Source organism: Emys orbicularis, chromosome 3 (assembly GCF_028017835.1).
Source record: "Emys orbicularis isolate rEmyOrb1 chromosome 3, rEmyOrb1.hap1, whole genome shotgun sequence".
NCBI lineage: Eukaryota > Metazoa > Chordata > Testudines > Emydidae > Emys > Emys orbicularis.
This window is the reverse complement of record NC_088685.1, coordinates 136981866-137053472: the sequence shown is the minus strand read 5'-3', so window position 1 is coordinate 137053472 and position 71607 is coordinate 136981866. Positions and strand designations below refer to the sequence as shown.

The 71607-nt window shown below is 43.6% G+C and overlaps 2 protein-coding genes and 1 non-coding gene across 3 annotated transcripts in view; all 3 read left to right on the top strand.

The window, feature by feature from the left end:
* RBM34 (RNA binding motif protein 34) overlaps nt 1-21469 on the top strand; it is a 21787-nt gene extending 318 nt beyond the window's left edge. Inside the window, exons 2-11 of the mRNA XM_065401019.1 lie at nt 4442-4613; nt 7318-7457; nt 8621-8852; nt 11177-11236; nt 11846-11889; nt 12867-12950; nt 13216-13279; nt 13367-13409; nt 20394-20512; nt 21126-21469. Of these exons, the coding sequence (XP_065257091.1) occupies nt 4442-4613; nt 7318-7457; nt 8621-8852; nt 11177-11236; nt 11846-11889; nt 12867-12950; nt 13216-13279; nt 13367-13409; nt 20394-20512; nt 21126-21398 (1231 nt within the window). The 3' untranslated portion in view covers nt 21399-21469. The remainder of the gene's footprint in view (nt 1-4441; nt 4614-7317; nt 7458-8620; nt 8853-11176; nt 11237-11845; nt 11890-12866; nt 12951-13215; nt 13280-13366; nt 13410-20393; nt 20513-21125) is intronic.
* A 7984-nt stretch (nt 21470-29453) lies between these two features.
* Nucleotides 29454-43644, top strand: TOMM20 (translocase of outer mitochondrial membrane 20). The gene is made up of 5 exons (XM_065400712.1): nt 29454-29723; nt 38887-38933; nt 39757-39838; nt 40873-41015; nt 43235-43644. The coding sequence occupies exons 1-5, from the start codon at nt 29600-29602 to the stop codon at nt 43277-43279; spliced, it is 441 nt and encodes a 146-aa protein (XP_065256784.1). The 5' UTR covers nt 29454-29599; the 3' UTR covers nt 43280-43644.
* On the top strand, nt 30800-30937 carry LOC135876932 (small nucleolar RNA SNORA14). The gene has a single exon (XR_010561342.1). It is a non-coding gene; the product is annotated as a small nucleolar RNA SNORA14 (small nucleolar RNA).
* Nucleotides 43645-71607: the final 27963 nt, after the last annotated feature.

The window sequence follows — 71607 nt, the reverse complement described above, 5'->3', positions numbered from 1 at the left end:
GCCTGAGGGTGCTGGATGAAGGGGCCCGGCCTTTGTCTGCTGCCTCCTGCCCAGTAGCGGGGGTGAGGGGAGGTCACCGCTCCCAGGCCTGGGGAGGAGAAGTCCAAGGACCCGCGCGCTGCTCATACCCGGGGGGGATCCCGCCTGCAGGGGGCGTCCCGCGTTGGCACGAGGAGCGGGCACTGCGCCGCAGCGTGCCCGGAGTGACACGCCTTCGTCCTGCGTTTGTCATACAGGTCTTGGTCACGTCAAAAGCACACAGATGGTCCCTGCAGAGCTCCGGACTCCCTTTCATGCCCCCCCCCGTATTGTGCAGGGTGCTGTCACTCAATAAGTCTCAAAGCCCCATTGTAATTTTGCACAACTGAAAATTTAAATTGATCTGAAAAAAAAAACAACAACAACCACCTGACAGTAAACATGTCAAATTATTAGGGTGACTAGACAGCAAGTGTGAAAAATCAGGATGGGAGTGGGGGGTAATAGGAGCCTATATAAGAAAAAAGACCCAAAAATCGGGACATCTGGTCACCCTACAAATTATGTATAAGAAAAAAATCAAATTTTGCTAAGTTTAACTATAGTATATGACTTGAACTGTCATCTAAAGATATAAAAATATAATCTGCCAGCTGTGTATAGAGAGAGAGCAAGCACAAAGAAAAGATGAGCCTTGGAAAATTATACAATATAGCCTACATAAGCTATAAGAATGCAGAGTTGACTTTAAAGTGCTTTTACAGTCCCCTGATTGTGGGGCTACCCAGGTGTCAGTCTTGTTTCATGCCCTTGCTGCAAGTTAGAACAGATTTTAGATTGCTCTCTTGTGGCAGTTGCCTATGGGACATTGCTGCTATAGAACAGGGCTATCGTTGAGTGATCCATCTACTGTTGTTCAGTTGACCTTCTGGCAGTCAGAGGTTTAGGGGATTGTATCCCTGACCATCTTGGCTAATAGGTTCATCAATGGCTATCTGCCATGAATTTTTCTAATTCTTTTTTTAAATGCAGTTATACTTTTGGCCTTGGCAACATCCCCTAGCAACCAGTTCCACAGATTGTCTATGCATTGTGTGAAGAAGTACTTCCTTATGTTTGTTTTAAATCTGTTATTTTCATTAGATGACTTCTGGTTTTTGTATTATGTGAAGAGAGGTAAATAACACTATGGCTTTCTGTACACCATTCATGATTTTATAGACCTCTGTCATATCCCCCCTTAGTCATCTCATTTCTAAGATAAACAGTCTGAGTCATTTTAGTCTCTCCTCATATGGAAGTTGTTCCATACCCCTAATCATTTTTGTTGACCTCTGTACTTTTTCCAGTTCTTTTTATCTATTTTGAGATAGAGTAATCTGAACTACAAATAGTATTCAAGATTTGGGATTTATACAGTGGCATTATGATATTTTCTGTTTTATTATCTATCCCTTTTCTAATGGTTCTGAATTCTGTTAGTTTTTTTGGCTGCCACCGCACATTGTCTGAAACCATCTGCTCAATTATCCACCTTAACTCTAGGATCTCTGTGTTAAGTGGTAACAGCTAATTTAGACTCCATCATTTTGTATGTATAGTTGGGATTATGTTTTCCAATGAGCATTACTTTGCATTTATCAGCGTTGAATTTCATCTGCCATTTTGTTGCCCAGTCACCCAGTTTAGTGAGATCCCCTTGTAATTCTTTGCAGTCAGCTTTGGACTTGACTACTTGGAGTAATTTTGTATTGTCTGCAAACTTTGCCACCTCACTGTTCACCCTCTTTTCCAGATCATTTATGAATGTGTTGAACAGCACGGGGGACCCCACTATTTACCTCCCTTCACTGAAAACTGACCACTTATTTCTATCCTTTGTTTCCTGTTTTTTTAACCAGTTACTGATCCATGAAAGGACCTTCTCTCTTATCCCATGGCTGCTTGCTTTGCTTAACAGGCTTTGGTGAGGGACCTAGTCAAAGCTTTCTGAAAGTAAACTATATCCATTGGATCACCCTTGTCCACATGTTTGTTGACTCCCTCAAAGAATTCTAATAGATTGGTGAGGCATAATTTCCCTTTACAAAAGCTGTGTTGACTTTTCCCCAACATATTGTGTTTATCTATGTGTGTGATAATTCTGTTCTTTACTATCCAGTAGTTTCAGACAAATTGCCTGGTACTGAAGTTAGGCTTACCAGCCTGTAATTGCCAGGATTACCTTAGGAGGTTTTTTTGAAAATTGGTGTTACATTAGCTATCCTCCAGTCATCTGGTACAGAGGCTGATTTAAGCGATAGGTTGCATATCACAGATAGTAGTTATGCAGTGTCATATTTGAGTTCCTTCAGAATTCTTGGGTGAATACTGTCTGGTCCTGGTGACTTATTACTGAGTAATTTATGAATTTGTTTCAAAACCTCCTCTACTGACACATCAATCTGGGACAGTGTGAAGGGTTGGATCACAGAAACCCACTTGGGGCTGTCAGCTGATGTGCCAAGGCTACTTCTGCCACTGCTTTCCCTGTCAGCTTGGGACTCCAGAGCCCTGCCTGGATGTGTCAGACATGCTTGTTGGCCCCAAACACAGACCCAGGTCTGAACCACATCCCACAAACTGCAAGCTTAACTGAAAGCAGCTTAAGAAGTGTTCCTGTCTTTAACACTCAGATGCGCAACTCCAAATGGGGTCCAAACCCGAAATAAATCCGTTTTACCCTGTATAAAGCGTATACAGGGTAAACTCATAAATTGTTCACCCTCTCTATAACACTGATAGATATGCACAGGTGTTTGCCCTTCCCCCCACCCCGGTATCAATGCATACTCTGGGTTAAATAATAAGTAAACCGTGATTTTATTAAATACAGAAAGTAGGATTTAAGTGGTTCCAAGTAGTAACAGATAGAACAAAGTGAATTACCAAGTAAAATAAAATAAAACACGCAAGTCTATGCCTAATACAGTAAGAAACTGAATACAGATAAAACCTCACCTTCAGAGGTGTAGACTCCTCTCCTTCTAGTCTGGGTCCAGCAATCACTCATACCCCCGGTGGTTACTGTCCTTTGTTCCAGTTTCTTTCAGGTATCCTTTGGGATGGAGCTGCTATCTCTTGAGCCAGCTGAAGACAAAATGGAGGGGTCTCCCAGGGGTTTAAATAGACTTTCTCTTGTGGGTGGATATCCCTCCTTTCCCCTGTGTAGAATTCCAGCTACAAGATGAAGTTTTAGAGTCACATGGGCAAGTCACATGTCCATGCATGACTCAGAACTTACAGGTAGCCCCCATGTTTCACATGCTACCTTGAACGTCCTCATGTAGACTTCTTATGTGGATTGGAGCTTTCCAAGATCCATTGTCCGTTAGGTGCTTCTTGATTGGGCACTTAACTTTGCAAATTCCTTTCTAAAGAAGCTGACCAAATGCCTTACTAAGGCTATTTAAAATCAAACAAGTATACAGCCAATATTCATAACTTTGAATACGCTAATGACACATGCATACAAATAGGATGAATATATTCAGTAGATCATAACCTTTACATAGATTTGTTACATGGCATATGTAGCATAAAACATATTCCAGTTATGTCATATATACATTCATAAGCATATTGCCATAAAGCATTATGGGTGCAACGTCATAGATAGTTCCTCAGATTTGTCTTCTAAAAAAGAATGGCTTAGGTATGGGAATCTCCCTCAGATCCTCTACATTGAACACCAGTGCAAATAATTCATTTAGCTTCTCCGCAATGGCGTTATCGTCTTTGAGTGCTCCTGTAGTGCCTTTATCCTTGATGGCCCCTCCGATTGTTTGGCAGGCTTCTTGTTTCTGATGTTATTTGCAAATAACTTTTAACTGGAAGGTTTATAGAAAAGTGAAGTATTGCTAATGCTTCCACTTCCTGTATTATTGATACATCCACGTATTTATGAACAGTTATGCCCATTCTGCTCCCCTGTCATAATGTCATTCAAGATATAGTTGCTTAGCTCTTAATTTTTTTCTTCAATTAATTTCCTCATCTACAAGATTGTTATTTGTCTTAAGAAATTCAGCACTAAGTTTAATTTCTTTTACTTTTTTGCAGCTTTTAACACACGGTCCAGTGTGTTTGAGATAACTGATGCTTTAATTTACAAAATAGTTTCCCTTAAACTTTTGAACAGTTGGAAAGTGTTTTAGCCACATGACTCCACTTAAAGTTATTGGCTATGGTGGTTATTTCCTCATGCAACATTTTGAAAATTTTTGTCTTTACCTGTATTGTTTTAGGAAATGGTTAGAATTATAAGTGTGCAAGTGATTTATTTTCCTGAAAATATTGGAGTTGGTTCTCTAAATCTGTTGCACTTCCTAAAACCTAAAGTTAGACTAGTATTGGCGACACTGAGACCTTTAGCAGTATTGAACGACAGCAGATGAACAATTTCTTCTCCTTTTTTTAATAGCAAGGAATGTGAGAGAAATGAAGCAGGTGCATCATCTGAAGACTATGTCATTGGACAAGTGGTCAACAGTTTGTTTCAAAATAAGTCCACAACATGCAGACCACACCCCCTGGCACATCTTTTTAATGCTTCTGAGTCTGAAATACAGCCAGTGTTTGTTGCTGTGCCAAGAGTAAGTAACTTTTTTATATATATATATTGTTACTTCATTGTAAATGAATGACCCTTCTCATAAGAAATGGTTTTGGTTTTGCCTTTAGACCAAGCAGATTCTATTGAAAACTTCTTGGAACGCTGGGATCTAACTCCCAGTTTTCAAGTGTCTGACTAGTGCTCCTCGTCTGATGAGGACTGTGAATATAAATAAAATCCATATATCAGAAAACTAACTTGTCTGACAGTTGAAGGAGGTAGTGGCAGCTTTCCATATATATCTTCTGTTCCCACAGGGGAAGCAAGATGACTAATAATGTCTTATTCATCTTGAGTCCCAAAATAAAAACAAACAAAACAGTACACGTAAATGGGGAGAGGGAACAAATATTTTAAACATATAGATATAATAGTGATGAAGCACTCCTTACAGGTCCTTTGTCAGTTCATTAAAGACCAGCAAGTGCCCTTAGCTTCACGGAGTTAACCATATCTGATTATTAGATTAATAAAAGACAATATGTTGGGCTTTTGTATTTAAAACTAGCTAAGGGCCTGGCATATGATAGAGTGTAACTAATACACTGTTGTGGTTATTCTGCATGCCATCATATTTCCTCATTTCATCGTCCCGAATGTTAGTATGTTTGGCCGGTGCAGGGGTAGTTGTGGTATCTTACCATTTCCTCAGTAATTATGTACAAGCTGTTATAGAACTTGTATAGAAGATCAAATTTTATTTTATTTCCACAAGAAGAAGAAAATGGAATGAAAGAATTACAGAAAACTTTACTTGCTAAACAGCAGTTTCTGCCCTTAATAGCATTGTAAGACAACTCGCATTCAGATGACTTGTACAAAGTAAGCAAACTGGCTTCTGGTTTGTTGTCAGATGATCATCAGTTGAGTGATTTGAAAAACCTTTGACTCTTTTTTGATATCTATGCATTATGAGCTTTTGATTGGTGTATGATACATCCAGATTGTTGTCCATTGAAAAACTTTCCCTATTGAATCAAATCATTAAGGTTTAGAAGTTATATTAGACATACTGTCAATGCACAATATGATCAGTTTTGCTTGTTTTCAGGTCCTTTCTTAATTTAACATTTGCTACCTATCTTCAGTTTCAGTTGAATTTGAAAATGGTTATGCAATAAATAGAAGTTAAGTAATTTTTAAATGTTTTAGTTTATTTTTAAAACAAAAAATGGGAGCTGACAAATTCATAGGAAAAACTTTTGTCAATTTTTTAAAAGGAAAATGAACATAAAATATAAAAATTAAAATAGTTGGCAGCATTTAATTAATCAGAGGAGGTAAGAATCCTGCTTACATATACAGTGCAAGAAATTATAATAGCTATGTTAATTTCTTCCAGTGACTTTACCCCAAAACCAAGATGAATTATAAACTTTATGGGTTCTCCAATCCAATTGTAAGCTAATGTATAATCTAACCTTTGCAGTAATATTGGCACTATTACTACATCTAGATTGAATTGTCACAGAAACAACAATACTTTATCAGCATGACAAGCTGTAGAAGTGATGCCATTTTTACTTTTGTCTGCTCATGCATGTATTACAGAGACTGAGCGATGACAGTTTAATGACTTTGCTTTATCTTAAGATGGGAGTAATGTCTTTATTTCTGACATGGACTTTTTTTCTTTAAAACAATCATTCAGGGAATAATATGTGGATGCACAGCACATTAACATTCTTCCATGTTTGCCAGTATTGTTTTTATTTATGATCCTATGCAAATTGAGGAAAATCAGTTAACATTAAAAAAGACATTTTAGTAAACAGCAGCTGTACAATAATAAACCTTAAGTGTCATGTAATACATTAGCGATTGTTGTTTCATTGCAGACTTGCTGAACAAAAAGGCTTTTTAAAATACCTACGTCAGCTTCATCAGAACTGTTTAAGCGGTATTGTGAAAGACTTGGGCCAGCATAGCACTTTTCTTCTCTTGTCTCCAAGGCGCATGAGATACAGTTTCTCAGTGATCTCTTATCCATGAATCTCCCCTGATTTATACTTTACAGTATGTAGAGGAAGGATTTGGCCCCAAGAAAAGTAGGGTCATATCATACTCTTATAAACTGAGCCTGACCCTTCATGAAATCACTGTCTCCAGTGGTCTGGGGTGTGGGAGTTTGAGAGATCACTTTCAAACCTCATCTTGAGTATCTGTCAGAACTATCTATGTCTGTGCCACCGAAATGGCCAACTTAGAAATGACCTACCAGAAGTTCATGAAAACTTTTAAAAGTTTACTTAAATTTTATCTTGATTGAATAGTTTTGATCTTCACCTTTTTCTTGCTGGTAGAAACAGTTGTACTAAAGAGACCTTTGTACTCTAGAGGGTATTCTTGTTCTGAATTCATCTCTGTGCTGCAAGACTGCAGGCATTTTCATTTAAATTTAAGAACCCTTGATTACATCAACATTTTGGATGTCCTCCAAGACTTCAGTTAAATAAAATAAAATAAAAATGAAGATTCTTCTGTGTACTTAAGTATTTCGTCATTGAATGTACTTGGATGTCATATAAAATATTCTGTAGGTGTTGATCACATGGTAGAAAACATTGAAATGGCTTTTCAGTGTGTCATATAAAATGAGGAGGTTATGTAATAGCTTTTCTGTTTTGTAACAGGTCATATATTAAAGAAATAAACTTTTATACACCATACAATTTTTTTTTAAGGAGAATAAGAAACGAAAGCATACAGAAGTGGAAAGGGCAACAGAAGATCAGAGCTCAAATACTAAACGAGAACCTCCTATAAAACTGAAGAAAGACAAAAAGAACAAATTGTCTATAGCAGAGAAAAGGTTGGCAAACAGGTACGTAAACACATTTTTTAAATACGATGCAGCTTAGCCTCACGTAGATAGGTCAAAATCTTGCTGATATAGTTACGTCAGAGAATAAAAGTCTTATTTGTTCTGTTTTACTATTTCTAATCTTGTCTTTAAAGGGACTATGGATAATTTCATACAGTCCCAATAGAGAATAAAATCCCTCACCCTTTGGGAGTTAAGGACAGAGACTGTCTGGAACATTAATCCCCTACCCTGAGAGGCATGGACTAAGGTATCCTCTTGCAGGAGGTGTGCTCCCTAAGGTTACAGTCTGCTTTATACAAGAAAGAAACCTAAATCCCAAAGAGGAGATGTGCTGGTAGATGAGTAGGCTGTCCGTGACTTTCTTCTCTTAGCAATCCCATTACCCAAGAGGCAGGTTTGCTGTTAGAGCAACCCTCTGTTATGTTGTCTATTCCTTTAGAAATGTATGTGTGAGCGAGGTACTACCATTCCAGTGATGAAAAAGTTATTCTTTGTATTAGCCTGTTGACAATGAAATTCGCTCAGTTCCAGCATTTGGAAATAAGGTTACCACTGTGTATGCTCTCTGACACATCTGTTGCATCTTTAACTGACAGCCTCCGTATCCAAATCTGCAGTCTTACATTTGCTGTTTCTGCTTACGTCATCCATAACATTTGAGAGGCTGCTTTTAAAACTGAATAGATGTCAGTTATTGTTCACATAACTTTTTTGGCATATGTCTTGGATAGACCGAGATCTAGTAGCATGTAGACAGAGAACTTCCCCAACAGATTGTGTGAGCCTTGAATGTTAGAAAGACAACAACTCACTTTTCGTCTTAATTTAGGTAAAATAATTGAATTTCTTTTAAAATTTTAATCTGCATCAAATTGATTTACTTTTGCTATCTACTCAGTCACACCTATCAAATGGCAATAATGACCACTCAATACACCGGTAAATAATTCCTTTCAGTGTTATGGTCAGGTTTTTTGCTTAATGTATATAACATTTCAATCCTTCCATTAAAAATGGAAATTGTCTTGTTATTGCACCTGTACAATTTAATTTATAAATACAATTTAAGAACAATTACAATGAAGAACTTCCCTTTTGTGACTGAAAAAAATTAAAGCTTTTCATAACAATCTGGTTGTGTTTTTCACTTTGTGCCAAAGAGAGTGTGCATTGGAACAGGCAGATGAAAAAGAGGAAGAAAAAGGGATCAAGGTCAAACAGAAACTAAAAAATAGAACATCTCAAGCTGTCACCAAAAGCCTTGCTAGTTCAGCTAATGAAATTGATGTAAAACAGTGCAAGAATAAAAGTCAAATTAACGAAGCTGAGGAGATGCTAAAGAATCAGAGAACTGTGTTTGTTGGGAATTTACCTATCAGCTGTACTGTACAGGTAAGTGAATAGTTTTCTGTGGGCTAAAGGGAGCCACAGCAGGTCTTGGTTTAAAGGTACTCTCTCAACTTGAAAAGGACAGTTGTCTGAAAACTGACACTTATGACTGAGAGATGCTAGAGAGAAAATATCTTCATGTATTTTGTGCATTTGGCACCACTTTGTATATAATTACCCTGCTTCCCTGTATAGTTAATGAATTTCTCCCTTGCTGAAAAAATCTTTATAAATGTTAATGAGGATCAGAAAGACCTACAGTTTTTGTAAGGAAATGTTAAAATCAGAGCATATTATTTACAGGATGCTTTTATCAGAAACTAGACATTTAAAACAATTAGTCATTTTCAGAAAAACTTCAAATTGACGGTGTCTTTTTAATAAATGAAAGGTCTTGGTGATACTTTTACACTAGTTACTAAGGGGCAAATTCTGGCCTTAGGTGCATACAAATGGCTTCCTTTGAAGACTTTGTGATTGGTGAGCCTGCATCTAAGGGTAACATTTGATCCTTAATTGTTCAAGTCTAATAAGGGAATAGTCCCAAAATAACTCTGGCAAGATAGAAAATTTAAACTTTACTCTTCATATTCAATCTAGAAAGTAGAGTCTAAGCCAATTCCAGAGATAAGTGGGTTATATTAAAAACTACAGCTACTAGTTAGATATGAGTTTTGGCTTGCCCATGATTGTACAAGTGCCCCTCAATTAACCAAATGGTCATTTTCTGGACCATAGATACTTCTCTTACGGAAAAGACTTAGAAGAAGAATATATATCTGCATTTTCCTATATATAGTTATATTGTATACTCACTGGTTGTCTAATTTTTTCCTAAATATACAATCTTCCACTATTACTTCTAACAAATTGTGGATATTTTAAATTGATACATGTTTTGCTTCTTTACTACCAGTACCAGAGAAATAGGGGAAATTAGGATTAAATAGGTTGCTCTATTACAGGGGTCGGCAACCTTTCAGAAGTGGTGCGCCGAGTCTTCATTTATTCACTCTAATTTAAGGTTTTGCGAGCCAGTAATACATTTTAATGTTTTTAGAAGGTCTCTTTCTATAAGTCTATAATATATAACTAAACTATTGTTGTATGTAAAGTAAATAAGGTTTTTAAAATGTTTAAGAAGCTTCATTTAAAATTAAATTAAAATGCAGAGCCCCCCGGACCGGTGGTCAGGACCTAGGCAGTGGAATGCCACTGAAAATCAGCTCACGTGCCACCTTCGGCACATGTGCCATAGGTTTCCTACCCCTGCACTATTTTGTATTTATTTTTATATATATATATTGCATTTGAGTCTAGAAATTCCTGTTATATGATATGAAATGTGCAAATTTCAAATAAATACCAGGAGCATGGGGGAAGGCGGGTGAGAGCAGGGCCGGCTTTAGCAAGTGCGGGGTCCGATTCCTGGGGCTTGTACTCCCTGGGCGGCACTTCAGCTTGGCGGCCGGGGGAGGGGAGCCGCGGGGCTTGCTGCGCTGCGGCCGGGATCGCGGGGCTGCTGCGCTCCGGCCAGGGTCGCGGGGCCACCGCGCTCCAGCTGGAAGACCGGGGTCGCAGGGCTTGCAGCGCACTGGCCGGGGTCACAGGGCAGCGGCGCTCTGGCCGGGGTTGCGGGGCTGTCGCGCTCCAGCCAGAGCTCCATCCGGGAGAGTGGGGCCGCAGGGCTTGCCGCGCTCCAGCCAGGATCGCGGGGCCGTGGGGCAGCCGTGCTCCGGCCGGGGCCGTGGGGCAGCCATGCTCCGGCCGGCGCTCTGGCCAAGGGGAGCGGGGCCGCCGAAGACCCCGGAGCGGACCGCTGCCAGGGTGAGTAAAAAAAATTAAAAAGGCGCCTAAGGCGCAGGGCCCGATTCCAGGGAATTGGGTGAATCGGCCTAAAGCTGGCCCTGGCCGAGAGAAGCTAAATTCAGACCAGCTTCTTTTTCTTTCATCAGCTGGAGTCTGCAGAGAATTTGGAACCCAAGGAATAATTTTGATGGTTAAAGAAAATAAATAAGGATCATACTCTTACAATCTTATAGATGTTTCTTGTATTTAAACATCCAGAGTGCTGAATTCAGTTTTTGCACTCGGTATTTTTCTTGCTTTTGATAGAGCAAAAGCACTACAAGATATTTTGACCTTTTTCCTTATCTATCTTATAGTAGTAATTCATAGAAATTATAGGGTTGGAAGGGATGTTGTAATGGTCACCTAATTCCTCCTACCTTATATGAGTGAAATAAAAATGCTTTCTTATTCAGCAATAATAATTCATGTTACTGGGTTGAAAAACTGAACTGAAAATACATGCAATTTCTGTTTAGATGCTGAAGTCATTTTTTAAAGAATATGGACAGATAGAATCAATTCGATTCCGTTCTTTGGTATGTTCTTTCCTCTTACATTATATGATAAAAGTAGTTGTGTAATCTTAAAGGATAGCATTCATAAATCTTATATCTTTATTAGTTCACTAGCCATATTTCTTGACTTAGAAATACTTAACTTGAGCCTTTTGAGAGCAGCGACTGGCTTCTGCGGTAGACCTTGCTGTCAACACAAATTGTTCTTCCGATAATAACACTTGATTACATTGTAACCACATTCTCTTTGGGAGAAAAATGTCTGAAATATTGTTGCTTGTTTTGCTAAAGATAATCTTTGATTGAAGTACCATAACACAGATTTAGAGGCCATTTTACAGAGCTAGCGATTTCATTGTAAATCAATGCTGTGTATAAATTAAAATCACCATGCTAGAATGCAAAAAACATAAACTAACCCAACTGATTTTCATTCTTTATCATTTTAATATCTTCCTTGGAATTTCTCCTAATTGCTGTTTGAATAATTTTACCTGATAGAGCAGCTATATTATTTTGGGTGGAAATACCTGTTGAACTTTCCTCCACCTTAGTTTTCAAGCACAAATATTTGAAATATATTCATAAGCACAGTCAGGCATTTCAGCTAATGCTTTTTTTGTTTTGAAGGTTCCAGCAGAGGATACTTTATCCAAAAAGTTAGCAGCCATAAAGTAGGTTTTCCTTTGAGTTTCAGATTTTATTGCTAAAGGGGAAACAAAATTTTTTTAACCTTTTTTTATGTTATATGTACACACACACACACACACACTTACACTTGGTCATGATTGTTTCCTTCCTATCTTTTATTTTGTGTGGTTTTATCTTTAAAAATAATTATAATCAACTCTGTGTGTATATAAAATAGACAAAGTGGGTGAGGTAGTATCTTTTATTGAAACAACTTCTGAGGGTGTGAAAGACAAACTTTCAAGCCACACAGAGCTCTTCTTCAGGTCTGGGAAAGGAACTCCCAGTGTCACAGCAAAATGCAAGGTGGAACAGATTGTTGAAGAAGTGAGGTTCTTACCCACGAAAGCTTATGCTCCCAATACTTCTGTTAGTCTTAAAGGTGCCACAGGACCCTCTGTTGCTTGTTTAGTATAAGTCGTTAGCACATATTGTAAGGGACCATTCACATTCAAGGTAGAGTGACCTGTTAATAACTCTGCAGTCATAGGACAAAAAGGAGGGCTATTGGGTTACAGATTGTTGTAATAAACCACAAACTCAGTATAAAATAGGCATTCCATGATTTCTGTGATTAAAAACTTCTTAAATTCCTACAAGTAGTTTTACTGCTGTAGATAATCACTTGCCACTACACAAGTTTTTCTCTTTACTAAAGACCAGATCCTGCGAGGTACTAAGAATTTCCAACTCTTGGGGATTTCATTAGGGGTTGAGGATGCCCAGCAAGTTGCAGAAACTGGCTCTGAAAAAGATGACTGTTAAGGGGGGGGGGGGGTTTAAAGGTCCTTTGGCTACTGTGGTAGATATTGCTAATTGTATATCTGAGAGAACTGAAGTCATTACCTTAAATTACATCAAGGCTTGCATGATATGTGCACAGGACCATGGAGTGGGAGGGTGCAGGGGGAGAACCATAAGAATTGCTTAAGTAGGATAAACTTTCTGTCTTTCTCTTCAGGCATAAGATCCATCCTAATATGAAATATATTAATGCTTATGTGGTTTTTAAGGAAGAAGGTGCTGCCACTAAAGCTCTTAAAAGGTATGTTTCATTTTTGTTCCTCGTTAATGGCATTATATTTTGTGAGAATGGATTTACAGGATGTCAGATTACAAGTATGAATTGTTTAGTTTATTGTGTTTGACTCAAAATAAAAGCACTTTTGTCTAACTTTTTTTTAAACTGCCTTTGTTAAGAATGTTATATTTGAAACCAGTAATAGGTTGTAAACCAAACATTTTAGTCATTCATTGGCCGTTTCTGTTTGCGTACTAAGAGCTTTCCTTTTTCTCTTGTGCTACAATAGAAATGGAACTCAAATTGCCAATGGATTTCACATCAGAGTTGACCTTGCTTCAAAAGCCACTTCTGTAAGTAATATACATGATTTCAGAAGAACTTTTCTGTATTTGCCTATAACCTAGTAGCTTATTGTTGTTTTTGTTGTTGTTTTTTAGCATGACAATAAGAGGTCTATATTTGTGGGAAATCTCTCATATGGTAAGTTTAAATGGATGTTCACATTCAGTCAATATTCCATAATTTTATTTTTTCAGTAAATGTAAAATAATTGACACTTATGTTGATAGTAATACTTCTTTACTTGTTAAGATTTAGGGTAATATATATAGATACCTAAATATTAAAAAAACTTCAAAATTAGATAACCTATTCTAAAACTTAACTGTGAAATGGCAAAGTTATTGGTGGTTATAAATTTCTAGCAATGTAAATACATTGTTTTTCACCTTCTTTTTTGAGTAACATCCCTGTGGGTGTTTCATTTCAGTGCACGTGCACCTTTTGTATCTTTGATCAGGGATTTTTGGTAGCAGTACCCGTCTGGTCCGCATGTGCAACCTAGCTATCCTCGTGCTCTGTATTGAGAGTATATAGGGCTGCGATGGACAAACCACCCTCAGTTCCTTCTCAACCACCTTGGCCTCAGACATAGTGTCTGGTGGTGCCTGTTTATTTAGCTAGCTACCTAGTTTGTACTTTATAGTGTAGTTAATCTTTAGTTTAATTAATACTAATAGATTAGATTTAACAGTTTATTATTTGGAGGGGGGTGTCTGAGAGGCTTCTAGTTTCTTCCTGTGCCCTCTCTTTCCTGGAGGAACTCTCCTTCCCCTTTTTCCATGGGGCATGCCTAAATCCCCAGGGTTTAAGTATTGCCTCACTTGCCAGTTAGTGACAGCCGTTCAAACTGTATCAACTGCTTGGGGATACTCACATGCCGTGTAAGTGGAAAATCAGCTCAGGATTGTAGACTTCCAGGAAAGACAGAGAGAGAAAACTTGGATTTCTCATGATGGAATGCCCCTGTGCGCTGCATCAGACCCAGGCTCAGATACCCTCCCTCTACACCAGCCTTCAAGTGACTACAGCATCCCAACGACCTCTGCAGCTGAATCACCTTCCAGATCTTCACAAGAGAGCTCTACAGGTGGTAGTGCCAAATCATCTGCCAAGAGGAGCTCCAAATCTCCTCAGAAAGAAGATGGGCCTAAGAGACTTGCTGTAGTCGAGACCTCCGGCCTCACATAGGGTTCAAGTGGCCTCCGAACCCAGGGTCCCTCTACATCTAAACCCTTCAGTACAGCTAAACCACAAGGGTACTGAAGCATACCTTGATACCATCTAAGCATGATCCAGATGCTAGGGACTCTAGAGACTCTGCACCAAGGAAGACGGTACCTACTGCAACCTCTACTTCCTTATTGCTGACTGATGGATCTGGGTACCACAGTCAACTGGTACCAGCCATAGGCGCCGACTTCTACTGGTGCCGGTGGGTGCTTGACCCCCCTCTGGCCCCGGCCCCACTCCACCCCTACCCCACCCCCTCTCACCCCCATTCCAACCCCTTCCCCAAAGTCCCCTCCCCAACTCCGCCCCCTCCCTGCCCCTATTCTGACTCCTTTCCCAAATCCCCGCCCCAGCCCCGCCTCTTCCCCGCCTCCTCCCCTAAGCGTGCCACGTTCCTGCTCCTCCCCCCTCCCTCCTGGAGCTTGCTACAGCTGTTTGGCGGTGACAAACACTGGGAGGTAGGCAGAGGAGCGGAGACGCGGTGCGCTCAGGGGAGGAGGAGGTGAGGTGGGGTGGGGTAGGGAGCTTGGCTGCTGGTGGGTGCAGAGCACCCACTAATTTTTCCCCGTGGGCGCACCAGCTCCAGAGCACCCATGGAGTCAGCACCTATGGTACCAGTGCAGTCTGCACCACCCTCGGTACTGCAGGTTTCCACTGCTGAGACTCATCAAGTTTCTACACAGATCCACCTGGTACTGCAGGAATTCAGATTCTCCAGAGCCTATTAGTCTCCAGTGAACCTGTCTCTCCATTGTTGAGTGCAGGAAGACTCTCCCAGTAGCACAGCCTACTTTATCCCCAATAACAAATCACTCATCGGAACCAACTGATTTCCTGGTGCCCATGGGAATGGACAGACAACCTACTACCCCACCATTGTCTCCCCCTCTCCTCTCCCCCCTCCACATCACCCCTGCGGACTGTGGAGACGACAGTTCTTCTGACTCACAAATTTCTATCCAAGGTTCCTTCTGTGATCAGTCCAGGCCTGACTCTCTTGGAACCTTCTCTTCAAGGGACCCTTCAGACACAGACAGCCTCGAGCTGTTCCACATCCCCTTTGGTATGACCAACTTTGGGTGCCTCATCCCTTTATTTATGACCCTCCCTAATAGCCATATTGGATCCTTGGGTAGCCTACCATCAACATTTCTCCAGAGCACCTAGCTCTCAAATTGAGGATCAGAAAGAGCACTCTTCTGTCCCTCCCCTCACATCAATCCCCACCACAGGAGGAGGAGTTTGAAGAGCAAGCAAAAAGAACTGATACGGAGACTATCCCTCAAACGGATATTTCTTCGTACTTCCCAGATGAAGCAGTTATGCCATACTTTCCCCCTGGTCACCCACAGATGATTTCAAGCAATTTCAAGATTTGATGAAGAGAGTCACTGACATTCTCCATATCCCCTTGGAAGAAGTCCAAGAGACCCAGCATAGACACTTGGGCATTCTTCATACACCATCTTCCAATCAAGTAGCTTTTCCCATAAAGGAGGTATTGCTGGAGCCTGCCAACATAATTTGGCAAACCCCAGCTTCTGCACCTCCAATTTCGAAGAGATCAAATAAAAAGTACTACTTTCCCACTGGGGGCTCAGAGTTTTTGGTTATGGTGGTGATTGGTTACTCAAAGGAAGCTCTTACACCCAAGTCAAGCTACTGTCAAAAAAGCTACAACTCTATTTGGCATGCTAGGATTTCAACTCAGTACCAAGAAGTCCTCTCTCTTACCTGTTTAGTGAATAGAGTTCATGCTTCAATGTGCAGAGCTTGCCTACCCGAGGACAGATTTCTTACTGTGACAGATTTGATTATGCAAGTCCACGTGAGCCCTCAGGTAACTGCCAGGTCTTGTTCGCAGCTCATCAATCACATGGCAGCATGCATCTTTGTCCCATTACATGCCTAGTTACATTCCGGGTCTGGCTCAGAATGGTTTATACTCCCAACAGACACAATTTGAACAAGCTCTTCCCTATATGCTAGTCTCTCTCGACTGGTGGAAGAATCCAGGTAAAGTCTGCTTGGAAATCCTCTTTGCCCCTCTACCTCCCACATCATCATAGTTTTTGGTGCATGCCTTTTATGCCTTATCTGCAGGGCTCATCTTCAGGAACATACTATTGAGGGTAGGAGGACTGCCCAGGAATCTTCTCTCCATATAAACTTTCTGGAGCTCAGGGCCGTCAAGTATGCCTGCCAACACTTTCTTCCTATGATCAAAGGACAATCTGTACTAATAATGACAGACAACAGGGCCAGTATGTACTACATAAGTTGTCAGGGGCGAGCAAGACCCCTTCTCTTTGTGCAGAAACTATAGTTATGGAACTGGTGGACAGCCCACCGGATTTTCAAGCTGTTTGTTTACTTGGCCTCCAAAGCACCGTAGCAGAAGGTCTCAGCAGGAACTACTTTCAGAATCGAGTGAGAACACAATAACTCTATACTAGAACAGATATTTCTCATTTGGGGTTTCCCAGAAATAGATCTCTGCACACTTCCTGTTGGTGGTAGTGGCAAAAAGTTTTGCTCAAGAGGAGGTCAAGGTCACCATTCCTTGGGAGATGCCTTTCTCATGTCCTGGTCGAAGAACCTAATGTATGCCTATCTTCCGACATCTCTCATCCTCAGAGTTTTAAACAAAATCAAGCAGGATGGAGTCAAGATCATCTTAATTGCACCAACTTGGCAGGGACAGGTATGGTTAGTATACCTAATTCGTCTCTGCTCTCACTCTTCTATCAGTCTTGCATTAATACCCAACCTTTTCATTTAGGACTCAGGAAACATTTTTCACCCCAACTTGAACACTGTATGACTCAAGGCTTGTTACCTGGTTGGCTCCTGGGAATAGAACTCTCCTGTTCCAGAGAGGTTCAAGAGGTTCTGTTGAATAGTAGGAAAGAATCAACTAGAAAAACTTACCTGCAGAAATGGAAGAGATGTTACACCTGTGTTCTACCGACTCTCCCCCTCTTGGAGATCCTAGAGCAAGTGCCTTTTTTGATTTGAAGAAAGCAGGCCTTTCTCTGAGTTCCGTTAAGTTCGCCTACTGGATGTTGTGGCATTCCATTCTCCAGTGTTTGCTAACCCTTTGATGAACCTAGAAGTTGTAGGGTAATCTAACCTGTTTCCACACATCAGTGAGCCCACCCCAGCTGGGATTTGAACATAGTCCTTATTTCTCTGATGAAACCTCCTTTTGAACCTTTGGCCACGGGTTCACTCTTACACTTAGCCATGAAGACGGTTTTCTTGGTGGCTATCACCTCGGCTTGGAGAGATGGTGAGTTTTAGGGGCTTTGATGGCTGACATTCTCCCCCCAAGTTTTCCTTAAACACAAGGTATCCATCCAGCCACATTCCCCCTGGTTTTATGTAAGATCATCTTGGATTTTCATATCAGGCTGTTCATCTGCCAGTTTTTTCACACACAGTTTCATTGGTCTAGGGAGGATGCCATCCTAAGTTCCCTCGAAGTTGCACGGCTGCACAGCTGCCTATTAAGCCCCGAGCCCTCATACCTCCGCACCCCAACCCTCTGCCTCAGCCCTGAGCCCCCTCCCATGCTCTGAACTCCTTGGCCCCACCCCCACCACATGAATTTTGTTATGTGCACCAATATGAAGGTGATGTGTCACACACCACTTCCATATTGGTGCACATAACAAAATTCATTCCGCACGTGGCCGTAAAAAATTAGAGGGAACACTGATGCCATCCTTTACACCTTGGACATTAGGCAGGAGTTAGTAGTCTATTTGAACAGGACTAGACCCTTTGGGGCCTCTCCTCGATTATTTGTTTCTGTTCCAGACAGAGTTAACGGAACACCTACGTCCACCTACGTCCACCCACAGATTTTTCCAAAAGGGTTGCTGGTTGTATGTTCTCCTGACATGAAACTGCTGATATCCCGTGCCCTCCTAGGGTTATAGTGTGTTCCACCAGATCACAGTCCATTTTTGTTTCCATATTAAAGAATATTCCTATTGCAGAAATCTTCAGAGCTGCCACGTGGGCCTCAATCCACGCATTCTCAAAGCCCTGTGCTCTAGTGCATGCATCCCAGGCAGATATTTTATTTGGGACTGCCAACCTCCAATCAATTTTAGATCCTATTTCAAAGCACCCAGCTCTACGGAGTATTGCTTGGGAGTCAGCTGAAGTGTAGCACCGATAGGACATTATTTGAAGAAGGAGAAGTTACTTACCTTGCACAGTAACTGGAGTTCTTTGAAATTTTTATCCTTATGGGTGCTCCACTACCTGCTCACCTTCTGCTCTGCTTTGGAGTCTCGTGTCTGTGGGACTTTGCAGTAGAGAATGAACCAAGGGTGGTTTTTCCGTTGCAGTCCTATATGTCCTAAGTACAGGACACAAGGATGGCTATGGTGCTTCTGCAGACCGAACGGTGCACCTGAAGTGGGGCATCCATTAGGACAGACACCTTGAACTCCAGTTACTGTAAATGGTAATTACCGTATATACTCGTTCATAAGCCGAATATTTTTGGTAAAAAAGTGACGCATCAAAGAGCGGGGGTCGGCTTATAAATGGGTCTACACCAAAATTTGATGATTTTAAACTCTATAGAATCATTGAATTGAATATCTAATACATTGTCATTTTGTTTACCTGGAGCGTCTGCAGGCATGGAGCCCCTCAGCTCCCTGTGGCCACGGTTTGCCGCTCCAATTGGCTGGGAACGGCAAACCGCGGACACTGGGAGCTGAGGAGCTCCATGCCTGTAAACACTCCAAGTAAACAAAACGTTCCGACCTGCCAGCGGCTTATCCTGAAGGGCTAGGAGCCAAAGTTTGCCAACCCCTGAAATATAGGGTCGGCTTATGAAAGGATCATACAGTTTTTGCTATTTTTACCTAACCATTTTGGGGGGTCAGCTTATAAACGAACAGGCTAGTGAACGATTATATACGGTAATCTCTCCTTTAGTGCTGATAAAACATCATCATTTTCAGTTCTGATTGTTGAGTGAATTTTTTTGAGAAGTACAATCAAGTTATTTAGATCTAAAAATTGACCTGCCTTAAAATCTAGATTGCAAAAATTATGTTCTGGTAACTGTTTTAAAAGTTTGTTTAGTAAGACTTACAAAAATATTTTTTCTTTTGCTTCTGCAGAAGAACCAGTTCAATTATTTCCAGAGCGCACTGACATTGGGCTTGAAGCCTTGTCTACATACACAAATTTTATATCCCTTTAAGTTTACCTGTATAGTTAAAGCAGTACAATTCCCACTAGTGTGAATGGATTTATACTAGCATAAACAGCTTAGAACAATATAGCTTATTCCTCTACAGGAAGAAGAATAACCTGTACTAATTGAACTGCATCCACACTAGTGATTGTATAACTAACTATATCAATTCAAAAATCTCACACCTAATTGGCATCATTATACCAAGAGCATCTTCAGTCAAGTATATTATGTTTGTAAGAAGTGTCACATCAGGCCTATTATCATTTAGACTGATTATCCCTTAAGCACAAGTCAGAGCTATAGAAGGTGAAATAGCTGTTTCAGGTTTTAAAAAATACTAATTTTAGTTCCATTCAAACCACAGATGTAAATTGTTTGATAAACTGACATTTTAACCTAGGCTTTGTTTCTGCCTAATGATGTGTTCTATTGTTTCTTAAAGCTTAATCTGCACTTTTCAAAGTAAATGTCCTAGTTTATGTATTCTCTGTTGTTAATGTATAGATAATTTCCTGTCAGATCAAATTTATTTGCCTAACTAAAGCATCTAAAATATGTGTATATGAATTTTAAACTATAGCAGAGTTTTTGGTAATACTCCTAAAGCTGTGTCTATTTCATTAACATAACCCTAACCCCACAGTGACTCCTCTTGCTTGCAGAAATTGAAGATGATACTGTGCGAGAACACTTTTCTGAATGTGGAAATGTAGTAGCAGTGCGAATTGTGAGAGACAAAAACACTGGCATTGGCAAAGGGTTTGGCTATGTTCTGTTTGAGGTATGGAAAGATAATGTTTTGGGAGACCAGGAGTTCTCCAAATACTAAATGAAGATCTGCCTGAATCTTGTTATGTTTTTGACTTTTACACAGTAATGGTAGTATACACTGCACTCTACAGACAGGTAGGAAGACATGTCGCTTCTCTGAGCCATTTAATGTAAATTAAGCAGATACAACACAAACTAAGTGTTGTGCACAAGAGGAGTTGTGGACTACTGAGTTTTAAGGAGTGATTTGAAGGTGGAAAAGGGGAGGTCAGGACTCAGGACTGGGCCCTTGGTTGCCCTTGCATAGGACCAACTCATGCTGTCAGATTTTTACGTGGAACTCTCTGTCTCTTTCAATGGGAAGTTCTGTTTAATACTACCTTGGAATATAAGTGTCTATGTTTTGGTGAATCAGGCTTTCAAAGCTAGTATTTGTCAGAGAGTAACTATGTATTGCACAGAGGTCTGCTCATGTTCCTGAACACAATACATATGCTCTATTATCCAGATTGATTTCTATTTTATAATTTTGCATAGGCAGAATGTATACAAAAGATTTCTGGTTTTATAGGTAATGTCTGTCCAATTGTTAACCTTCAAAACTAATGTGTTTGGTTTAATAGAATACAGATGCTGTACATCTTGCTCTGAAACTAAACAACTCTGAACTGAAGGGAAGAAAGCTTAGAGTGAAACGCTGCGTCGAGAAGGAGAAAAACAAGAAAAGTTCAGACAACGTAAAGGACTCTGGTCCAAAGCACAGATTTGGTACTTCATTAAAAAATACAAAAAAATATACCAACAATTCATTTGCTGGTGAAAAAGCAACCCCATTGAAAAAGAAAACAAAGAGACCAAAAAATGTGACTAGAACAAAAGGTGGGAAACACAAATAATCTTGCCACATTGCTAATTTTGGAATTTGTAAAAATGTTTTTGTTTTTTAATAAACTCCAATGGAAAGGTGGTCTGTCAGTACTGTTTCTTACATATAAAGTTGTACAGTGGTGCCGTGTGTGTGTGTGTGTGTGTTTTCGCCTGCAGCGCCTGATGGCAATATAACTCACTGGAAGGACACTTGTGTCCATACCCCTTGACTGAAACAGTAAGAGGGTATAGGTGCCAGACACACTTTACTCTTCAGACGCTTTCCTCTTTAGAGATTCTTCTTCCTTGGAGATGTCTGTGTGAAATTACTCATACAACAGTTATCTTAATACAAACAAGATGCATTATAAGCAGGAAAAATAAAAATATTTGCTTATCTTCCAGATTTACATTTCTTGTAAGTTAAGGTAGTCTCACTCACTTAGTTGGATGTGGGATAAAGAGAGATCTTGTATATCTAAAAAGCAAGTTCCTGTTCTGATATTATCAGTCAAATCTTTTTCTGGCCAGAGGGAAGTATCTCTGCTGCTCAACTAGCACATCAGACCCCCAATCAAGGCTCGCCACCACAACCTTTCAAACCACTTTTCTTATCTACAGTAGAACCTCAGAGTTGTGAACACCTTGGGAACAGAGTTATTCATAACTCTGAACAAAACATTATGGTTGTTCTTTCAAAGATTCACAGCTGAACACTGATTTAATAAAGCTTTGAAACTTTATTATGCAGAAGAAAAATGCTGCTTTCCCTTTATTTTTTTAATAATTTACATTTAACACAGTACTGTACTGTATTTGCCTCCCCCCGGCCCCCCTTTTGATTCTGCTGCTGCCCGATTCTGTACTCCGGTTCCAAATGAGGGGTGTGGTTGACTGGTCAGTTCGTAACTCTGGTGTTCATAACTCCGAAGTTCTGCTATATATGCATAACAGGGTTTTCAGAACTCCTTGTATTCTCTAACAGCCACTGATGTACAGTAGATCCTCAGAGTTATGAACAGCAGAGTTACAAACTGACCAGTCAACTACACACCTCATTTGGAACCAGAAGTACACAATCAGGCAGCAGCAGAGACAAAGACAAAAAAAAAAAATCAACCCCTATACTGTACGGTACTGTGTTAAATGTAAACTACTAAAAAATAATAATAATAAACTGTTTAAAGTAAAAATATTTGACAAGGTAAGGAACACTGTGGAGTTCAGGCCCAAGGTTATCTTGTCTATTTAGATTGGGGTGGGCAAACTTTTTGGCCTGAGGGCCACATCTGGGTGGGGAAATTGCATGCAGGGCCATGAATGTAGGGCTGGGGTGTGGGGTGTACAAGGGGGCTCAGGGCAGGGAGTTGGGGTGCAGGAGGGGGTGTGGAGTGTGGGAGGGTGTGCAGGGAGGAGTGCAGCAGGGGCCTCCGGCAGGGGAGTTGGGGTGCAGGAGGGGTGTGGGGTGTATGAGGGGGCTCAGGGCAGGGGGGTGGGGTGCAGGAGGGGGTGCGGAGTGTGGGAGGAGGCTCAGGGCAGAGGTTTGGGGTTTGGCAGGGGCCTCAAAGCAGGGGGTGCGGGGTGCTGGCTCCAGCCTGGCGCTGCTTACCTTGAGCGGCTCTGGGGTGGCAGCAGGGCTAAGGCAGGCCCCCTGATTGCCCTGGCCCCGTGCTGCTCCAGGAAGTGGCTGGCATCATGTCCCTGCAGCCCCGGGGGCGGGGGGCAGAGGGCTCTACGCATTGCCCTTGCCTGCAGGTACCTTCCCCCGAAGCTCCCGTTGGCTGCGGTTCCCCGTTCCTGGCCAATGGGAGCTGCGGGGGGCGGTGCCTGCAGGTGAGGGCAGCGCGCAGAGCCCTCTGCCTCCCCCAGGGGCCGCAGGGACGTCATGCCGGCAGCTTCTGGGAGCGGCGCGGGGCCAGGGCAGGCAGGGAGCGTGCCTTAGTCCTGCGGCGCCATGGGGGTGACAATCCCTCAGGCTAGTTCCAAAGCCTTGGTGGGCTGGGGCTGGCCCACGGGCCGTAGTTTGCCCTCCCCTCATTTAGATAGTCCCTGCCCTGAAGGGTTTACAGCAGTGGTGGGCAACCTGCGGCCCATCAGGGTAATCCGCTGGCGGGCTGTGAGACAGTTTGTTTACATTGACCATCCGCAGGTTAACCCTAACCCAGCCTCCCCTCAGTCCCTGGAAAAATCATGGAGCAGGTCCTCAAGGAATCAATTTTGAAGCACTTGGAGGAGAGGAAGGTGATCAGGAACAGTCAACATGGATTCACCAAGGGCAAGTCATGCCTGACCAACCTGATTGCCTTCTATGATGAGATAACTAGCTCTGTGGATATGGGGAAAGCGGTGGACACGATATACCTTGATTTTAGCAAAGCTTTTGATACGGTGGTCTACAGTATTCTTGCCAAGAAGTTAAAGTATGGATTGGATGAATGGACTATAAGGTGGATAGAAAGCTGGGTAGATTTTGGGGTGATCAGCAGTTCAATGTCTTAGATGGTAGCCGATATCAAGCGGGTCAGTCCTAGGGCCAGTTTTGTTCAATGTCTTCATTAATGATCTGGATGATGGGATGGATTGCACTCTCAACAAGTTTGTGGATGACACTAAGCTGGGGGGAGAGGTAGATACGCTGGGGGGAGAGGTAGATACACTGGAGGGTAGGGATAGGGTCCAGAGTGACCTAGATAAACTGGAAGTTTGGGCCAAAAGAAGTCTGATGATGTTCAACAAGGACAAGTGCAGAGTCCTGCACTTAGTACAGAAGAATCCCATGCACTGCCACAGGCTGGGACCGACTGGCAGTTCTCAGAAAAGGACCTGGGGATTACAGTAGTCAAGAAGCTGGATATGAGTTAACAGTGTGCCCTTGTTGCCAAGAAGGCTAACGGTATATTGGGCTGCGTTAGTAGGAGCATTGCTAGCAGATCGAGGGAAGTGATTATTCCCCTCTATTCAGCACTGGTGAGGCCACATCTGGAGTATTGTGTCCAGTTTTGGGGCCCCCACTACAGAAAGGATGTGAACACATTTGAGAAAGTTCAGCGGAGGGCAACGAAAATGATGAGGGGACTGGCCACATGATTTATGAGGAGAGGCTGAGGGAACGGGGCTCATTTAGTCTGCAGAAGAGAAGAATGAGGGGGGATTTGATAGCCTTCAACTACCTGAAGGGAGGTTCCAAAGAGGATGGAGCTAGGTTGTTCTCAGTGGTGGCAGATGACAGAACAAGGCGCAATGGTCTCAAGTTGCAGTGTGGGAGGTCTAGGTTGAATATCAGGAAAAACTATTTCACTAGGAGGGTGGTGAAGCACTGGAATGGGTTACCTAGGGAGGTGGTGGAATCTCCATCCTTAGAGGTTTTTAGGCCCAGCTCGACAAAGCCCTGGCTGGGATTATTTAGTTGGGGTTGGTCCTGCTTTGAGCAGGGGGTTGGACTAGATGACCTCCTGAGGTCTCTTCCAACCTTAATCTTCTATGATTCTATGAACCTCAGGCTTTTCACTTTCATATTAGATAAAATCTCTTTTCTGATAAGAGTTACCTATTGCCACAGCATATCACTTACCTATACAAGGGATCCACCATTTACAGCCAGCCTACTTCAAGACTGTCATCCAAGTTTTTGATAAAAAAAACCTCTACTTTTTTTTCTCTCTTTCAGTTCACAGTGGGGAAATTCTCTCCTTATTTGATGTCCTGGAGCCAGGGTGTTCTTTTCAATTCCCAGTTGTTTCAGTGTCTTTCCATTAACTCTAATCATCCATCATTCTCCTTTCCTGGGCTGGACAATGGAGTTACTTGAAGACAATTTTGTGTAAACAACTGTTTTGGGAGGTGCCCTCCCCATCCACCCCCCTCATCTGACTGCTCACTGCCCTGTTGTTGGATGGAGCTGAAGTTTATAAGCACAGTTTTCAATATACACAAATACACTAATTCATAACCAAGATCTGTATACATATCTCATAGTGGCTATCAAGTTCAGAACATTATAAGCTTTCATAACAGACCTTAATATATTTTTATAATGCAATGACATAGTATACAATTGGTTTAATTACTTATTTTGGGAGGTTAAACCTTCTGTTCTTCAGTCTGGACCCTGATTGTCACAGTAACCGCTTTTTACAGCTCAGCATCTGTAATAGTGGAAGTGCTGTATCAGAAATGAATTATAATTGAGAGAGATCAGAATTTTTTTTTCAGTTTGTTTAGTTTGTGCATTTGGCAGAGAGTTGTATAGTCCGTTTTCACAGTTTTCTCCTGTAAAATCAGTTTCTTTTGTTTTGTGGTCTTTCATAGAGCAAATGGGGAGAGGAAACATTTAGAAAAACTAGGAAAGTGAATATTTTAAAATCACAGAAAGTGGGTATGTGGGTTTAGAAGTGTTCAGTATTGGCCGGCCCACTCCTCTTGGTAACATTTCTATTCACTTCAATGGCAGCAATTTTGTCAATTCAGTGCTTTTGAAATCCAACCCATATACAGTAGAATCTCAGAGTTACGAACACCTTGAGAATGGAGGTTGTTTATAACTCTGAAATGTTCGTAACTCTGAACAAAACATTATGGTGGTTCTTTCAAAAGTTTACAGCAGAACATTGACTTAATACAGCTTTGAAACTTTACTATGCAGAAGAAAAATGCTGCTTTCCCTTATTTTTTTAGTAGTTTACATTTAAATCAGTACTGTAGTGTATTTACTTTTTCTTTTTTGGTCTCTGCTGCTGCCTGATTGCGTACTTCTAGTTCCCAAAGAGGTGTGTGGTTGACTGGTCAGTTTGTAACGCTGGTGTTCGTAACTCAGAGGTTCTGCTGTATCTGAAACTACTTTTTAACGCACGTGTGAAGGGGACTATATTTCAAGTTGACAATGTTCCTTTAACTTGCAGCAAGTGTGTTCTGTAGTTCTATATCAGACTAAAGAGGGGTGTTGGAGAAAACACATACATGGGATCTTTATACAGCAGTGTACTACCAGTTGAGTCATATTTTGCTTATGGAAAGTATATCATTTTGGTCTTGTCTTTACATACGTCTAAGGCCATGTCTACACCACTTATGTCAGCAAAATTTATGTTGCTCTAGGATTTGAAAAAAACACCCCCGAGTGACAGAAGTTTCGGACACATAAGTGGTTGTGTGCAAATGCTATGGTGGCAGGAGACACTCTTCCACCAACATAGCTACTGCTGCTTGTTGAGCTGGTTTTATTATGTCGATGGGAGAGCTCTCTCCCATCGGCATAACGCGGCTACACAAGTGATCTTACAGTGGCACAGCTGTGACTGTAAGCTTGTAGATGTAGACATAGCTTAAATGTTCTCTCTGTTATAGGCATGCCTGCCAAGGCTGAGCCCAGAGACCTCCTATCAATGTAAAATCATGTGAGATGCTGAGAGCCAGGGCTGGTGCAAGGATATTTTGTGCCCTAGGCAAAACTTCCACCTTGCGTGCCCCTCCCCCCCCCCGACCATCGCTTATTATAAACTTTCAAAAATGAATACTGCATAATGTGGCATTGTTCATTAGAATTAATGCACATTCGGCTTGAAAATTTATGAATTTCATTATTTAGTCTACATATTTAATGAAAATATACACCCCTCAATCCACAGCAGATTTCCCATCAATAACAATACAAGCAATCAGGAGAATGATGAGGAGCAGTTGGCCCAATGCTGGGAGTGGGGAGGATATGGCACTAATGTGGTCACTAAACTTCTACCTAGTAAAGTTACTGGTGCATCTGCTGTCATTCAGTGTGAGAACAAAAATCTTTTGGGTGCTGCAGCCTGCCCAGGGTTCAGCTGCACTTAACCTGAGTTGCTCGCACACTTGCAGTGGTTGTGCACCATGCAACTGGTCACCCATGTTACATGAAAATCTGGCTCTGAGGGTGTCATAATTAGACTTAACAGTCACTGCCGCATTTCCTAGAGCTGTTGTGTCCCAGGCTGGCTGCAGACTCAGGCAGACAGAACTGTGTCGGCTAGACGCCCATCACCTTTGGAAGATTTTCCTTGTAGCCATAAGGGCTCGAAACAGCTGTGTTTCTTCACTGAAAACTTGCAGGGTGCTGCCCCTGAATCCCAGATTAATACCTTGTGTGGGCAGGTGCAGAGCTCAGGGCTTGAAGGCCTCTGGTCTAATGGTCCGAGCCAGCGCAGAACTAGGAGCCTCGGTCTCCTGTGTTCAAAGCAGGACTCCGACAATGACCCCCTGGGTGACCTTGGGCAAGTCATGTCCCTGTTCTCTGCCTCAGTTTCCCAAAAAATGGGGCTCTATTTACCTGCTCCACAGGGCTGCAGGGATGGATAGGGATGAAGCCTTGGAAGGTGGCACGTGCTGAGGATGGTTACACTTTTGCAGCTCTTTAACCCTGTATCCTCTGGAAGGGCCATGATCCACCCCCGCAGGTGGACCGGTGACCACGGTCTCCTCTTCCTTTCCCCCACCCCCTAGTGTTTACACCGGCCCTGCTGAGAGCCCTTAACCCCCAGTGCTTTTAGTGTAAATTGAGAGTGCTCATCACTTTGCAAGATTGGCTTCTAAATGACAATGATTCCCTTCTCTTTTTAGCAGCTGAATTGTAATGTTGGGTGTAAGACTGCAAAAATTGCCTTGAGTTTTGGTGAGAAAAGGCAGTCATTGTATGACAGATAGGGGCATTGGGGACACAAAAAACCCTGTGGGAAGATTGGGGGGAATATCAAGTAGTCCCTAAAATAGTGGGGAATGGGAAAGTGGCAGAAAGGGAGCTTGTGGTGGCAGAACCAGAATGCAAGGTGCAATAAACTCAAGCTACACAAGCTATGAAGTGAGTGACCCTCTGCTAAAGGTGCAACTACTGCTAAAATGTAGCATGTATCTGATTAGAAACATGCTATTTTTAAAATCAATCAGATGACCGGTCTAAAAATTGGGGCATGGAAGATCAGGGATTAGGCTTCAACAATAGCTAGTTTGAGACAGATTGTAAACTCAGGGCAGGGACTGACTGACTGACTTGTAAAATGCCTACAATAATGGGGCTTCCTTTTTGGTTGTGCCCAAAATGCTAATGTAATAGACATGATTAATAATGTCCTGTGGAAAAAGCTGGCACTGCAGCTCTATCCTGGGAAGATCACGGGTCAAAAAGTAATTCCATCACCCTATCAAGCATTTTCAGATCTTCAGACTTAGCGAGCGGCTTTCATTTTTGTTTTCTAAATTTTATGTGGCTGTCGAAATGTGTGTGCAGTAACTACATGCTGGGAGGAATGGGGGTAGAGAGAAATGGCCCATAATGTCAGTCTCCACTGCCCACCTGGGAGCACCCTCTAAATAGCTGCTAAGTGGGCATATTGGCCTCCTTCTAATCCAACTGTAGAACTCTCCTTTGCTGGGCCTAGGACACTGACAAAAAATGCCAAGCCAGGCCCAGCATGCTACCATTGGCTCAGTGCTTCCTTGCGCTCTTGTCTTGTCAGTATCCACCTTGTCTCCTAACTTGCACGGGGAGGACCGGGACTCCCTGAGGCAGGGGCTGTCTCTGCTCTGTGTTTGTGCAGCACCTGGCACACTGGGCTCCAGGCCTGGACCATGCCTCTCTCCCAGATCTGCAGCAAACTAACACCTGCTGGAGGTGGCCCAGACGCACGGTGGGCTGCTCAGCCCTGCCGGAGCGGGGCATCTAAGCCGGGGGGAGAGGGGGAGCGATTACGCGGGGACAGGCGACTCCCGCTCCTCGCTATGAAACGCCCCTTAGCGCAGTGACCGGGGACGGGGAGGCAGGGCTGCAGCCGCCCTGCCCCGCGGGTCACTGGCCGGCCCGCTCTACACTGGAGCAGCCGCCTGGGCACGTGCGCGAACAGCTTCCCCCAGCCCCGACCGAACCCAGGCTCCAGCACGCGAGCCTCGCGTCGGTACAAGGACGGAGCGCCATTGTTCGCACATGCGCAGAGGGACGAGCGCGGTCGCAGGCTGCGGTCAAGCCCGGCGGTGAAAAGTGGAGCGAGCTCCCCCACGGCGCATGCGCAGTCAGGGTGTTTCGTTCAGGCACGTAGACAGACAGCTATCCCTGGCGCGGATCGATGACGTTACACCCGGAAGCGAGGGCCTTTTCTCTCTTCGCCCGCTCCAAGGTGGTGGCTGGGTAGCGCGCTGTGCCGCGTAAGGCAGAGCAGAGCCCGGCTTCGGGGGTTGGCGCAGCGGGGCCCTTCCCTCGCTGCCAGGCAGGATGATGGTGGGTAAAACCAGCGCCATCGCCGCGGGCCTCTGCGGGGCCCTCTTAATCGGCTACTGCATTTACTTCGACCGCAAGAGACGGAGCGACCCCAATTTCAGGAACCGGCTGCGGGAGCGTGAGTGTCCGGGACCCCCGCCCCTTCCCCCCGCGAGGCCTCGCGCGCGCCCTCCCAACCGGCCCCACCACCTCACCCTGTCCTCGCGCTGGCGAGTCCGCCCCATGCGCGTGCTGGAGTTCCCGCGGGAGGGGGACGGGGACACGGACACACACACACACACGTGGTTTCTGCTGTCGGCTCCTCCCCCGCATGGAGTCTCTGCTCCGCACCCATCCCGCACTGCGGGCCTCTCTCCCTGCCTCTGTCTCCACCCCACGACCCTAGCTGGGCTCTGTTGCATTGCAGCGGGCCCGCTCCGCGGCCTCTTCTTCCCCCCCCCCCCTCCCCCGGAAGCTGACCCTCCCCCAGCACGTGCGAGTTGATCGATCTGCCCAGAACGCGTTCTTGGCTGTCTGAAGGTTCTGCGCGCAGTAAATTGCTGGAGGGGGTGAGGAGCGGCGTCTTGTCCCAGATTGATTGTCTTTCCTCCATCCACCCCACTTTCCTTGAGACCTTCCTGCGTGGGACCCTGTTTCCGTGGTTACTAGATGTGCACAGCAAAGTAGGCCAAGCAACTCGTAAAAAATGTAAGGGGTGGGAAGTCTTCAGATGCAAAACTGGTGTAGGAGTGTCTCACTCATGGGAGAGGACCAAAAAGAATAGGCTGGGGCAGTTGCCTTTGCTCATGCTTACTTGTGTGTTCGCCTGAGGTGCACAGTGATTTGTGTGAAGGAGATAGAGAAAAGAATAAAGACTCTCTCCAAGTTTAGCTGGATCTGAATAGTTATTTTTTTTATAGCACCAGAGAATCAGTTTTAATCTAACTATATTTCTGTGGTTTGCATAAGTTATTTGTTAAATAAATCCTTGAATTGGAATCTTGCCTTTGACATAGCACCTCCTTTTCTTCAAATTTGGCTGAGAATGTGGGAGTGTTTTTAATATTTCATATTGCATTATCTGGCTGCAGTTTCAATGCATTTGTGAGGTAAGGGGATAAAACCATACAATTTGATTTGAGAAATTGCTAAGAGTTGAGTGAGGAAAGTAGCAACACTCAAGGGCTCTGAGCCTGCTCATTTTGCTGTTATTTACTGCATTCTCAAACCCCTCTGGTAGCTTTATTGCCATAGCTTCCAGAATAAGAACGAATGCAAGAAAAAACTGAAGATCTATCCAAAATGTGGAGCTAATTTCCTGTGGCTCTTTGTTATTTCACATCTTCAACAGTAGATCAAATGCTCTAATGTAATTGAGTTATGTTTTTAAAGGAAAGATTGTAGTTTTCTGTAAATTTGAGTTCTGGAAGTTACTTATAAACCACTCCTCAGAGCTGATACCTTTATGTGCCAGTCGAGAGGCAGAGAATCCCTGTACTGAATCTTGAATATATAGAATTCCTAAGCTGAAGAGAATTTTTTGCCAAAGAGGAGTACATCCATAGCTTGCTATGCTAAAAATAGGTATAATTTACATTCTTCTGTCAAGGTAGTCATGAGTACTCAACCTAAATCTTGGATTTTAAAATATCCTTAAAGATTTAACACTACAGTATATGGACTGTAATAAACAATAGGTAGCTCTGACTGGATTGTCACATGTAACTTATAAAACACTAATTTACAGGCAAAAGCATGCTTTCCTTGATTTCATAGGCAAGCTTTCACAGACAACAAGCCAGATAAGCACCATGTATTAAGCTGTATCTATACAATGTATGGGCAGGTAACTTGGTTTCTCTGTGCAAGAACCACCTGTAATATTGCTACAATAGTGCACTTTTGCACCTCTGGCTTTGAAAATTCGGAATAAAAGAAATGAGTACAATCTAATTTTATAACTTAATGAATTCTTTCTGGGTGTTTAAGTTTACTTCTAAAATGACTTGGTCTATTCCCAAGTATACTTGTACGATGTATGGTCATATTTCTGATGTACTGAGATGTTCTATAAATTTATTCATAATGTAAATGCCAGATAGCTATTATATTATTGATGAGAGAGTTTGGGCCTGATTATCCCATCTACCATCATTTTGGTATTACTAAGGGCAGGTCTACACTGAAAAAGCTGCTCTAGAGCTTCACTGGAGACACTACTAGGCTGAAGGGAGAGCTTCTCCCTCTGCTGTCTACACTGGGGGTTAGGTCAGTATAATTGCATCACTCAGGATTGTGGATTTTTCAGTTATGCCAATGTAAGTTTATAGTGTAGATCTGTCGTTAGTTCCAAACTACTGTTGACTGAAATCTTGAAAACTGGATATTTACTTGATATTTTAAAAATGTAGAGTTTCATGTGGTAGCCTTAGTCTTTTTTTTTTTTTTTAATCTTAACTTTCTGTGTTGAATGAGCCTTTCCCTCCAGGTCCAATAGGAATATTTCTTCCCTTTGATTTATGCTCTTAAGCAACACAGTTGTACGTCCATTTATCTGCTATACTATTGCTGCATCCTTAACCCCTGCTCTGATTTGTGGGACCATAGAAATACTGTTTGCATATATTTTTAATCTGGCATAGAAATTATTCATTGTTGGATTTGGATTAAAACCCCCACTGTTTTCTGATTTCTATGGGGAAAGTTGACTTTGAAATAAATCCAGTTCTGTACTAATCATGACCTTGTCAGCTATTTTAAAAAAAGTATTTGGCAGAAATGAGGTTGGATGTTGCAAAGTGTCCTTGTAGAAATATTGACTACTAAAAATGCCAGCTGGACGCTCGAGTAATGAAGCTGATAGTGCCTTGACAAGGGTCTCTAATGGAGCTTTCAAGACAAATTTAAACTCATAATAGAGATTGTTTTATTAGATCAGCTGCCTTAAAGTTCCTTGAGATCCTTTAATGAAACTTGTCTACATAAGTGTAAATTATTAATCCTGTGTAAAAAGACTGATACATTCCATTGCATTTGACCGATCTGCAGCTTCAATTTCAATGTCATGTGAAGTGCATCAGAATACAGAACCTCTTCTGGTTCCTTGCATGTATTGATGTGACTGGCTCTTGACTGTAAGGCCTTATTGATACTGAGGTTTTTCTGAAATTCTCCATTGTGGCTTCCACTGTTTCTCTAGTACCAGGGCAGCTCAACAGGTGCTAGTAACAGTGTGTGTTAGTGTAGACAGGTCAGTGGTGTCTTTACCACTGTTGACTAGGCCTGCTCTGAGAAGAGTTAGACAAAGTAGTGGTCAAAATGCAGTAGCTGGTCTGCATTGGTGCTCCCACCATGTGGAACTGCACTAGTAGTAGAGAAACAGAAGGAAAATGTCATGACTACTTTGTGTAGACAGTAGACACAATTTAGACATTAGATCTTAACAATTAATACAATCCAAAGATAAAAAATATAACCTTTTTAGGTTTCCATGATACTAGAGATTGATGAAATGTATCTGTTTGGAAGCAGTGGATTGTCTATCATATATCCATATATCTGTTACTACTTTGAACCACTTAAATCCTACTGTCTGTATTTAATAAAATCACTTTTTATTTAGTAATTTACTCAGAGTATGTATTAATACCTGGGGGAGCAAACAACTGTGCATATCTCTCTATCAGTGTTATAGAGGGCGAACAATTTATGAGTTTGCCCTGCATAAACTTTATGCAGGGTAAAACGGATTTATCTGGGTTTAGACCCCATTGGGAGTTGGGCATCTGAGTGCTAAAGACAAGCACACTCCTGTGAGCTGGTTTCGGGTAAACTTGCAGCTTTGGGACTAGTAATTCAGACCCTGAGTCTTTGTTAGAGCAGACTGGAGTGTCTGGCTCAGCAAGACAGGGTGCTGGAATCCTGAGCTGGCAGGGAAAACAGAAGCAGGGGTAGTCTTTGCACATTGGGTGGCAGCTCCCAAGGGGGTTTCTGTGATCCAACCCGTCACAGTGGCAATGAATAGTCTAATACTGAGTGGTGAGGGGGACAGGGCACCAAGACTATACTGTTATATCTTCTGTTTTCTGGCATGTATTTAGGAAACTATCTGGGAATCAAAGGCCACAGCAAAAATAAATAGGCCAGATTCATGTTCCAAGCATTTAAAAAAATGCATTACTGCCCCTGGATCCTGAAAGTGACTGACACACTAAACTCTTGTGCAGTGTTTGAAAGTGATAGTCTCTTGATCTTGCTTAGATTAACTTCTGTTGGAAGCTGCAGTGTCAGATCTATTCTCTGTTTCAATTACTGAAGTGAGACTATAATATAGGTATATTTGGTGTTTACTTGACTTCAGTGTTTCTTGTCCCAAGTATTGGTTGGCATAGAAATGTTGTCTGCGCTTTCATTTTCAGGGTTACTTCACTAATTTTATGTTGTAAGCATTCGGAACATTAGTCCCCGAAGCTATATTTTAGGAAATGGTTCTTCGATGCTGTGATGTACCTTGGTACCACCTGTCCTTTAGTGTGTGGAAGTCTTGTGGTGTGCCTGCTGTGGATCAGCTGCCCAATTCCACCAGCCTCTGAAAATGCAAACATGCCTTGCTCTCTCTGTACAGGTTAGCAATAGGCACACACCAACCTCCAAGCATCCCTAAAGTGTCCAGACCCTGTTCACTCTCAGAACTCTCTAAGGCATTGTCTACACTGGAACCTGAACGAAGAAACTTTTGTCATTCGGCGGTGTGAAAAAAACCCACACACGCACCCCGGATGACAAAAATTTTGCCGATGAAAAGTGCCGGTGTGAACAGCGCTTTGTCGGCTGGAGAGCTCCTGCCGACAAATAGCAACTACACTTCTCACCTTTTAGCAGCACAGCTGTATCGCTAAAAGGTACGTAGTATGGATATAGCCTAATTCTCCAAAAAGAATATTACACATCAGCTAACAAGATTCACCGCTCCACTTAACACACAGCACTTAGATATGTTTATAGGGAAAACCAGAATAAATATATTGTCAAAGAAGATATTCAAATGATAGTAAGAAAGAATATTGGAAACAAATGGTTACATATAAAACAAAATCATAACATGCTTTCTAGAGCCTTAATTTAATTCACAAGACCATCTGTTTCTTATAGGATAGCTCACCCCAAGTCCTTTTCCCAGTGTTTTCAGCCAGGATGGCTGATTGAAGGAATGCCAGTATGTCTCTGCACCCCCAGATATACCAGACCTTTGATGTTCACTTGAAAATAGTCGTCCCATCCCGTCCCCCACAATCCCCTGCTATTATCTCTTCCTGTCAATTTCCTTCTGAAGTCTAAGCTCTTCTTTATGATTTGAGACTGTATGCTGACAGACTTGTATTGTAAGATACATAATGGTCCACCAGGAAGATAAATGTCTAGCCACCTCCTGTCTGTAGAAGTTTGCCTCAAGGTGTATGCTGCCTTTTAATGACCTGGCTTTAACTACAAGAAGATAATTTTTAGCATATATACATTTTTCATACATTGTGATGACTAATGTGACACAGGCTTTCATTAGAGTCCTTACATAAGGTTTTTTGGGGGGTTTTGGTGAATTCAAGGATCTGTATACCCCAGTGCCCTTTGGCAGTTGGCACCCTGAAGTCCTTGGGTCACAAATGCTGATTACAAAACAACAGTTCTGTATGAAAGTATACAATGTTGTGTAGTCATGTTGGTCCCAGGATATTGGAAAGACAAGGTGGGTGACGTAATGTCTTTTATTAGATCAACTTCTGTTGGTGAGAGAGACAAGCTTTCAGGTCTGGTAAATATACTCAGAGTCTCACAGCTAAGTGGCCTTGAAAGGTGCCTTGAAATGTTTTGACTAGTTATGCTAAATAATCTATTCTACCTTCTATTTAGCTGTGACTCTGAGTACATTTCCCACACCTGAAGATTAGAAGAGCTCTGTGTAAAGCTTGTCTCTCTTCCGAGCAGAAATCGGTCCAATAAAAGATATTACCTCCCGCTCCTTGTCTCTGTACGAAAGTAGACAGTCAAGATGAGCATTTGGGTTAACCCAAAAGCCTTCCTATAAACCTTAACTTCATATAGTAAAAAATACCATTTTGTTTTTTTAGAATGGATGGAAACTTTCATTTCTATTAAGGTTTGTATGGGAGAGTTCTTAGTTTTTTCCAAGGCCTAATTTTCTAATTACTTTGCTCCTTGCTATCACGCCTGAAGCCATACTCCTGTCTGCTGCTCCAAGAATATTTTAAGCTTGCTGCAGCAAACAGGTGTGGAAGGAATTCACAGATATTCTCTAGAAGCATTTGTTAGGGTTCTCTATAATTGTTGTAACCAGTGAATTTATGCTGTAGATCTGTAAGCATTCTAGGTTCTGGCTCTGAAACTGTCAGATTCTTCAAAGTGCCTCTGCAAGGGTGTGTGTAATGTATTTAAAAACATTGGTTTGGCTATCTGATGCTTGCTTTTTTATCAACTTGAAGCAAAATCTTTTAGAAGAAATGATGGCATTAACTTTTGGAACTGATCTGAACAATTCTAGGCCCCAATGGCTTTTTATCTGAGGACTACTTGTGTAGTATAATGTAGAGCAGTTAAGTACTGGAAAATCTCTCTGCATCCCAAGAATAGGTTCAAAATGTAATCTTATTTTTAAAATGGCATAATCAGACAATAACAACCTAGAGTTACCTTTTGCATCTTCTCTATACTCCCCTTTTAAAGACTGTTCTTCTGCAGGCTTAAAATGCAGCTTCCCTACTTATGATGAATCATGAAACATCTACATTTTTAAATGTCTGTTCCTGTTCCGACAGGAGATTCTAAAACCAAAGTTTTTTTCCTTAAGAGCAGATCTCTGAATGCTGAATTTATGAAGTGATTAGCCCTGGAAATAGTTATTTTGTAGTAGCTGCTGTACTCATGCTGAATAGACTTCAGCTGCTGCATTCAGCATGAATTCTGTATTCTCGTGGAGGGTAGGGACATGTTAAATGTTTTTCTTGATCCTTTTAAATTTGTCTTTTTAAAATTGCTTTCCTTGTAAATCAAGTCTCAGGCTAACACTACTTAAACTTGCATATGCAAATCAAGGAAACTGGGGGTTAACTGAGAGAGAACACTAATTTCTGAAGCATAAATTGTTTTGAGTGGTAGATTTAGAGACAAAATGTTCTTTATAATGCACTGCAGTTTAATATGGCAAATATCTTTTCTTCATGTATTTCTCCATCTGCAATATTGCATAGGAGTCTAAATGTGTTATGGAAATTTAGGGATCAGGATAGTATTGCAGGTGTCATTTTGATAGAAGTTGAAATTTATAAATGTCTTCCATAAACAATGTTGATTGTACATCTCCAGTTTTTCATACATTAAATTGTCAACTGATGCAGGGGTTTGCAGATGTTTTCATAGTGTGGACCATCTACTGTTCCAAATATCCTTTTGGCCATTAGAGCAATTGCTTATGTGTATTCTAATGGGCCATATGATCAGCAATTTTTGTCAACCCCTAATTGTTCACTGTCCAGTGATCTAATACACTTATTAAGGCCTGGTCTCCACTTGTAAAAACTTTTTTTCAGCATAACTGTTTCAGTTAAGGGTGGGAACACAATGATAGTTATTCCTCTTCCCATAGAGTAATAGCTGTACTAGTATAAAGCACATTTATATCCCTAACTGCATTGACGACAACAGGAGTTGTGCTATTTTGAACTGTCTATGCCATACTGGTATAGTGGTACAACTTCCTAGTGCAGATAAGCCCTAAATCGACTTCTGTATTCCTATGCTACCTGATGATCCTGTAAATGTCATTTCTTTCCCAACAGTTTTTTATTTGCTCAGACTCTGTTCGCTTTAACGTTATTTGGGGATTTTGTTGTCTTCTGCTCACTTGAGCCTATTTTACCAGGTGCCAACCCTTAACTCTTACCTATTAGAGAGGGCTTGTGGCTAGTGATGTTTCTCCAGTGGGCCCTCTTCAGCCCATAAGCTACCTGAGATGCAGAATGCCCAAAAGGATATTTAAATGGCTGTTCACTGAGGTAACTTGACTCAAGGTTAGGTTGGCTTGATTTGAAGACCAAACTCTTCAGCTGCTCATGAAGGCAAAGACATATGTAAAGGAATCCTGAGCACCTAATGTAATAATCCCGTACTACTCATTCTTTGCACGCTTGTCTCTTCTTTGGCCAGGCATGCATGGAGCAGGAGTAACCAACAGTACAGTTTCTGTAGTACATAGTACAGTCAGTGGGAGAAGAACCCATCCTTCCTGAGACTGTATGCCCAGTGCTTTCCTTAATGCAGGGGGGAGGGGCAAACTTTTTGGCCTGAGGGCCGCATCGGGTTTCGTAAATTGTATGGAGGGCCAGTTAGGGGAGGGGGTTGCGGCCCGGCCCCCTCCTGTTCCCTGATGGCCCCTCTGGGACCCCTGCCCCATCCACACCCCCACTCCCTGTCCCCTGACTGCCCCCGGGCCCCCGCCACCCCATCCAACCCCTCCCCTCATTCCTGATGGCCCCCCTGGGATCCCTGTCCCATCCAACCATCCTTCTCCCTGTCCCCTGACTGACCCCTGCTGCTCCATCTAACCCCCCCTCCTTCCTGACTGCCTCCCCCGGGACTCCTGCCCCCATTCAACCCCCTGTTCCTCCCCTGACCACCCCAACCCCTATCTACACCCCTGACCACCATCCCAAATTCCCCTGCCCTCTATCCAAACCCCCCCCCCCCGCTCCCTGCCCCCTTACTGTGCTGCCTGGAGCACTGGGGGGTGGCAGCGCTACAGCCATGCCGCCCGGCTGGAGCTGGGCCACGCAGCACAGAGCACCGGGTCAGGCCGGGCTCTGCAGCTGCTCTTCCCCAGGAGCTCACAATCCCGCCACCCAGAGCATTGCGCCTGAGGCTGTGGGGGAGGGGCCGGGGGCTAGCCAGGACAGTTCTGCAGGTTGTAGTTTGCCCACCTCTGCCTTAATGCCTCTGATTGGGGTAGGGGATGAATGGCCGTTAAAACATGATTGTCTCCAAAGAGAGAGAACTGCACAGAATATAATTCATCCTTTGCTAAAGGATTTTTCAGTTGCCATTTGTGTAGTAGGTTCATTGATATTCTGCTGTGGGCCTGGGTTGCGTCCCTCAGCCTTCATCCATAAGTGTTTAGTACATGTAATTATCAGTTCCTTATTCTGAAAATAACTTTGGACCATTCACTGTTTTAAAATAAAAACAGAAGATTATTTTATAATTATAAATTAAACCCATGATATTTTTATCTACAGGAAGGAAGAAACAGAAGCTTGCCAAAGAGAGAGCAGGGCTTTCCAAGGTAATACCGTGTTCATTTCTGTAGTCCTATTTTGAAAAATGTCTTGTTTATACCAGGATTAATTGTAAGCAGGATCTGTTCAAAGGGTGCTGTGTCCTTGCTTCCAATGCTAACAACCCTCTTGCAATATGCACTGGGTTTTTTTGGCTTCCATAAATAACCATCTGTGGGGGTTGTGTTCTCTTCTGCGTAACAGATGAGGGGCCAGTACTAGGCGGTATTGTGCTCTTCCAGTTCTCGGAGCTCAGTGTGAACTGAGGGTGCTCAGCTCCTCAGAGGATTATCTGTTTAGGAATTTGTAGGGTTTAAAGGTTACCAGATCAGTCAGATGAATACTGAATACCTGAAGTGTTAAGTTTCTAGCTGAAGCTTTGGATTTGATAACATCTTTACTTACTGTTAGTGAGTCCTTAATGAGCAATGTGGAAAATAGTTTGTCTTGCCCAAAATGAGAAACATTGTTAGACTTACTTAGACATTGAGTGTATCTGTTACAAAGCATCTTAGAATTTAAACTCTTTTTAAAAAACAAACAGTAGTTTCCTTTAAATTATTTTAATATAAAAGTTTAAAACACCATCGCAAAGAGTGGTAAATGCAATGATGTACTGAAGTCGTTCATGCCTGATCTTTAGAAACATTCATCTAAATCTCTAACTTAGCAGGCTATTCTAAGATGCTGCTTTTTAAACCCCCTTTTGCAGTTTTCCTCTACAAATGTGTAGCTATTCAATTTTGTTTTAAGTTGTGGCTCTTTTGTGGTTTATGTATTAATTGATGCTTTTTGAGACCTTGCCAATTTTTTGTTGTTGTTGTATTACAGTTACCTGATTTAAAAGATGCTGAAGCTGTACAAAAGTTCTTCCTTGAAGAGATACAGCTTGGCGAGGAATTACTAGCACAAGGTGGTTGTTGCAAAAGTCTCTAAGATGGGAAGCTATAAAAGGAATTCTTCTCCAGTCTGGCAGGGAGAAGAGTGTCGTGGCCTGACATAGAAGCATTAACTAAATGTTTTTTGCAGAGCTTTAATATGCCATATTTTTAAACTGTGCAAAGATTGTTTTAACAGATGTAGGTCAAAGTGCCATTTTAATATTCTCTTCTATTGTCACCTTTTGTAATTTCTCAGGCAGTTCTCTTGACACTTCTCCCATCTATCCTGCAGCTATGTACAAGTTAAAATTGACTTGCAGTCTTTTCTTTGGGAAGAAATGAAAAATATGGGGAATAAACACTTTCCCACACAATATTGAATATTTCAAATAAAAAATCACTAAACTTCTCACCTAATATAATATAAAACAAATAATTATCACATAAGAGGCTACCATTTTGATGCATAACAATGGAAGAATCTGCTTCCCTTTAGACACCAGTTTTCAAATTGTTACTTTTAAAAGTTACATACTTTTCAATTTATATCAGACAAAATGTTACTTTAAAATATAATAATCCTGAAACTGATTTTCATGCGTCCTTGTGGGAAATGTAGCAGTTCAATTCCTCTTTGCATCAATAAATGAAGCTTCCTCTGGGATAGTATCATTAGGATGTGAACCCCCTCTGAGACAAACCCCTTTCACTTAATGGAGGCAGTGAAATGATAGGTATGTCTAAAAACTGTGGTGAAAATTCTTGACAGATTTCTTTCTGTATTTAGTATATATGTAGTTAGACTTAGGAATCACAGTTGGATGATATTTTAGGTTAGCAGAAATTAGTGGAGTTAAACTTTTAAAGAAATTAGCCATCAGAAATGAAAATTTAAGGTTACTTTATCTGACTGGATGAAGACAGGTTTTAGTTAAAAAGATTCAACATGGTGGTGAGGGGGTAATATTTGCAGTCTACTTTGTAGATGTAGTAAGGTAGCTTAAGTCAAACAATGTAACGTAATGCACCAAAGGCAAAATTTGAAGTGAAACCTTATGTCTCATAGGTGACTATGAGAAGGGTGTGGACCACTTGACAAATGCCATTGCTGTGTGTGGACAGCCACAGCAGTTATTACAAGTCCTACAGCAGACTCTTCCACCACCAGTGTTCCAGATGCTTCTAACTAAGCTCCCAACAATTAGCCAGGTATGTAAAGCTTCTCCCCCACCCCCCATTTTTGGGGATTGGAAATAACCTTGGTGAAGAGTAGTTCCATTATTTGGTCTTTATGGAGGGTGGATATTTTACTGGTTCCACTGGGAAGACAAAAATTCATCATTTGGATGATAAATGTGCCTTTCCACTGACGCTTTCAAAATGAGTATGAGAAAAGTACTGTGTGTTCATAGATTAAAAATTAATTGCAAAGTTTAAATGGAAAAGTTAACTCTGTAGTTACCTACTGAATCCCCTTTTCTTTGTGTGTCAGCAACTCTGAATCTGTAGTATCCGCTCCAGTTCTGATGCCTTTAAGCAAATCATCTCCTACCAGATACCTGTGGGGCGGGGGGTAAAGGTAGTAGGTAAGTGGTGGGTGCTTTTATTGTGATGTGGTTTTAAATTGTATATTCTAAGTAATATAAAATAGTAATGAGAACAAAAAATTTCTACACCACATCAAAGTAATGGAAGCCACTACTACTTTTAGGGCACGTCTTCACTACCCGCCGGATCGGCGGGTAGCAATCGGTCTATCGGGGATCGACTTATCGCGTCTAGTGAAGACGCGATAAAAATCGATCCCTGATGGCTCTGCCGTCGACTCCGGAAATCCACCGCGGCAAGAGGCGGTAGCGGAGTCGACGGTGGCGCGGCAGCGGTCGACTTACCTGGCTGTGAGGACGGCGGCAAGTCGACCTAAAATACGCCACTTCAGCTACGCTAGTCACGTAGCTGAAGTTGCGTATCTTAGGTCGACCCCCCGCTGTAGTGTAGACCTAGCCTTAGTCTTTCTAGGTCATCTCTGCAAGTCCTTGCAGAATTATGCATTCCGGGTGCATCACTCTGGAACTGAAGTTGACAGTTGTCTTTTGAAGACCTGTTTCTAAACATTAAAATGTTTTCTAGAACACTTGCTGGTCATCTTTAATACACATACATCATTAATAATACAGTGCTGAAAATACATCTGAATGTTTTGTCACGTGACATAAGTCCTGTGGTGTCAGAAAAATGGACATATTTGCTTATTGTATTAGGATATCACAGCTCTCTGCAATAGAACATACTTATTTAAATAACTTGCAAGTCAGAACAGTACTGAGTTGTGGACATTGCTCGTTGTAAGCTCTGCAAAACTCACACAAATCGTAAATTCTGTATAAATTTTAAACATTGCACTTTGAGTAGCTATGAGTGGTGTCAAATATGCCTACTCTCAACACCTAAAAGAGGAATAAATCTTAATTACTACCATAACCCTTCGTAATCACTGTCCAATCTAGTCAAACTCCCTACAAGTATAGAGCCTGGCATTTCAAGTTTAATCCTGAAGGGAATTTTGATTCTACATGTTTAAGCCCTGAAAAATAAAGGTTAATAAGGGAAATACTCAGAAATTAAACTCAGTGCATATTTCTATAATATACAGTCTATATGAGCTGAACTACAACATGAACATCAGGCCTGAAGGCCATAAAAGAAGGTGTCATGATCAAGAATTTTAACACCTTTGTTTTTCAGTTTATATAACTGAAAACAAACTGTCCCCTCTTAAACTTAGAAGGTGATTGGTATATGAACTGAACTTCTTGTATCTTGTATGGCTAAATAGCTAAAACTCCTTGTAGCTCTAGTTTCAAAATATCCTTCTTGGATTGAGAACCATGTGGGTTCTTTTGGATAATGTGTTAAGAACAGAGTCCTGTCTACCCTAGGTGGACGCTAAAAATCACATGGCGCTCCCTTGGAAGAATAACGGTTTGGCTGCGTATTCTTGATGACTAGCTCTCTTTCTCCTAGTGTTGGGCCATGTTGTATATGTTAGTTGGTTGCCACCTTCCAGCCCATGCGTGACTGCATTTCAGTGCTGTGTGTATGTAATTCCTGAAGCAGTTGGGGATGAAAGGTGGCATAAACATGGGAAATATAGACTGTCTCAATGATCAGGAACAGCAGTCACTGTTTCATTAGAGAACAATGACAGTACACACAAGTGATTACTGCATCACTAATAAGAGATGCAATTTATATGACATTGACTTTGTCAAATATTGCACAATACTTTGATTTTCCAGTTATAATCTACAAAAATCTCTGTCAAATGTATGCCAAACTTTTTATTGTTTATGTATGTTCAATCATCAATTTCTTAGTGACAGTTTTATAATTATTAAGTGTTTGGGTTTTTTTTTTTTTTTTTACAGAGAATTGTAAATGCACAATGCTTGGCTGAAGATGATGTGGAATGAGAAATCGCACCACAGTGGCGGAAAATAAGTGTTTTCTTAGCCCAGAAGATGAGCATCAGTGATGGGATAAAAGGGGCGAATATGGTAGTTAAAGAACTATGTACCACACTGAAATCTACCAGAGTTAATTTTAACTTTGTGTAGGTGGGTTTGGCTGGATTTTATTTATTATCCTAGTGAAAAGTGTATTTTGATAAAAAAAAATCATTTTATAAATACACTGAGTTATCAAAGTATCACTATGTTCATTTAATACTAATATGCAGTTGTAATGTTGTACATATAAAGACATAAAGCTACTACATATTAAATACCCAATGCTCATTTTTGAAAATCAAAGTTAAGGCAATAAAGATTTATCTGTGCTTGTGTGTCCATGTGGTACTACTTTAGATTTTGAAACAGTTTACGGGGGTTTCAGAATGTCATCTAAAAAATTGCTTTTAACTTTTAACCTTAAAAATTGGCCAAGGAGAGAACGTGTTTTAAGTGTTCTGGCAGGTCTTCAAAAAGGCAACCATGCTTGTAATAATCACATGGAAAACCTGGGTGTCTTATTGATAGAATAGAAATGTAATCAACAAAACAATAGCCAGTCATGTTACAGCAATAAAATCTAAAACCAAGATGCAAAAGAGGGGTGATAGAAAATAGGGGATGGATACATAGTGATGAATTCCCCTAACTGCCAAGAAGCCATATCTGCATAGATGCAAATACAGTGCAAAGCTGTCACACTTGAAAATCCGGTTAACTGCGGGAATGACAGTTTGAAGTGGAGTCATGAACAGGCTGTAAGGACATAAGAATTTTTAGAAGTTGAAACACACTGTGCTGGGAAGGAGGACAACAATTTAGTCACACTTGTATGGCTTTGAAGACTAATATAGTCATTAACACTTCTTGGAAACCAGACTAATTCTGTTGTTGGTGCAAGTAACAAAACATGAATAGGCGAGATAATGATGTCCATAGGCTTAAATAGCTAAAGATGAATACATCTATAAAGAGTTTGAATGACATTCGGTACAGGGGAAGCGATCACACAATAGGGTTTAAATGGATTGTTTTGTTTTTCTTTTGTTGTTTGTGAAAAGGAAACTGACATACCAGAGCACAATCCAGACCAGTGAGGGGCTGCGTCACCTGGGCCTGGCAATCTTTAAGTGCCTTACGATGCTTTGCTTTCCTAGCTCCCAGCTGGGCCGCTCACAAACCACCTTCCAGCATGCAAACCGCACCCACACACAAGTGTCTGTGGCTAGGGCTACACTGCGGGGGGGGGGGGAGGGCGTCGACCTAAGATATGCAACTTCAGCTACGCGAATAGTGTAGCTGAAGTCGGCGTATCTTAGGTCGATTTACCTGGCTGTGAGGACGGCGGCGAGTCGACCGCTGCCGCTCCCCCGTCGACTCCGCTTCTGCCTCTCGCTGCGGTGGAGTTCCGGAGTCGACGGCAGAGCGATCAGGGATCCAGTGGGTAGTGTAGACCTACCCTGTGTGTAACTGCAGCCTGCCAGCTACACCCTGATTCTCACCCACCTTGGTCATGTTGCAGATATAACACATTCCCAGTTGCAGATCTTTCCCCAGAAATGTATGTCCAGCCCTCTTCTCGACAGTACAAATATATTAAGTCCCTTCTTCCCTTGAGGAAATAATATACCAGCTTATTACCTTAAATAGTTATCCAGACTCTTCAACTTAAACACACTGGATTAGATAGAGTATTACAAAGAAATTTTTAAGTGAGTACATGTGACCGTTTGTCTTTTATGCCTCAAGAGAAAAAGATAAAACGCTTACTAGTATCTGCTTAAACTATCTTAGTTGCAAAGCAAACTTTCTCACCACCTGCTCCAGCAGATTACTGACCAAGCTTTCAGGTCAGGATCCCTTTCCCCCCACAGTCCGATGGCTGGTTTTTTTGTTGTTGTTTTAGGTGCAATACCAGAGACAGGGGAGAGAGGAGGGGTGTCTGCCACTTCTTTTTATAGTCCTCTCCCCCTCCCCCCTTTGGGAAGCTTTTCCAGCTGGGAGCAAGGTGACAGGTAGCCTCATAAAGAAAGGAAACTACATACTGTTTCTTTGCTAAAATGGGGATTTTTGTCCCTGTCCCTTTCCTTGCTAAAGAATGGCCACTTAGCAGGTAATGGTCCATCAGCCTTGTTGCCAGGAATATGTATCACATACACAAACACAGCAGAGTTGTCCTTTGCAGGGCTTTCCACTTCGGGTTTCATTTCTCTCCAGCACAAACTACCAGCTGTCTGAAGAGTGATATGTTTGATTTGTGGGACTTCGGGCATCCTGCTGTCCTAAGCAGGGTGTAAGGTACTTGATGGGGATGGCTCATTTCAACAAAAAATAGCCTTTTATAAAGAAGCAAGTAGTTTTTGGAGATGTGTTTGTAGGAATGAGCTAATGCAATGGCAGGGCTGGTTGCTTTGAGTAATCAATCCCTTTGTGAATTGTGCACAATGTAATACATAGGATACTTTGAACTTATATAGTGTTTCAGCCAGAGATCTCAAGACCTTTACAAAAGTGGGTAAACTGAAGCACTGACAGGTTAAGTGACTTCCCCAAGATTACTCAGTAAGCCAGTTACCACAGCTGGAAATAGCAATAGGTCTGAAACCTAGTCATCTGCTTTAGCCAGTAGCCTTGCCATTCTGCAGTAGTTTTCCCCTTAAATTCACGGGTGTCCCTTTTCCCAGTAAAGTTTGCTAATCTTGTTATTGTTCAAACAGTAGATACCCCATGTAATTATTTCTATGTAAAATGGGGGGCAAAACCTCTTGAATAGGAAGACTGATGTAGCTTGCTCTCCATTTATCCTTACTTTTGACTTGCCCAATTATTGTAGGGTAAAAATATTCTACTGGATAAAATTCAGTATCCATATTGCAAATGCGTTGGTCAAAGCCAGTTGGTCTGTGCTCTTCCTTTAATTTGACTTGGATACAGGTTACTTTTCTTTGCATAGTATTTACTTCCTCTTGAAATGTGAATTTCAAACAAGTGTCCATATGAATTGACTGGTATAATTATCAATTTAAATTCACACTTTAGGTTACACTGAGGAGAAAAAAAACAAAAACACTTTCCCAGGTAGCCATGGCTTTAAAAATCTTGACATCCACTCTAACCTTCCCTGGTTTTGTTAGAGGACTTTGTGGTGGCCTCTGGGCTTGGCCATTCACGCTTGCACTGTTAAACTCGTGCAAACCTTGGTGTTGACATTTTTATCTGTTTAAACCTGATTATGTTGTATTTGTTTCTATAAATTTACAGAATAAAATAAATTGTTAGCCAGGTTTACATGTATTTAAAAATTGTCAGACAAAGTTGCATTGGTTTAAACTAACTATTTAAAATCATACCTTTAGTTAAACCAGTGCCAACCACATGTGTAGATGGAGCTTGAGAACATAAGAATGGTCATAGGAGTTCAGATCAATGATTCTTCTAGCCCAGCATCCTGTCTTCCAACAGGGAATGAACAGAACAGGGTAATTATCAAATGATCCATCCCCTGTTGTCCACTCCTAGCTTCTGACAGTCAGAGGCTAGGGATGCTCAGAGCATAGGGTTGCATGCCTCACCATTTGGGTTAATAGCCATTGTTGGACCTATCCTCCATAAACTTATCTAATTATTTTTTTGCACCTTATTATAGTTTTGGCCTTCACAACATCTTCTGGCAACGAGTTCCACAGAGATGGCTCATGTGAGCTCTGATGCGGTCATTAAAGGGGTGGGGATGATGAAACTTTAAGAAGGGCTTGTTTTTTCTAGACTATCCAATGCCTAATCAAGTTAACACCTACCTAACACCACCAGGGTTTAAGGTAGTCTACTGCCCAGTAGTGCAGTGCCTGGTCAGTTACACCCTAAGCAGTGTGTTAGTGCAGATGGAGCCTTGACCTTACGAGGCAAGGAGCCCTTACGCTCCATTTTCTGTTTGGTGATCACATAACAGCATACGTGTAAGACCAGTGCTACTGGCTCTCAGGAAGGAAAGCAAAGGCTGCATTCCTATGTAGAAGGCCTCTGTCATCTCCAATATCAAGCTTGCCAAACTGCATTATGATTGTCGTTAGGAAAAGGGTGATCTCCTCTGGGGAGGAAGATCACATGCTCCCAGCTTCTCATCAGTATGGTTCCTAAGTAAGAGGGCCAAATCCAGGACTAACTGATCAGACACGCTAAATATTCTGACACTAGTCTTCCAGTGTGAGAGCTGGAAGAATGCTACGTCCCTACCCATAATAATTTGGGGAAACTAAAGAGTCCTGGGCCCCTCTGTGTAACAGGCCAGGACCTTCTCCAACATAACGTGTAAACTACTTACGCACCTGGAAGACTCCTTTTGTGAGGCTTGAGTTGCACACTCCAGGAGGGGCTCTGTTGTGATGACTAGTGTCAAAAGGGTCCTATATAATACAGTGGCCTCAAATGACCAGCATAACAGGAAATAACCATATTTAAATTTCAAGGGACCCTATGAAGAGGTGACTATATTCAGACAGTGAAGGCATGTGCTAGTCGGCTCTGGCCACCTGCATCATTGAGGTGGAGAAAGTTTTTCTCCCAAAGGCTTCACCTGAGTAGGGTCTTGGGATAGTTTCCAATTTTTTACATTTCCTCAGACCTGTCCAACTTACCTTTGGCCCTTTCAACCCAGTGAGTGAAAGGGCCTGTGGATTTGGTCATGGCAACCAGGCTTGCAGACTGATAGCAAGTTTTTTTTTTAAATGGGGCATAGTTCTCCCCGGGAGACTTGGGTCAGCGCTGACTAGAGAGCCTTCCTCTGCAAGAACAAACGTAATTGTTTCGCAGGGACTGGCCTAACATTCTGTGTGTGCCCCGTAAGTCCAGGTTCTGAGCCAAGTAACATCACTTTTTTCTAAAGTTTCTGGCAGTTGCACCAAGTCAACCCAGCCTTCCAAAAAGAGCTGGACTTCTGTTGCCAGAACAGTAATCATAACTCCTCTCTCAGGGCACAGAATTTGCCATGTCAGAAGAGAGGAGTGTGGTGGGCCCCAGAGAAGAGCTGGCTTCTTTCAGTCACCTCAGCTACATACTAAAGACAATTCCAGAACTACCAATCTATAAAAGTGAGTGGTGTGCCCTCTTCCATCCAACAGGGGCTAGATAAGGGGGAAGTAACATTCTCAAAAGCAGCTTGGTCCCATTGACTTTCCATGGGACTTACGCAGTGGTGAAGATTTTACCCACTGTACTTCAGAAGCAAATCCCATATTTCCCACTTCCTTCCCAGCTCTATGGGATTGGTTTTTTTGTTTGTTTGTTTTGTCACAGATTTTAAAGGCAATTGTTTTCCTTTAAGAATTGTTTGGCATCTTTCATGAACAATAAGGTACTATTCTTTCCATCTCCCCACCCCTGCCAAAAACTGCTACCAATAAGGAAACCTGGGCCTGCCTGCTACCTGAACTGTAGGCCTCTGCTCTTGGAAGTGAGGGAGAATCGACTAGCTGTTTGGGATTAAGCCATATCACTAGTTCTCAACTCTATTTTGGCAGAGCTCCTGCCCTCTTGCAATTGATTGGTAGATGGGTGCTCCCCAGCAGCCCCATTCACAGTTTCTACTGTCTCTTTTACAGTGTCACGTCTTCCTCCTTTCTGCCTCTGTTATCTGTTGCTCCTCTTGACTTGGTGTCCTTACAGTTTTTGTCCTTTTCCTTGGCTTGTGGCTCTTGTGTATTTTCTAGGCCTGTCAAATGGCCACGTGCTGCTCAGGGAGCAGCACTGAGCTCACGTAACTTTGCCCACTCCAAGTGTGCTGTATCCACCACACAACCCTCCCTCTCCCCCCCACCGCCACCGCCACCCTTGGGGGGTGTGAAATGCTGGCTTAGATTTGTCAGCCTCCAGCTAACTACAAACACATGCTTCAGTAGGGCTGAGTCTAAGCAGCAGAGGGCACTCATGTACATGCATGTGTGTAATGTAGTGACTTACATTGCAAAAATCCTAGATTTAAAAGCCTCATGTGTTGTGATATGTTAGGGTGACCAGATGTCCCGATGTTATAGGGACAGTCCCGATATTGGGGGCTTTGTCTTATATAGGTGCCAATTACCCCCCACCCCTGTCCCGATTTTTCACTCTTGCTATCTGGTCACCCTAGCTATGGTGTAACACAATTTTACATCCTGACACAAATTTGTGCCAGAGCAGCATGTGTCCCACAGAATGGAGTTGCAGAGGTGAGGGCAATACCATGGACCTCCCCTTACTGGAGTCAGTGTGGAGTTTAATTCTGATGGGGTGTAGTTTTGGCTCTTCAGCCCCCTGCCTATTGGGTTCGTCTACATTTTCATGAACCAAAAAGCTGCTTTTCTGGCAAAACGAAACAAAACTCTTGCCAAAATAGAGTTGAGAACTAGTGATATGGCTTAATCCCAAACAGCTAGTCGATTCTTCCTCACTTCCAGGAGCAGAGGCCTACAGTTCAGGTAGCAGGCCAGCCCAGGTTTCCTTATTGGTAGTGATTTTTGGCAGGGGTGGGGAGACTGAAAGGGTAGTACCTTATTGTTCATGAAAGGTGTCAAACAGTCCTTAAAGGAAAACAATTGAACTCAGGAGCTCCTCTTTCCCCATGTGTACGTGTGAAACTGGTGAGGTGAGGAGCGGAGGCACTGGATGGTGCATGTGCCAAAGTGGTGAAACATGAAGGAGGGGGATGGTGTTGGGGATTGGTAATGGGATACAGTGGCTGGTTTAAATTGAAACTAAACTGCTAGTGAAAGCTAGGTCTTGGCTCTCGGGCCCTGTTCAGGGGCCAGTGTGAAATGAGTTGGTGGCACTGGTCTAATTTTTAGTTGGTAGCTGCGAACTTCCAAAAACTTCCACCACAATGGCACCCAGTCTTGGCAGTGGGGAAGGAACTGGAGGTGGGTTCCCTGCACGAGTCCTGAAGTACGTTTGCTGGGGCATTAACCACAAGCACTAAACTCATTAGTAGAAAACAAAAGAGACAAGGATGGGGGGGGGGGCCGGAAAACTGTTTAAAAAGTGACATTTGCCTGTGTGAAAGTCAAGTTGTTTGCTCGAGCTCCAGCACTGTATGGTTTACAGCTTTTGCTACATTTTATACTGTTCCATTGGGAAGACTGTACTTTTCATCTGTGGTGACTAAGTCTACAAAATTATTGTACAGATCCACTAATTATTATGCAGTGGCCAGTTTAAATCTAGAAGTGGAGGAAAGGGAATCATGAGCAACTAGGGTGACCAGATGTCCCGATTTTATTGGGACTGTCCCGATATTTGCTTGTTTGTCCCGCGTCCCGACCAATGTTAGGTCGGGACACTGGACAAACAAGCAAAGGCTCCGGAGCCTGGAAGGGCTCGCGCCCCCCCCCCCCCCACTCCGCCTCCCCCTTCCCCCATTGACTCCCTCCCCACATCCCCACCTCTTTCCCAAGCACGCCATTCCTCCTCCCTCCAGCGCTTGTGGAGGGAGGCCCCGGAGACGCAGGGGGAGCGCGGGGCGGGGGTGAGTGAGAGTCCGGCCTGGCCCCGAGCGCAGGCAGGACTCAGTTGGGTGGTACCTGGAGGGAGAGTAGGGGGGCGGCCCGCGGGGACAGGCGGCTGCTGTTCTCCCCACTTGGGCAGCGGGACTCGGGAGCAGCCGCTGCTGCAGTTCCTACTGCCGCAGCCGGAGGAAGCGGCCATGGCGCTCGGCGGCTGTGGCTCTGGCCCGAACCCCCCGAGCCCGGGCCTGTTGCGAGGACCCAGCAGCGCGCACGCTGCGCCCAGCCCCTGGCCAGTCGTGTCTGGGCTGGCTGCCCAGTTGGTGCAATCCCGCAGCGGCCCCGGGGCGGAGGCATCGGCAGCCCAGCCCCGTTCATTCCCCTGGGGGGATGAGGGGGCTGGGGCCTGCTGCCCCCACTCCGGGGCCGCCCGCGGGATTGCACCAGCTAGGCAGCCAGCCCAGACACGACTGGCCAGGGGCTGGGCGCAGCGTGCGCACTGGGTGCCCGCAGCAGGCCCGGGCTCGGGGGGTTCACGGGCGCCAGAGCCACAGCCACCAAGCTTGGCCAGTGGCCGCTTCCTCCCCCCGCGGCAGTGGGAGCTGCAGCAGCGGCTGCTCCCGAGTCCCGCTGCCCAGGTGGGGAGAACAGCCGCCGCCTGTCCCCGCGGGTCGCCCCCCTACTCTCCCTACCGCCCGACTGAGTCCTGCCTGCGCTCGGGGCCAGGCCGGACTCTCAATCACCCCGGCTCTGCGCTCCCCCTGTGTCTCTGGGGCCTCCCTCCAGCGCTTGAGGAGGAAGGGGGGGTGTTGTTTTTTTGGTCTGCCGCAGTTTTTTTTGTTTTGTTTTGCTCCCCCCTGCGTGTTTTGTTTTGCTCCCCGATATTTGACCTGGGTGATCTGGTCACCCTATGAGCAACTATGTTCTCAATGAAAGCTGCTAACTAACTATTTAACTCTCCTCTAACATGTTTAATTGACTACTCAACTCCTGGCAGTAGCTCATCATGGGTAGGTACAGCACTCCTTTCAGACTCAAATTTACCTTCACCACACACAGACCTGGGGCTCTCTCATTGTTTGTTCCTGTAAACTATTGCCATCAGCATTCTGAATGCCTGTAACAGAGGTGATAGAAATCTTTGTATATAATAATAAAGAAAAGCAGCTCTCTTCCCCCCCCCCCCCCCCCCCCGCTTCCCCAGCTGCCTTCTCTGTTCCTGTTTGCTGATTGCCCTCAGTTTGGGTCTCTGCTAGGCAATACAAAAGCCAGTGTTTTGTATCTAGGTCCCTGCGGTGGAGACAAGCAATATATTAAATTTACATAACCAGTAGGGGTCAGCCGCTGATTCATATTTCATTTGCTTTTCTCTGTTTTTGCAGTGTTATCAGCTTACCCACCCCCTGCACATCACAATTCAGTTGCCACAACCAATTACCAGCTTTTATTTGTTTGCCAAGTATGTGAACTACTGGCCTTCAACCTTGGTAGATTTTTTTTTTTAAACTTATGTCCCACCACAGCTGTGGATGCCTTCTAAAGAGCAGATTGACATGAACTCCCTGCCCCCAGGAGCTTACAGCTGCAGGCCCTGAGCCTGTAACTTGTTCTGCATGGCTGCAGCCATGTGATGTTCTGTTGGCTTCAGAAACAGGAGGATGGGACAGTAACACAGGAACGGTGCAGGTAAGGGTGAGGACAATGTGATTATACAGTGAACGGGGCCATTGTTTGATGGCTACCATTTCTATAAGTTAGGTGTTAACCCTCTAAGACCTGCTTCTCCTCTGTTGCTCCAGTTTTATACTGATGAAACCTGTTGATATCAGTGGGGAGTAAGGCCAGGGTGATGCCAGCTCCCAATGTTCCAAAATCATTAGGGCCCAACGAATCATGACGTTGGCTTAAAAATCATGAGACTTTTAAAAATAATAAAACGTCGGGTTCTTTTTATTGAGCGTGTAGGGGGCACTCAAGTCACAGCTCCTCGATTTTCTGCACAAGGATGATGGCCAGAATCTTGCTTTTAAATAAAAAAAATAGAAGCTGAGATTCTCCCTGAATCCCTTGTCCCCAAAAGCTGGGACTTTCTGTTAAACATCAAACACTATGAGATGCAATAAAAATCACAATTACCCTGGTGTAAAACTTCAGTAATACAGTGGAGAACAGTTTATAAGCAACCTTACAATTGCAACACTGTGTACATAATTTTTATAACCAGTGTGCTTTCAAAAACATCTAACAGTATTTTGCAGCTTGATAGCACCTTTCATCCCCCAGGAACACCAGCGAGTCTATAAAGATTTATTTATTAGGCTTCACAGCATCCCTGTAAAGTGGGGTACCCATTATACAGATAAGGGGGACACAGAGTTTAGGGGGAGATTTTCAAAGGCACAAATAGGAGCTAGGCACCCAACTCCCAAAGCAAAATAGTAAGTCAGTGGCTGAGCCTGGCACTGGATTGCAGAAATCCTCAGACCCATTGACCTGCCGTCACCACTAGGCCACACTTCCTCAAAAATAATGCAGCCCTCCAAAGCTTATTTTTAATTCCAGCTGGTTTAGTGGTTAGGGCAGGGGATTCTGGGTTCTATTCCCAGCTCAGCCATTCTGATTGCAGAATTAGCACTATACAATATAAATCCAGCCCCGGTTAAATGGCTTGAGAACTGGCTCGCTTACCGATCTCAAAAGTAGTTGTCAATGGAGAATCAACATCGAACGGGGTGTTTCTCGTGGGGTTCCACCAGGATCAGCGCTAGGTCTGACACTATTCAACAATGATCTGGAAATAAATATAAAATCACGGCTGATAAAATTGGTGGATGACACAAAGGTTGGCCACATGGTATATCATGGTGAGGACAGGGACGTTATACAGAGTGATCTGGACTGCTTGGTCAGCTGGGCCCATTCAAACATCACTTTAATATAGCCAAACGCAATGTTAAACACCTAGGAACAAAGAATGCAAGCCAGACTTACATAATGGGGGACTGTATCCTGGAAAGAAGTGACTCTGAAAGGGAGTTAGGGGTCATAAAGGACAAACAACTCAGCATGAACTCCTGCTGTGACAAGAAGGGCTAATCTGATCCTTGGCTGTATAAACAGGGAAGTAGCGAGGAGGAGGAGTGAGGTGATTTTACCTCTATATATGGCACCAGTGAGACCGATAATACTGAGTACAGTTCTTCTGTCTAAATTTTGAAAAGGATCTTGAAATTGGAGAAGATGCAGAGAAGAGCTACAAAAATTATTTGAAGGCTGGAGAAAATGTCTCTTAGTGAGACACTTAATGAGCTCAAGCTGTTTAGTTTATCCAAAGAAAAAGATCAAGGTGACTTGATTACAGTGTATAAGTACCTTCACAGGTGACTAACCACTGGAAGTGGTGGATTCTCTTTATGCCTTCGAATTAAGATTGAAAGACGATATGTTTGTGTCAAGGACGAGTTTCCAGGCTTAAACCAGTGGCTCAACTTTTCCAGACTACTGTACCTCTTTCAGGAGTCTGATTTTCCTGTGTACCCCCCCAAGTTTCACCTCACTTTAAAACTGTTTGCTTACACAATCAGATAGAAAAATACAAAAGTGTCACAGCACCATGTTACCGAAAAAAACGCTCCATTTCTCATTTTTACCATATAATTGTAAAAAAAGGTCAATTGGGATATAAATATTGTACTTACATGTCAGGGTATAGTATATAGAGCAGTGTAAACAAGTCATTGTCTGTATGAAATTTTAGTTTGTACAGACTTCGCTAGTGCTTTTTATGTAGCCTGGCAAATATCTGGATGAGTTGCCGTACCCCTGGTTGAGAACCAATGGCTTAGACAGCACAGGTGTAACTGAGTGAAAGTTAATTGTCTGTGATACACAGGAGGTCAGACTAGATAATCTAATGGTCCCTTCTGGCCTTCAACTCTATGAATTGACTCACTGCATAAGCCTGGATAAACCACTGTGTGGCTCAGTTTCTCCATCTATAAATGAGTGTAATAATTCACCACAGAGACTAAAATACATTAAGATCCTTGGATGCAAGGTGCTATGTAAGTGGAATTTATTATCATCTTATTTCCTTCCCCTTGCTCTGGGTCATAAAATGGTGTGCAGGGAAAACAATTGGCTTCTGTATAGTTAATTTCTCTCTTCATTTTGGTTGCTTCCAAGATCTTATTGGTTATGAGTCTCTGCAGAAGTGTCCCCTCTGCTGCATTGCCCCCAGAATTTTTTCAGCAGGACTGATAACATCTTTCATTATGCTGCATAGTGATAATCCTTTTGCAGATCAATGTTTATCACCGTGGGCAGCAGATTTTCAATAAAATTGGTGACAGCGACTCCTGCTTGGACCTTATTAATCTGTGTTTTTTATGTCCCTGGGTCTCTAATAGCTGAAGGTGTCTTTTGGGTTTCCCACTAAACCTTTATTAAAAAAGTGTTGGTGCTTTAGGCCTCTGCTGTCACCCACCCCCCTTCCCTTTTTTCACCTTTCTTTTCAAATTCTCTCCGCCCGGACCTGCTGACATGGAATGTGGCCAAACTGACAACATGCACCTTGTTATTTGCCTGTATTTTGGCAGCCAGGGAAGCTGGCAATGCTCACACAGGGTCAGCACGGCCCATGTGCTAGAGGAGTGTGGGTTGAAGCGGCGTTTCCCAAACAGTGGGTCCTGACCCAGGTTCTAGATGGGTTGCAGGGCCTTAGGCAAACATACAATTGGGGAGGGGGTTGTTGGAGAGCGAGCCCACCCTGTACTTGCCCTGCAGCAGTAGCGTGGCTGGGCCTGGCTCTCCACTCTGGACGCTGTGACCCAGGGTCACAGTGCCACTCAGATTTGGCCCAGCCACCCTCATTCCCAGTGCAGAGTGAGCTTGCAGTGGCAGGCTTTGGCGGCTCTCCTGGCGCCACTGCCACTAGGTGGCAATATGACACTCTGCTAGTTGGGAGTCTCTTTTTTCTGTAAAATTCTTGCTTTTTCTGTATTTATCTCACCCAAACTGATGATTCCACCCACCACCCCATCAAGAAAACAGAACAAAATCATTTAATAGAACATTACAGCTGTTGTGCTTCTCTCCCCCCCACCCCCCCAGTTCTTTGTCCCACGGCAGGGTGCAGAGGTTTAAAAACCTTTTCTTAATCACTCTCCTTCTAAAAACAGAGCAAATGCAGCCTCCTGGGAGCAATTAGCTGTGAGAAAAGCTTTTCTCAAACAATTGCCAGGAAATATTGTCTTGACCGATATTCCTGATGTAACACCGTCATTCTCAGCTCTAAGACATTTGACTGCAAAAAGCAGCAGGGTACAGCAATCTAATGTGCAATCTGCAGTTCACCACCTCCCTTACCCTTTTATCTCCATTTACTTTGGTTCCCCCCCCCCCCCCCCAAATAGCTAGATGGCTCTCAAGAATTTCAGGCGACTGTGCTAGTGAATCAGGCAGACTATGGTGGTGGCAAGCCAGTGCTTGAATGTAAGGTTATGCCCACTGTCCAGATCCCTGGTTGAAATTGGAGGGGCTTCATTATGCAGGAAGACAGACTAGATGATCATAATGATCCCCTCTGCTGTAAACATCCAGCAATCCCAGAGTGCCTGAGCCTGGGGCTTGGTGCAGCCTGAACTCCACACAACTAATGGGAGGTGGGGCGTAAGCTCTGTACTGAGCCCCACTGCTATTGCCCAAATTCAATATAAGGGTCTGACCCTGCAAGCCTGCTCCACGTGAAGAACTACCAGTGTATTGGCTTAATGTGGACTGGGCCGTGAGGTGGGGAGGCCAAGCTAGCCTAGTATCGGTGCTAGAAGCCAGAATAAGCAGCAGCTGGGCACCACCGCTACCTACACACACAAAACAATATTTGTTTTCATTGTGAGATACACATTGTGTGTGTGGGGGGTGACAAATTCATGGAGGTTTCAGAAATCAGCCTCCCTCTCTGGGACAGGGTGTGAACTGAAGCACCTTCTGGAAGACAGACAGCAATGTAATCCCTTCATTCAACCCTGTCTGCAGCTGCTTTTTATAAACTTGGCATAAATATGTACTCAGTGAGGCCAGGCCTGTGTATCTGGAAAATATTTTCCACAATCCGAAAAAAAAACAGAAGATTGGAAAAAGAGCCCAGAAATTGTGCATAACATGGAATGGCCTCGCTTGTGGGTTTTTTCCATGACTTCCTCAGCTCATTTTTCTGCTGCCAATTTTAGAAGCCCATAAGTCATACTTGTTAAACCTTCTCAGTTAAAATGTAACTCTAAGAACAAAGTCATATGATATGTTGCAGCCAAATAATCGCTCTCTGGCCCGAGAAAACTACACTGGTTTGGCCAGCTTGCAAACCTGTGTGTGCTCATCCTATGACAGACAGACCCGGAGGGTACATTAGAAATATGGGGCCCTTGCAGATGAACAGCTCCCATTGACTTTGGTGGCCATTCCTCCCCTGCTTTGCCAGCATAATCAGGGCCTTGCTGTGCCGTGCTGCCTGCAGTAATATTAGAAGTGCAGGAGTTCTAGCCTCACCTCTTGAAATATTTTACACAAGAGGTGGAGCTGGAGAGTGAGTGAGTGACAGCTGCTCAGAGCCCAGCGAGGTCCGGAAGCAGCTCTAATTAGACAGCAGTGTGAAACAGTGGAGGAGCAAGAGGAAAATGAGTTGCCAAGAGGGGAAGTGAATTTGCTGGAAGTTTTGAGTAATGGGCATCCTCCCTAAGCACATTTTAAACAGTGACTCAGTGTGGAATGCCAGAAGCAATATTTTTGTCAGGTTTCTCTACCTGTTATAGACTGATGCCACCTACCCCAGTCCCCAAATGGGTTTGTCTTGAGGCACCACCTCCTTGTCCTGCTTCAGTTCTGTAACCCCCGAGGGAATCCTGAGTAGCTATGGAAGCTGATGGAGTTGCTCTAAATTTACACCTCGGTAACCGAGAGCAGAATTTGTCTCTGTCTGTCATAACTGCCAATGGCCCTGTTCTAGCCAGTTCTGTCCTGGGCTTGACATACGCATCCCTGGTGCTGACCGCCCCAGCCAGTATCCCTGAACTGTAGCAGCACTAGGGGCCCCTGTGCTGAGTGAGCAGAAGGCTGGCAACTGGCTGGCTCTCCGTTCTCTCTGCTTCAGCTGATCCCTCTGCTGGGTGCAGAACAGAGACAGGGAGAGCAGCAATGAGTCACCAGTTGTCTCCTGCCTAGCACAGTAGCTGGACCCACCCCCCTCTTCTCCCTGCTACACTGGAGGAAGCTTATTTGGAGAATTGCCCCTAGAAATATTTCTCCTAAATATTGGCAGCTGCGGACTTGATGCGACTGCCACTTACCCTGGTGCAAGTCAGGAGTAACACCTCACCGGGGACCTCAGCAGAGCTACTCTAGCATGAAACTGATGTGAGGGAGAGAAGGAGAATCAGGCCCCAGAGAAGAGCCCCTTTGTTCTGCCAGAACGAAACATCTTTTCAAACTCTGTGTGGTCTTCCTGGATGGAGAAGGAAATAAACAAACCCTGTGAAAATCATCTGGGGTGTTGCAATGTTCTTTGGAACGTCAGTTTCAAAAACCAGTTTACTGCATCTCACCTGGCTGCCAGCTCCTGTGCCCAGACATCCTGGGAGTGGGGGTGACTGATGCAACTCTTGACTGGGTAGGGTCACTTGCCCAACATGTAGAGGCTGGCAGGCAGCCAAGGAAACTTGCTAAGACAGGGTTTTCTCACAGTAAGTTCACTATCCCTGTGTAAATATACGTACATATAGGTCAGTCATTTGGCACCCATACATTCCAATCAGATTAAATGAGGTGGCAGAATTACCTGGCAAAGAAAAAGACTTTGTTCTTGTCCCACATGAATGCGGATCTGACACATCGCTAGGCGTGCTTTGTTTGTGTAACAATATTGTAATTAATAATGATGTCTGTTCATTTAAGCCATCTGCTCTTCATATTAATGGAGGGGGAAAGGGTGGGGGATGGGATCTTGTTGCATTTCTGCCGGATTGTCGCCTTTAAGTTAAGGTGCCAGACTTTTAAAAGGATCTCTTCATATAAACTGCAATATTAGCCTCAGCTGGACTTTAAACTTTGGCTTCGTTGAGGAGAGAGATTCTTTCATATTGATTGCTGTTTTGTATGCAGTACAGGCACTAACTTGTAGAAAATCTGGGCCAGAAGAGATATCGTTAGGGATTTATGGGGGTTTGGCTTGGCTCAGCAGTCAGTTTTTCCATTGTCATGCCGTGACAGTAGTGTATCACACACACCCTCAGGAGACAGCCTTCTGCTTCCACAACAACAAAGGACTTTTCTCTCTCTCTTTTTCTGACTCATCTTAAGTTTAAAAAACCCCCAGTAAATATAATTAGTAACAGGCAGACACACTGTAGTAGCCTTTGCAGGCTGGTGGGGTAGTTCTCATTCAGATACATGCTGGTTGTTGCTCAGTCACTCAGTGTCTAATGTGCTAAAGCTGCCCTCATGTTACACTCCCGGAGTTTTCAGAAATTTTTGAATGCAGCCCTGTGTGTGAGGCTGATAGTGTTGTCAGAGGAGCCATTTTCATTTGGAATGGAGATCAGGAATGGCTTGAGTCAGGATTGCCTTCAGGACAAGCAGTGGAGTCCTGAGCAGACTCACCACTCACAAGCCAGCCCAATTTTCCCCTCTGGCAATAGGATGGATGAGGAGGGACACTCAACTCTGATCCCCAAGTTGGCAGCCAGAGGCGTTCCCAGCCAATGGGAGGTGTGGAGCTGGCGGTCAGGGCGGCATCTGCGGGCAGGAGCAGCATGCGGAGCCCCTCTGGCTGCCCCTTCACCTAGGAGGTGGAGAGACATGCCACCGCGGGGCATAGAGCCTGCCTGCTCCACAGCGGGTGGCCAACCGGACTTGGCTGGCAGGTTCCCTTTTTGATCGGGTGTTCCGGTCGAAAACCAGATGCCTGGCAACCCTATGGTGTAGACGTGGCTATGTTCTTTGCCAGCCAGAGATTCCCCCACATTGTGGTCCTCAGCTCCCTTGTTAGGGCTGCTTCATGCAGCAATGCAACCAGGCTGTTGCATGGGCCACGATTCGGCCCTTTGGGTCCATGTTGTTTCCTTCAGGGGAGGAAATGGAAGTCAGTTGCAGCTTTACAAGCAGAACAGCTGCATTGCTCTGTTGACTGTTTTATTTAATTTTAATCTGTGACTAGGAACGGTGTATTTGTATCTTTGCAATTAATCTGTTCCTCCCAGTCGGGAAACAGAAGTGCTGCCGCTTTATGTATCTGACTCCTTAGTAGTCAGTTGGCTGTGAAACACTGGATCCACCCCACCACTGTATGGGCTGTGCAGAATATCCCCAGGTAACCTGGCATTCTTACTGCAGGGCAAAGGGCTGGATCTTCAGTACCAAAAAACACCCCATCTCATTGAATTGGGGTTAGGTGTGGGGCAGGGGGAGGGAAGTATTAAGGCTTTGCCAACCAGCCATGGGGCTCACCCAGATGTTGCTCCAAGGAAAATGGGATGAAGTGGGATGGCTCAGTACCCATAACGTGCGTTGCTCACGGGGTCCTCGTACAGCTGTTCTATAGCACAGAGCTCAGGAACAACACCGTTATCAACTGAATAGCAATTCCCAAGACACCCTAAAAGGAAAGACTTTTTAAAAGCCTGATAGGTGTCATGAAAAGGTGAGTGAGCTGGACTAGCCCTTGGTCAGTGGTCAACCCCGAAGGCTGTATAGGGGAGATGAGCCAGATCCAAGAGGTTGGGTCCAAACTGTCCTAAAAATTGGGAAAGTTTGGAACTGGATTTGAGTTGGCCTCTGACCTTTATCAGATCTCATCTAGAGTATTTATAATGTACCCGCCATCTTGGAGGCTAAAACCCTGCGGTCTCTAGCCCCTGCCTCTCAACATCCCTGATCTTTGGGAAAATTCAGACCCAGATCAGACCATCTCTAATCAGAGGCATTGGAACAATTTATATAGTGCAGGTGCTGAGAGCCGTTGACCAAACTGTAAACCCTGGATATGCTGGAAACCACTTCAAGCTGGGGGGTGCTGCCACACCCCAGTACTCCTAGTTCCAGCAGCCAGTCTCTAATGCACAGACCGTTCATCAAAGGGGTGCACGTGTGTGAAGGACTAGCCTGGGAGAGGATACTGAAGATGTACAAGGACATGTAGGCCTTTAACAACCCTTGGCTAGGTGGTGGGGAGCAGGGGACAATTGGCTTGATTTTCCTGATGTGAGGCTCTGTTTCCTCAAATGTGGGCAGTGCTGCTGGTGACAGAAGAAGCTCTCTGAAAACGTAAAAGGCTTCCTGTCTTTCTCACAGCAGTACGAATAGCACTATTTAGTCTGAATTATGTGGTGGGTAGACAGATAACCCTCTCCCCCCTCCAGGGCTATCCAGAGATTTTTTCCACCAGTTGCTGTATCTCAATCTATTCCACCTGGCTGAGTTGTAATGTGGCTGGAGGCTGGGAAAAGTTACATAAGGTGTCAAGGTGTGGTAATATGCATTGGTGTCAATGTCATACCAGGCAGCACATACATTTTACAGGAGGTGAGGGAACCCCACTCTCATCCTTACTCTACCTGAGGACATCTTATGCATTTTCTGATTCCTTGATCAATGGATTGACCAGCTGAACACCAGGCTTGGGTCTGAAATTCCCGACCTTTAGCCTCCTGTGAACTTTCTAGAACTTAGCTGTGTTTCTGGGCTGTGGCTCGCTGGCTCAGGGGATCAATAATGGACATGTGCTGAAACCTGCTCTAAGTTGCCACCATAGAGATTAGCAAATCAATTGCCCAACAGAGGTTGGTCTTTAAAAATAAAGTAGCCCCAGCCACCTTGGGCATACTTTAAAATGTTCACTCAGCATTAGACGTTTGCCTAATGAAGCCTTCCCACAGGAGTCAGAGTGGAACGTTTTGCCTCTGACACCAGTCTGAGTCCAGCCCACGTTGGCGGTAGCCTATGTGCAATGAGTTGGTGAACTAATTCCCCGGGGGGCGGGGACACTGTGTCCCCATTTGGCAGCCTGACAAAGAGGCCGAGGCTGAAGTAAGCCATGGAAATGGACCTTTCCTTTCATCTTCAGAGGCAATCTCTCCCAGGGAAGGGTTGAGGCACATTGTCAAGGTGATGTGAGGAAGTTTGCACTGCTGTGGCCTATGCTGTACCCATTCTGTAGATAAACAGAGGATTTCAGGCTCCAGTACTATTAACCCAGACCCTTTTTCAAGCACTGACTTCACCTGAAAAATAACTGGGGGACTCTCCCCCCCAACTTTTTATACCTTGGTACATCTGGTCATTTTTCAGCAAAGAAAGAGCTAAATATGGTCTCTGGTCATAGACACCATCTGGGCCAGATTCTGATCTCACAGACATCAGTGTAAATATGGAGTGACTCACAGAAGTCATTGAAGCCCACGTAAAACTGAGGTGAGATTAGAATCAGGCCAGAGAGGTCTGTTCTGGAAATATAAACAAATTTATTTTCCATCAGGGTTCTGCAGGAAGCAGATTATCCCTTCTGCCATCAAGGTTTTGGGGATAGGTTTTGCTGATGCTCTAGCACTCTTAGAAACACTGGAAATCTTCCTGTGTGCCTGGAGTATCTGCTACTAGTTCTGTGTCCCTCACCCCCACAGTCGCTTTGGCAAACCACTTGTGCTGATGTGTATCCCAAGATGCCATCCCAGCAAACTTTTTTAGTGTCCAGATCTCAGCTTCTAGAATATTAAAATGTACAAAGTATCTTTCAGACAGAAAAAATGGGATTGGTAAGAGGAAACTGTGCTTCATTTAGACAACTTGTGTTACAGAACCGTGCTTGGCTGAGTTCTGTAATTTGCTCTCTGCAGGCCTACAGTGCATCAGAGCTTTCAGTTTTCAGCCCAGTGTGGCATCAATAACTTCACTCTTTCAGGAAGGTCAGAGTCACATTCACTCTGCTCCGCCTCCTCCTCCCCGCCATTCTCTCAGATATCATGCTATGAGTACAGGGCAATTTAACAGCAAGATGATTTGCGTGTAGAACCCATTCTTACCTGAGGACAGGGTCTTTACCCATTCTGCTCTTTTCAGCCACAAACACAGGATCCAAAGGCAGCTAGTGCCTCTACCCAAATTAGAGCTTTTTGTAACTTAGGGGACCAGTATTCTGAAGTACCCAAAAGGTTCCAAGTGCCCCCCAACACCCACAGAAGTCATTGGCAGTTATGGGTACTCAGTACCTCACAGGACTGAACCTTGAGCTTGTTTCTTCTCTTTGCCCCGCACTCTCCCTTACTGTTTGTGTGGACAGATGCTCCATACCCACACCATAAAACAATCCAAAAGGGACCCTCTGACTGTTTTTTTTTTAAGCTGATCTGCTGTGCTGAAGGAGGCTGATTAAAATGAATGAATGCATGAGATAAAAGGCAGCAGCGCATAGGAATCTGGGTGCAAACATGGATGCAGACCTACTTCTGTTCATTTCGGTGTTGTGTGGAGATTGCAGGCTCAGGACTGGATTCCATTCACAACCTTTTTCTAAGAGGGTAAGGGGAATGAAATGGGATCTAATATGTTGTTCCCAGAGTCATCGCTTTCAAGCACAGTGTTTCTGGCAAGGAATCGGGTAATACGTGCAAACGTCCTTAAAGGCCCATCCATGTTGCAGTCACAACTGTGATCTCCTGCCCAGTTAGAGGCTCGGTACCTGGGTACAAGGAAGAGGGCTCAGTTTGTGTCCACTCAGCAGTTTTTCTACCATCACAATTGTGTTGGCACGTGCACACCTGCCATGCTACCTAGCCATGGCCATGTGTGTGTCAGTTAACTCTGGGAAAATCTAGGCAGCTCACTCATGGGGCGTTAACAGTGGGTAGAGCACCCGGAGGACATGTACACAGAGCAGCAGCCTGTGGGGCAATACACTCTGGGATGTTCTACCATACAGGCAGCTGGGAGGAAGGAGAACTGGCCAAACCAGTTACACACGCACAGTCAGGGTGGCCTCTCTACACGGCAAAACACTAGTGTGCCGAACCAGCTGCTGGAAGACAACAATGTACCAGCCTAGGCCTCTGGCGGGGGCGAAGCATTCTTAGCTGTCACAGCTACCAACAGAGTCTTAGCCATGCGCAGTGAAGACGTCAGTCATGTTTCAAGCCCTCCCTGCCAGTTACATTACAAACTGGGTTACAAATTGTGACATTGGCAGAGCTTAAGTTCACACACACTTAAGCTCTCTCTGATAACGTTGCTATATTCTCCTCTTACAGCTGGTGTACAAACATTTACTGCACTAGAACATTATGTTTTAACAAACATGATTGTCACCTGATCGTGCTACAACGTGGCTCAGTGTTACCTGCGTGAACTGGACTAAACTCTGTTCTAACCATGTAAAGACTACATTCTAACCTCAGTTACTTCAGGGTAAAACCAGAGAGAGATCACTGATGCCAAAGGAGTTACTGTGAATATGCTCTGGAGTAAATGAGATCAGAATCTGGCCTGAGGGATGGAATATGGTTATAACATGATTTGGTCCTAGTCACACATGCGGGACAAAACCATATTCTAATGCAGATGGGGAACTATTGTGTTTTGGTGTCTCAACATGGTGGATTTGGATGTGTAACTAGACCTTAGGTAGTCTAGAGCATGGTTTTAACATAGTTTTCAAGGAGGGGCCTTGTTTGCAATGGGTAGGGACAGGGGTGCTGGAACAATTTGTATAGGGGGGGTGCTGAGAGCCATTGAACCAAACTGGAAACCTGGATATGATAGAAACAACTTCAAGCCAGAGAGTGCAGCAGCACCCCTAGTTCCAGTACCTAAGGATAGGCAAATGACAATAGGGAGTCATCTACATTACAAATACAACCATGGCTCAGAAGACTCTATTATAATACTATTGTCTCAGTGCTGTATTTGGTTTCAGAGCATAGCAGGGAATTGTGTCTTACCTGTATCTCTAAAGTGTACTGAAGCTGTTCTTGTCTATGTCTAGGCATCACAGGGTCCACTGACCACACATGGTGGGACCCAGGCCCACTCTCTACACTGGGTTTCAGCCCAGGGACTTTATAATAAGCTACCAAGGTCTGTACATTCCTACCTCTTGCTGCTGTTATCTTGGGTCTCTTCCTACTTATCTAGCTTCCCCTCCCTGTGGGTTTGTCAGCTCTCTCCTCCCAGGGACTGACAATATAGACTACTTCCTTGCAGCCCCTTGGTACCTTTGATGAGCAGTGGGCGCTGTCCGGGGTTCTCTGCTTGGTGTCCCCATCAGGTTCCCTTCTTTTAACCCTTTGACCGCACTCCTGTCCCTGTTTTTACATTAGTTGTCCCCTGTAATTATTTGAGTTTCAGGCCCTGTGGATCCTCCCCTTAGGCTGGGAGGGGGACCCTTTAGCAGTGGACAGGCTTACACCCGCCCACTTCCTGAACCCCAATATGTACAGCCCCTTGGTGCTCACAGCTCCAGGCTCTGTACAAGCCCCTCCTGTTTCTGCCCAGCTGAGGCCATTTCCAATTAATGGCCTGCTCCCTGTCTCCTTCTTCAGGTGTAGCCTGGGCAGTTAATTGGCCTGCCTAGTTATTTCAGCACCTCCACCTCATCCCACCAGGGTTCTGATATGGCTCAGGGAGATGTATAGAACACTATTAGGTCCCAAATACATTTAAAGACTGCCTAGCATTTTAACTACGTTGTGGGACAGTGTCCTCTTACTCCATCATATTTAACGGGAGTGTTAGCCATCACTAGACTTCTCCTAAAAACAACTGTCTGTGACCAGCATTTTGGTTAGGATGGTTTCAGCACTAACCTGGTGTTGGTGTCTTGTCAAATTAGTATCTCCATTTTCATTCAGGCAGTGTTTTGGATATTTACACATGCTGGTTTTTTTTTATGGTCCTATATTGGGATTCCTGAAATACTGATAACTACATTGAATTTTTTCATCCACAGGGATTTTAACTTCATTTTTGGTCACAGAAATATGTTTCTTCTTTCCTGTGTCACGCTGTTTCATTTTTTTTCTTTGTCTGGGGGCTTTTAAAACAAGTATTTGGGGTCTACTTTCCTGTTTTAGTCCACCTTACATTTTCTTTGAATTGATGTACAAAACCAGGAGCATGTTGTTATTGTTGTTTATATTGTAGTAGCACCTGGAGCAGTGCTTTTCACCATGTGGTCCATAGACCCCCTAAGGGTCCGCAGACTATGTCTAAGATTTCCAAAGGGGTTCACACCTCCATTTGAAATATTTTAGGGGTCTGCAAATGAAAAAAAGGTTGAAAACCACTGACTTAGAGGCTCCAAATGAGTTAAAGTCCCATCCCCAAAGTGTGCACAATCTAAATAGACAAGACAGACAAAAGTATTTTTACCCCCATGTTATAAATGGGGAACTGGATTAATTGATTTGCCCAATGTCACACAGGAAGTCTGTGACAGAGCTGGAAATGGACCCCGGAGCTTCTGCATCACAATCCAGTACTGTAACCAACACACTATCTTCCTCTCAGGAGCATGTCACAGGATGTCAGAGTTTAGGCTCCTACAGAAAGATGCAGAAATATTTCACTGACTCATGCTGTAAAGCAGACCAGGTGGGGCTCATTATCTCCAATACTGGGTATAAAAGTGCAGGTCCTGGTCTGATAAGAGGGTATTAGAAACAGATCTCTTGTAAGGAAGCTTTCAAGGAACAAGCCAAGATCAGGAAAACTTTGGCTGAAGTTTATATTTTGTTGAAGTTAAGCACTTAAAGCTAACCCCAGGAAGGGGGTAAATTTTGGACATTAGTCCAGTCTATGTGTGCTGAGTTGAGATAGCAGGGAAGGGACTCAGCCCATTCTCAGGGTTAGCCAGTCCTCTCTGGTATCTGACTCTACAACTTTATTGTAGCTTTATGTCAAGGGATTATGTTAACAAAGCACTATTCAATTACATGGACTTCTGTGCAAAGAAAGGTCTGATTTCAGAAGAAAGTTCATCCCATGTGCTATGGGTACAAGTTAATCTTTTCAAGTGACATGATCATCACTTGTAAGTATTAAAAATGGTAATGATCAACAATTACCTTGCAAAAACTCTTTCCCATTACTGTGGATGGGTTTCCGCTTTGCTGATACTGATGGCTGAGCTGTTTGGTTTTAAAGATCAGATTGGAAGCATCTGAGAAATTCCTTCTAAAGGTAGAAGCCAATTTCTCTGAGTGCTACTCTGCCAGGGAAGAATGTTGCAGCTTGTGGGAGTCCCAGCAGGAGCCAATTATAACCTGACTGACCTGCCTTAGCATTACATGGCCTGGTGAAATTTGCTGTGCCCTCGCAAGTTGGAGATTGCACTTCTACAGCTGTGTCTGGGTTGGGAACTCACTGTTCCATGGGGTTTGTCATGGTTATTCAGCTACAATGATCAACACAAGGGCTGTCCCACTACCTCCTTAAAGCCAGAGAGTCCCCTCTAGCTCATTCAGAGCTAAGCTTATTCTTATGATCTCCACCCTCTCTCTCCCACCTGCTAGAGATTAGAGGAGACTGAAGCAGGACGGGAGCAGTCCCTGTGCCAGCCAAAGAGGAGGGGGGAGGGACTGCTCTCCCTCCATTTTAAATACAGGAAGGGGAACTGTGTCCCCCTAAGCCCTGCTTATGGGACCCTCTGCTGTTGGCCTCTCTCTTACTGCTCTTCATGCTACTCTCCCTGCCTCTTCCCCTTTCTCCTCGTACCCCATTACATGCTTGCCCCCCTTCACCTCACCTTAGCTCCAGCTTGACCTTTAAGCCCTGCACAAACAAAGGGGTTAGCAAGGCCTGTGCCTGCCACAGCCCTGCTCACTTTGCTAAATGGCAGAACTGCAAGTACGTATCTTCACAGACCCTCCTGGAGCATAAATAAAACAACAGGAAATGTTCAATTAAACTGATTGCAACAGATAGCACAAGCAGCTCCGCTCACTATCCCATGCAAGGAGAAACCTGTACAATAACGATCCATAGTCAAAGGATGGCTTGACCCAAAAAAGAGCCTTGGCAATAAACCCAGGCTGGAACAGATGGTTTGCAGCCAGGGTCCCACCATTAAAAACGTCCTTAGTGGTGCACAGCTAGGGCCCACTTACAATTATTGCCACAAAGAGGGGATATCTGTGCCTCCAGCTGTCACACTCTTTAGAACCTTCTTGGGAGCTGTCTCTGACATCTAGTCTATATCTCCTGTCTATATTCCTCTCTTCTCTTGAACTCCCTCATTCCTGTCCTTGCTCCTCTTCTTTGCACTTCCTGCATCTTTCCCTCCCCCAGGTTTTTCTTCTGCCTGATACATACCACCTGCTTAATCAAAATGAACTGAGCACGCTCAGTATTCCTGCCTCCGGGTGGCAAGGGGTTTACAAAGTGCTGAGCTGGCAGCGCAGAGAAAGGAGGGAAGTCCTGAACATCGGGGAAATACCCCTCCTCCTGATCCAGGAACTGATAGTGTCGGCAGCAATTCGCTGGAGGCTCTGGCAGGATTTGGAACATGGAAAGTTTACTGTGGTTGGCAAAGACTCACATACGTGTTGGGGCTAATCGTGAATGTTATTTGTATTGCATTTCCTCCTGAAGCTAACTTGTGCACAGGGCTGGCCCACAACACTTTGGCACTTGAGGCGGGGAGCTCAAATGATGCCCCCATGCCCCCTCACTTGGGCCACAACTTTGAAAGGTCTCCATTCTGCCTTCTTCCTGTTCTACTCCTCTCATGGTACTGCTCTGCTACCTACCCCAATAAAGGAGAACTAACAACTTAAAATGCCTTGTTCAAAAATTTTAAGTAACACTTAACTTTCAAACGCCTGAACAGCAAATGTAACTTTTCTTGTCTGCATAGTAAACACTGGCATTTTTATCTGTTTGAATAATCAAAGTGGTGCTTTCCGTGCCTTCTTGGTTACAAAGATTTGAACTGCTTCCTGAAGGGCCACAGTCTGGCCCAGCTCATGCTCTATTGAGATGGTTGCAAGGCCGACCAGCCTCTCCTGTGTCATTGTGGAGCGTAGATGTGTTTTTAATAACTTCAGCTTGGAGAAGCTGCGTTCTCCACTGGCAACTGTTACAGGAAGTGTTAGAAGTATGCGCAGAGCAACAAAAGCATTTGGAAAGAGGGTGGTTATCTTATTTGTGCACATATATTCCAGAACAGCCTTTGGAGTTAATCCTGCTGAAATGTATCTTGAAAGGGTTTTCAGTTCATCACCTAAATCACTCGCATCAATATCGTGCATGTCATCATGCTCGAGGGTTTAACTCTCGGATCCGTGTCTGCACTCCTCTGTTCTTTCTTCTCATGTTGGCACCATTATCGTAGCCTCTCATGTCAGCTATCACAATTCCCATACCTTCCAGCTTTTTAAGAAGCATATTTGTCATACCAGCTCCTGTAGTATAATCAATGTCAATAAATTCTAGAAAATGCTCTTTGACAGTCACCATTGAAGGGACATTTTCACTAGGTTCTGTTGTTGGTACAAAATGCACCATTAAAGTCATTTGTTCCGTATGGCTGATGTCAGGTGTGCAGTCCAGAATAACAGAGTAATATCTTGCTGACTTCAGATCTTCCACAAACTTCTGTTTGACTTCTGTTGCCAATAACTGTATGATCTCATTTTGAATTGTTTTTCCAAGGTAGTGGTGTGTGTACATTTCTTGGGTGGTGACTCTTCTTAGATGCTCCTGGAGTACAGCATCAAACTCAGCCATTAGTTCCACAATTTTTAGGAAGTTTCCATTGTTTGGCACATACAGCTGATCTGAAGTGCCACGCAGTGCTAGGTTTTGGGTAGCAAGCATTCTCACAATGGCAATGAGCCTTTTCAGAACATTATGCCAGTAAAGAGACTCTGATGCAATCTTCTCTTGATGCTGATCATCTATGGTGGCCTTTAACCGTAGTCTCATCTCAAGCTCTTTCCACCTATGGAATGATCTCTGGTGATTTGCTGCCTTCTCATGGCATGCCAGATTTCTAGCCAGATTTTTCCAGTCCTTTGTTCCTGTAGAACCCAATGTGGCTGGAACATTAGACTGGAAGAGTTTGCAACAAAAACAGTATTCAGCATTTTGGGTCTTTGAGTACATAAGCCATGGTCTCTCCACTTTGTCACCATTGGGGATTTCACGCCAGTAATGTGTTGGATGGAAACTTCTATTTTCATTGTCTTTGGGGAACATGAACTTTTCACTTGCTGTGGCACATGCAGTACAAGGAAGTCCCTCAGGCTACTGCTGAAGTGGGTCCACAGTCCTGGATCATCTAGACTTAAGGAACTAAACTCAGCAGCAGCTGTTTCTTGTGCCTCCACCACACTCTTCTCTGATCTACACTTTTCTTCAGGAATGTGCATGGTTACATCCATTTGAGATGGAGATATGGATGCTGCAATGGCTGCCAGGTCACCTGCACTCTGAGTAACTGGAAGATCAGGCATCTCCTCACCACTCACATCCTCACTGGGGCCAGAAGACTCACCATGAACATTTGTGTCTATGTATCTCAGGAGAGCTCCTTCCTGCTTAGATAGAAAAGCTTCCTTTGCTTTCTTTCTTTTTCTGAATGCTGCCCCAGAGGGGCATTTTCTTCTTTCACACATGACTGCTGTTCTGTGCCAGCTATAGTGGCTCTCAACACTCAATTGAAGGGGACAAATAAGCAGGCTGGTAGCAGGGCCTGAGTGAGGGAAGATATCAGCATCTTAAGGGCCTAAGTGGCTCCTACTACTTCAGGTGACTGCCTGTTCTCCTCAAATGGGTTCAGGGAAGCAGCAGGAAACAGGAAGTTCCCTGAGAAGCTGGTGTTAATCAGTCCAGGTTCCTGGGGGTGCTAGAGAGGTACATAAGAGGCTCCTCCTCTGGGCTGGCCTTACCATGAGGCGAACTGAGGCGTCAGACTGGGAGGGGGGCGCCACTAGGCCCCAGAGCGTAGAAAATTGTGTCTGCTGCTGGTGCATATGTACTGTATTCTCTCTGCTCTAAATGCACAGAGATGGTGGAGTGCTGTGCTGGAGGAAGGAGGGCACAAGAGACATAACAGGCAGGCAGGAGAAAAGGTGAGAGGGAATAACAGAAAGCAGCAGGAGCTGCAGGGAGAGAGAGGAGGAAGTTGTGCAACACATTAGTTAACAAGTTAGTCATTGCCTGTAGCTCCAAAGCCTCTTGTTTTGCCTGTGATGAAGTTGCAAACTTGTAATACAATGCACCATGTGTTTTGTATAGGGAGTAATGGCCAGATTCCAACTAGGAGGAATTACCGGTACATTCTGTCTATCAACATTCCCCCTGCAGTTCTAGGTGGATTCTTCTCCAAATCAGGTCCTAAACGGTTGTGTGGTGGTAGTATCTAACTTAATCCATTTGACTAGAGTATCTTGGTAAAAATCTGCAAATGAATTCAGGCCTCATTTCTATCGTATTCTATTCTATTTATTTCTTGAATTGTCTACAAGCAGTCACTATGTTTCTTATTCATGATTGTTTGATGAGTATTTTATGTGAATCAATGATAGCCTCTGTATTCTCCAGGAACTCTTTTCTTTAACTGTGTCTTTGAGTTATTCACAGTGTGCTTTTAGTCATTTACCTAACATACTATTATTTCTGCTCCCTAAATGGATGACTAAAACTTTTATAAATAGGAGGAGGGAGATCTGAAAAGGCCATGTGAATGCTCCTAGATGAACACATCTGCACAACTATCCATGAGAATTCCCTTTCCAGGAGCACTCTGGGAAATAAAAAAAACAATCACGCATACAAATG

Bases quoted from the DNA above. Each gene is read 5' to 3' on its own strand.
- TOMM20 (XM_065400712.1), top strand. From the start codon at position 29,600: ATGATGGTGGGTAAAACCAGCGCCATCGCCGCGGGCCTCTGCGGGGCC. The intron at 29,724-38,886 runs GTGAGTGTCCGG...TTTTATCTACAG, and splicing joins CAGGAACCGGCTGCGGGAGC to GAAGGAAGAAACAGAAGCTT. The intron at 38,934-39,756 runs GTAATACCGTGT...GTTGTATTACAG, and splicing joins AGAGAGCAGGGCTTTCCAAG to TTACCTGATTTAAAAGATGC.